The sequence below is a fragment of the Mytilus galloprovincialis genome, chromosome 8 (assembly GCF_965363235.1).
Source record: "Mytilus galloprovincialis chromosome 8, xbMytGall1.hap1.1, whole genome shotgun sequence".
Lineage (NCBI taxonomy): Eukaryota > Metazoa > Mollusca > Bivalvia > Mytilida > Mytilidae > Mytilus > Mytilus galloprovincialis.
In genome coordinates, this window is record NC_134845.1 from 80500596 (window position 1) to 80561543 (window position 60948).

The window sequence follows — 60948 nt, forward strand, 5'->3', positions numbered from 1 at the left end:
TTTTCATATGATGCATAACAGAAAGTTAATATTTTCACCTTCACATTTTCTATCTGATAACAATATCTAATCGGATAAAATGATCAGAATTTAATACACGTTTTGTCTTCATACGACACAGAGTGCCACTCGAATCACATCAAATCAACTGCAACGTGCAAAAAATTGGAAACCTAGAAAACGAAATTCCGAGAGGATGCGTCACACCCTTCTTATGCTACCTTTGTTGTTTGTTCCGAAAATTTTATATCATGTAAGGACGGTAAATTTACAGACAATGTAAATCGGACGGAAATACGTTAATGTAGACATTATAACCATTGTCTTTAATGCAGGAGCAATCGTAATATAAAATTGTTTCGAATTCAAGTTCATTGTTGAAAACCTTGGAGTATCGTTCATAGTACTAGTAATAGAATCGTTGTTGTATTGTATTTTATATAGAAAAAGGAAGATGTGTCATGAGTGCCAATAAGACAACTCTCAGGTCACTATGTGTAACGTAAACAATTGTATATCAAAGTACGGTCTTTAACATAGAGCATTGGATCACACCGAACAGCAATCTGTACAGGGCCCCAAAATGACTAGTGTTAAATAATTCAAACAGGGAAACAACGGTCTAATGTATATGAAAAGCGAAAAACGAGAACAACTTATGAACCGCATCAACAAGCGACAACTGCAACAGGTTCCAGACTTAGGACATATGTAAATAGATGCAGCGGGCTGTGACATTTTAACAAGCACAAACCGTCACCCTTACCCGAAAGACACAGTATGAAATATCAATTGAAATGGCTTAACTCAATCAAAAAAACATATTAACAAAAACAAAGAATACAATGAACGAATAAATTTCATCTTTGACACAATATAAATATACAAATATTATTGTTTTTAAGAACTGAGGGGCGGGGTGTAAACCAATATCAGAAGACAATAATAACCTTGGGTAAATAAAATAACGTACACAGGTAAATATAATAATTTTGTTATATGTCGTACATGGAATACAGAATCATTTTCTATTAAATGAATAAATTTGTTGTTCAAAGTACGAGAACAAAATTGAAAAAGTATCGTCATACTAAGTACTGGTGATACATATTAGAAATATAGATATAACACAAAACATGTTAACATTGAATATCAAAAATGCATTACAAATTATGTTAGCAGGTCAAATTAATTTAGAATAACATTTTGGGTTAGTCTTTTGTTTCATTTGGTAAATTTCTTTTCACATATCTAAAAGCAATAAACATTTTAAACTTGGAAAAAATATAAACATACAACACAGTGAGAACAAGTTCATAATGGCATGAACTTCATAGAGATCTGGTCCGCGCGGGTGTGTCTTATATTCTTATAAACAATATAAAATTACTTTTGTTCACGTCATTTTACCGATAGAAGATAGCTGTCTCATTTGGCAACTATATACTCCAGTTCTTAATATTATAAAGTTAAGATTATCATGTATGCAATGATAAGTATGCACTTAATATATTGGTCGGCATTTATAAATAAAAGGCTAACAGAAGAAACCAGTAAACAGAAATTTAGTTAAAAATGAGACCAAATCTAGGAGTCTTAATACTGACATCAAACATTAAGTCATTTGAACAGACCATTAATGGAAAGTATAAAAAGCTTAACCTAGATACATTCATTGACAAATTTAAACTGTTATTGAATCGTTTGGAATTTTAAGGATATACCTTAAAAATCTTTACTCGAGTAAATTGAAAGAAAATCCCACGATTAAGACTTCGGTGATGAGAGGATTTTATGCAGAATAAAATTAAGAGTAGTTGCATTTAAAGTACAAATAACAGCTAAAGGAGTGCAATATCACAGTAAATCGGTGTAGTGGTTCATATATCGATTAAGACAATAGTATTTTGTTTCTAGAAAACGCAGCTTTGCAAATAGGGGGAAGTGTTTCGACTAAAAAGATAAATTGATGGATCGGTGTTTAATACCACCTATTGTGCTATTTCATGGAGGCAGCCGGAGTTACCGTAGAGAACAATCGACATTTGCGAGGAAAACTGACATTCCTAATCAAGTAAGATGGGAGTCGAGAGCAACTGCCCAGTGTAGGATTAGAACGCACAACCTCAGTGTAAAACGGCTAGTGATAAGCTAAAAGAAAGTTAGTAAACCAAGGGTTTCAATGATAAATTCAATAAGAATTATTTCGAAAGTGTTATAGCCGAAGACGCTTACCCTGCGAACGTTCCAATATCGCTCTTCTTTGAGTTCATGTGAATCCATCAATGGGTGTGTGTTACCTTGGTTTGCTTCATTCAATGTCCCTTTTCCCTTTTTTAATATTAGTGAATTCGATTCATCAACTTTGGTTAACCTTAAAAGAACACCATGACAGCTTACACAAGTGGTAATGGGACTGTTTATACTTCACTAGGACAAGTTATTGGGTATATAAATGGTAAAGATGAAATCATCCCTTCGTAAATTTTACGGACGGCATCACGAAATGGTTGACCGTTACATGTATGTAATATCCGTTTCACAGATGATATCGGATATATGTTCCTTATATCGTAACCACAATCCCGTTCATATCGAATAAGAATATTAACCGGAATTGTTATATCATGAGCAGCACAAAGGCCTTTGTGCTGCTCATGTGGAGGAGGATCTGCTTTCCCTTCCGAAGCACTAAAGATCACCCCCATATTTTGTCCGGGTTCGTGCTTAAGATCATATTTTGACATTTTAGAATATATTTGTTAATTGACCAGATTCAGTTTCTCTATTTGTTTTGTTAATCTGGTTCTGACACGGGGAGGATTGTTGTTATTGTCTACTGCATTCAACAGCATATCCCTTGTCCCTTGGTGTCTTCTGTAGATGAACAAAATTTCCGTCTTTGAAAATTTGAAATATTAATCAATGCGTTTAGTAATATATGGGAAACACATACTACATTTACACGGATTTTCCATAAATCCCGGTTACTTTTTGTTTAAATTAAAAGAAAATGCGACAGTTTTAGGATATCTTTGCTAAGATCAACCAATCTCATTAAAATCGCTACCCTCGTAGCGTATCAGAACATCGGATTTTAATGAGATTGAAGATCAACCTACGACAGTTTGGAGGCGAGGTCTGTGATAATCCTAAGAGGTTCATAAGACATACGTCATACGATTTTCTAGTATCTTATAACAGGTCTTATGATAGCTTCGCTAAACCGTCCTAAGTTTTTTTTACAAAAATCTTGTCTCAACAATGTATTAAATTTAAAACTTTTTTCACACACAAACTAATTAAAAAACTAAAAATTTGAGATTCACAACAAGAGCATTAAATGAAAGATTATGTATTTTATGTAACCATGGCGATAATAATGATTCATTTCATTTATCTTAAAATGTCCAAACTATAACTGCAAGCAAATTGTATATTCAAAGTTATTTTATACAAAGGCATCTGTTTTCATTTTTTTCAGTAATTGTCAACAAAGAATGTAAAGAAATTTTCTAATTTATGAAAATATTTAAAATACGTCACAGATATAAAATTTATATGACAATCATTTGAATAATTTATACTTTGTAGTTTTGTCTCCAATTATATTTAAAATGTTATGTTATAATAACATGTATATCGCGAAAACGCGAAAACGCGAACTCATGAAAACGGGAAATCGCGAAAACGGGGAATCGCGAATACGCGAAAACGCGAAGTCGAAAAGAAAAAAAAATAGCTTTTTCGCCTTTTCGACCTCGCCTTTTTGCGTCTTCGCGTTTTCGACTTCGCGTTTTCAACTTCCCGATTTTGCGTTTTTACGTTTTCGCACTATAGAATATGAAAGGCGAAAATCGAAATGGCCTTACCCGGTCACCATATTTAATTGATGATTTCACTCATGTTTTTGGCGTATAGCTTGCACATTTTATATGCGAATTTTAAAAAATGACAAAACCACAAATTTAAACATGTCCTTAATCGGCGAATGACAGTGTTTGATTATTCATCAATTGTAATTGATGTTTCGATTTAATTGTTGTTAACTGCAAAAAGGCAGCAAGAATAATTTTAGACGAATATGATTACACCAAACCTTCAAGAGAATTATTTCACGAATGTAACAGTGTGCCAATCACACAAAGAATACTTTATTTCAAATCATTACTAATGTATAAGGCAAAATATGGCTTAGCTCCAGAATATATGTCCAGTCTTATTTTATCAGCTTCTGCAAACCAAAAATATAATACGAGATTTTAATCCTCAGATAAATTTATAATTCCAAAACCAAATACAGTTTTATAAGTCTTGTTTCTCGTACACTGGACCAAAAGTGTGGAATGCTCTTCCTAATTCAATCAAAGACAGTATCAGAATTTAAACATAAATACAAATCTATGTACTTTTAACATTACCATCATATTTGTACTGTAACGCCATATCATAATTGTTTATTGTATTTTAAATTGTATATAATCTTTATTTATCATTATTATTGATGCATTGTTTGTTTTTAATGTAATTATTATTGTATTAAGATAGCCTTATTGAAAATTGGTGTAATCCAAATGAGTTACTCTCTCTAAATAAAGATATTATTATTATTATTATTATTATTATTATTATTATTATTATTATTATTATTATTATTAGGTCTTTCCACTTTTCTGTGGAAAGACCTATTGTTTTTCTTCTGATTATTTTTTTTTTTTTTTTTTTCTTCCGCCTAATTTTGTTCTTGCGATAAACATTTGTTTCGCAATATGTCGCTTAGATATTTGGTATATGATATCGAACAGTTTATGCGCTTTTGAAATTTACCCTGCGTAAACGAATACTTTTCTTTGTAGGAGTTATCTCCCCAAACACTGTTTTCCTTGTTAGCGCATCTCCTTCGCAACCGTAAAAGATTATGACAAATTTATTCTACAAAATTGCTCGTTATATCCTTCGCATGATTTGTCCTATTTTGACCGAAGCGATATGACCGCTCCATATGAGAGTTATTTCCCCTTATGCATCTGATATAAGTGATATGAATTTCTATCTTATAAATCATAAGTGATAGAGACCTAGGATCTTTTGATTTGAGGTCCTTGGTCCTAAAAAATGAAAATTAGGTCAAGGTCAAAGGTCAAGGTCATATTCTAATATTTGAATTTGGCTTATTTTCACTTATATCCAAAGACTGTATAAGATATCAACAAATTATTTTTACTAAATTGTTAGTTGCGACATGTCGTAAGATGTAAATTTTGATTGCAAGCGTACGTTGAATGCAAAAGGGAGTTTTCTCCCCTCTTGTATTTAAAAATACGCGTTTGGTGATATAACTCATTAACTAAATATAATTAAGACCTATGGTCTTTTGATTTGAGGTCCTTGGTTTATGACCTTGAAATTGATCTCAAGGTCATAGCTTAATTTGACGTTCTAGATTTTGACCTTTGCTTTTATTCTATATGTATACATGATAAAGATATACAACTTTTAGAAAAAGGTATCAAACCATTTAACCTTGTAAAAAACAACCGGAAGTGACCTTTTGTAAACCGGAAATAGCTATTTTTTTGTACTTTATTAATATAAAAGTATATAGAACCAGATATTTTTGGAATCAGTGTCAAGTAAATATTTAAATATAATCGGAAGTAACATTTTTTCAAACCGGAAGTAACAAATTATCTCCCTTATTTAAAAAAAAATGTATGGAACCAATATATTTTTGGAATCAGCTTACTAGGAGCTATCATTTGACAATTGAAATGACATTTTAAACTTAGTTTCACAACTTTTCATATCAAAATACATTGTTTTGATGGAAAGACCTTCAATTGTTCTCTGAACAATTGGTTTTTAATTATTATTATTATTATTATTATTATTATTATTATTATTATTATTATTATTATTATTATTATTATTATTATTATTATTATTATTATTGTGTATGAGTAAAAATGATACATGAATAATTCCATGTTAGAAGTAGAATAACAAAAATACTGAACTCCAAGGAAAATTTCAAACGGAATTTCACTAATCAAATGGCCAAATCAAAAGCTCAAACACATCAAATGAATGGATAAAAACTGTCATATTCCTGACTTAGAACAGGCATTTGATTTATATCTGATCAACGCAAATGTAACATGTAAGCTTCCTAAACATCAATATAAATTAGTGTACTAGCTGAATAGAAAATTGTATCAAGAATATTGCCATAATTGTTTATTACTTTATCACGTTCACTACATAACTCGATAATTATATCTAGTATTTTATAGTTTTGTTCAATGCTATGGGAAATTATGTATGCATGTTTATAGTTCACTGAATATTGAAATCTAACGGACAATCAAATAATGGATTATATCATATGCTAACGTTGGATTACTTCGATCCACACAAAACATTACGAGGGTGTTTATAAAATATAAGCAACAGTCGATATAATATCTGATGTGTATGTTGCGTTGTCAGTTTGTTTTCTACCTGTGAGTAGTATGTCCTTTTGGTACTTTTTGTCTCTTTTCAACGTCATTTGGTCTCTGATGGGGTTTTGGTAATCATATCATCTCTAAAAGCAATGAGAAAATTAATAAAAGAGGATGAAGTCAAAATGAGACGAGACCGGAAACGTCGATAGCGAAAGCATTTTATGATATACATTTATCACCCGCCATGCGAATCCATTAATTAAAAGTCATGGGAATAGGACCATATCGCTTATACTGTGAATTCATTATTATTCGTTGGATACCAATTTCTGTGGATTTCATGGGTAAAGACTTGATACCAAGATGTCAAGACAATCCAGTTATAGAGAACCCCTTAATCTCAAAGTTATTTGGGATATATCTGAGATGCAAGCACCCACTAAAGTATTTGTTTATTCTAAATGAAGTGTTAGCACTTCTCCAATATATTGAAGTGAAATTAGAGATCTGTTCAATATGTTTTTGATGTCCTGATGAAGTTTTGTTCTATAAATACTGTTTCATAAATTGATAAAAAAAAAAAGTCGGACAGAAAGGGTCAACAGTTTGAACCCATTGTAATATTCACAAATTTTAAAAAGATGCCTGTTTTGATCACGCATCGTTGTAAATAAAATGGAATTTGATGCGACTTTATACAAGTGAGAGGTTAAGCGCTATAACACAAGGTTCAATCCACCATATTCTTCATTTGAAAATGCTTGTACCATAACTGATGCACGGTTAATGTAAAAATCATCAATAACAACATATTAAAATTTTAAAAGCTTTGATTGAATGCAACAACATGAATGGTAACACAATTTTTCAATCTTTCAAGAACCATAAAACCTGAATAGAAAAAGTGAAAATCCCCATTATTGAACTTGACCTTAATTTTGTCATCAGTAACAACATATTTGAAATTTAAAAGCTTTGATTGAACGGTTCATGAGTAAATACACGGACACAACTGGAATCACCATTTTTCAATCTTTCAAAAACCATATATAAACCCCTGAACGGTAAACGTCAAAATCATCATTACTGAACTTGACCTACATTTTTGCATCAGTAACAACATATCAAAATTTTAAAAGCTTTGATTGAACGGTTTATGAGTAAATATACGGACAACATTTGGCTGCCGCCCGCCGTACATCCCCAAATCAATAACCAACATTTTTGTCACAAAAATCCGGTTAAAAAGCATTTTCCCCAATACATAACTGAAGAAGGATAAGTTCATGAACACATATTTGTCGTGTCTGTTAAAAAGTTGAGCGTAAGTTTAAATAAAAATAAGACAGCTTTGTTTACTACATATGGTACTATATGATCTACAAAACCTTTCTTTTTATCATACTTTTTCAATACAACAAGTTCGTTTTTGGGATGTAAGAGTCTGTAATTAGTGCAAAGTATGCCACAGAATATCTAATCTGAATGCACTTATGTTTTTGGAATGAAATAGAAAAGTGTATCTGAGACAATATCTGAAAAAGTCTAATTTCCATGTCCCGCACTTCACCAGCAATTATTTTTTTATTCAACCATCTTTTTTGAAAATTTTAAGTTTCAGTATAAACTAAGTTATATAATGCACCATGGCCTGCCAATTAAACACTCATTCTTATATTTCTTCCAATAAAATATTGTAATTTAAATGTTCAACCCCCCCTAAAATCATGTTGTCCCCTGTGTTTTTTGGAAAACTAAATCATTCAAATAATATCCAAATTAATTAAACAGGCGTCCGATTCTCACATATATGATATATTATATAATAAACTTGCCCCTAATTTGTGTTTTTATATTATAACTATAGCATGTAAGAAAATTTTGCAAATTTTAAGAGAAAAAAAATTGTCCCCAGGGGTGATTTCCCTCCTGTTACCACTGGGTTTTTTTTACCTGTGGAAACGTTTACAAGACCAAGAGTTATTTTCCCATTATGTATTGTGAAGAGCATCATTTCCTGAATGCATTAGTACAAAGAAATAGTTGGAAAGGCGGCCAGGTTTGAAAATTCAACCCCATCCAAGGTAAGAATTTATAGAAAAATACTTATTGGTGTTCTATCCTGTTACAGCCTTTTCTTACACTTTCTGAGAATATTTTTAGGTGTGCACCACAGCATTAAGTGTGTTTTTCTATCATCTTTTTAAAAGTTATATGTCACAGGAAATACACTTACATTAAATGTGATAAAAAGGACAAAAACTATCGCGTAATTCCTTTCTGTTACGTTCTGTCATGTTACCTGATAAAAGGTAACAGCATAACCATCATCAGTAACAGGAAGGATGTTCAAGACAATTTCACTGAAGAATCGAAAAGTTAATCTACTATATGCCAACCATTTCATTTAATATAAGTTATCACCACCATATTAAATAAATTTCAAAATAATATAAAGTATATTGAATAAAAAAATAGGTTTTTTGCTTTTGATAACAGCAGAGAACATTGTGCAATTCTAGTTTAGTAGATAGTAACAGAAAGGAATTTATTTTAAATTTTTTCATTACCTAGGCAGATTTTTCATCTTGCAAATACAGTTTCAAAGGATAAATGACATTGTTTGCTGTTATCTTCCAATTGTGACCAATTTAAAATGATGTATTTTTCTTAAACTTTAAAATAAAGCAGAAAAATCCTTTCTGTTACCAACTCTGTCCTGTTACCGTTGTGCTGTTACTCAAGATTCTTTCATGTTACCGACATATCTGACTATATTTAAGTATATTTCTAAACCTTTTGTATTGCAAATGCTAAAATCAATAATTGGCATTTGATAAACTATTGCAGGATATACTAGTAAACCACAAATATTGTCTTAAACTTATTCCTTATTCCCATTAGAAACTTTTTAAAATTGATTCACTTTGGTAACAGGAAAGAACTGGATTTTTTTTGTACCATTTTTAAAATAGCCATTGTTTCCTTATTAAACAATTGTTTGAATTACAGACAACAGTTCCTAGATCCCCAATGTGTGTTCTTCGATTTGTGCTATTAAAATACTGGGTCTAAACAAATTTTTTTTGTTTTTTCTTATTTCCAAAAATTAGACTTTTTCAGATATTGTCTCATCTATAGTCTCACAAATCGGTGAATACAAATATCTACGCTAATTTTAAAATGTCAATCTGATCTTCTCTTTGTATCGGTACTTAGTTATATTGAATTAATTATCCATTTCAAGTTATCCATATCTTATTTACGGAAAAGTAAATTCATGCAATTTGTAAGTAGACTTAACCCCAATCGAAATTAAAAAAAAAGGCAGACAAGAAAGTCGTATCTGGAAATGTTGGATCAATTGTAAGTCCGTAATCGATTTCTACAGATGATAGATCTAGTTATAGTCTATGTTTTTGTTTTTTTCATGGTTTGTACCAGGTTCAACCAACTTATTTTTTTTTAATGTTCTGTTCCTAGGAAAATGGCCATTGTTTTTATTATAGTTCGTGTTTGTGTGTGTTGCATTTTAGTGTTGTGTTTATGTTTTGTCGCTGTTCTCTTCTTATATTTGATGTGTATCCCTCAGTTTAAGTTTGTAACCCGGACTTGTTTTTTTCTCAATCAATTTATGAATTTCAAACTGTGGTATACTATAGTAATGTTGCTTTTATTGTATCTTTTGATGAATAGTATCAAAAGGACTATGTGTAATTTTTTTGTTTGCACCCTTAACATGTAAATAACGGCACGTCATTGGTTGAATTTCAATTGTTTATGACGCTGTATGACGCTGTGCTGTACTGTTTTAAAAATATTTGCCATAATGCATTACATTTTGAAACGGTGAATATGCGTGATTTGAGCATCGGTTAACTGCAGTTGCCTCTTTTTATGTTTTTTTTAAAGACGCAACTATTTAATTGCTTATTCGTGGTAGGTTTTTTTTTATGTGTTTTTGTTACATAGGGGTTTATAACCTCATTAATAATATGTGTGTGATAAAGTACTATTATATCCCACTTCTTTATCTAGTATCCAGGAACATTTCGAGGTAATTTTAAAGGTTTCCTATCGAATTAATTGATTAAATACAAAAAAGGAAAACAAAACGTTAATAATTTCATGCGTCCGATTTACCGTCGTCAGCTCAAATCCGAATATTAGAACGCAAGAAATGTATAAGAACCGAAACAGTGAAAAAACTAAAACACCAAAAGGACCTAAAGAAGTAAAATCCATCTAATGTCAAATTTGTCTAAAAGAGATGAAATGTTGTTGTGTCTAGTGGACTATTATTTGTCTGTTTGCCCTTTTATTTTTTAGCCATGGCGTTGTCAGTTTATTTTCTATCTATGAGTTTATCTTTCGCCCCCCTTTTTGAAACCTTTGTTTCTTTATAATTTCAAAATCTATAAACAGTTTGTTAAAATCATGTCAGGACCGAGATACTGACTATTGAGTTAATGATACCCACGCGGACTGGTAGCCCACAAGGAGAGGTATCGACCAAGTGCTACATAAAAGGAAAACATCACGATAATCATTGTATGCGTCATATTCTTCTCACACAAATATTTGTTTTCTTCTATTTTGTTTGACCAACACTGCATTGATTATCCATTCTTAATTAATACAACAGCTTCATTTTCAATGGTTGGTGTATGTCAGTTTTCCATTAACTTGATTCCTGTCACGCAATTTTGTCATTTTAGCGGTATTTCCAACATTGTCATATAATCGAGAGGTTTGACTAGATATAAAATCAGGTTCAACCCATCATTTGTTTCTTAAAATGTCATGTACCTCTATACATGTATGTTACATTATCGTTTGTTTTTTTGTTGCACGTCAGTGTTCTGTTGTTCCATTTTGTTTCATCTTATAGTTGATCACGGTGTTCCCTCATCTTTGGTTTGTGACCCAAATTGTTTCAGTTAAATCGATTTTAGACTATTGAACAGCGGTATACTACTGTTGCATTCATTTACGAAATAAATACCTTGCGTGCGATTATAATTTAATTTTGGATGTAACGCGTCTTCTGATTGGCTGACGTTATTTTGTTATGAGCACATAATTTAGTCATGTGACCGTGACGTCATCAACGTTTTTTCATGGTTTTCTACGGTTTAAAATGGAATTTAGAATTAATTATAAGAAATGACTGTAATATTTTTTCTGTCTATGAAGAAATAACATAAAAAATTTGGTGCACACTGAATAACGCGCGTAGAAACAGGAATTATAAAAGGATCGTCTATGGAAATGTAGCAGCACACGTTCACTAAGGTCATCTATATGACATTGTCAATATTGTGTAAACATAACTGAAGACGGTTGTTTGGCTGATATAAGTTAGAATATGAGAAAATAACATAAACACACAGGGTACTGATCAAAATCTAAAAGTCGAAGAGTCTAGGAGTCTTAATAATGACATAAAGACATTTATTTATACCATCACCATGATCACTTGGAAGAATAAAAAGCTTAACCTAGATACTTTTTGTTGACAAATTTAAATATAGATTGGATCGTTCTGGAATTTAAAGATGAACGGCAATTGCTATCTGATCATTCCGATCATTAGACTTAATTCTAGGACATTGGAACGGAGACATGGTTATATGGAATAAAATAGGATACTTTACTTTTAAAGTACAGACGACAGAAACACGAGTGCATGTACATTATTGCAGAAAACAATTTAATGGTGCATTTAAAGCTTAAGTAAATTATACGAACTAGTGATGGATGGATGGATGAATGGATGCTGAGAAAACTATCCTATGATATAAGTGATAGTTAAAACATGAGATATGTTTTGATTGCAAATTACAGTTGTGTAACAATACAACATAAGGACAGACTAAAAATATCAGTTGAAAGGGCATAAGTCATCATGCTGATTAATACAAAGACGTTACGCACGGTATTGGTGCCACTCAGCGTTACACGACGTTCCTAATAAAACGACGATTTTGACGTTGTTCCACGGAAAGTTTCAAACGTTGACCTTATATTCTACTCATGTGAAAATGCCGCTTAAAGTAAAGAGGTGTTCGAAGTTGCTTCTTTATATGGTTTTATTTTTTCAAGCCGGTGCAAATGCAAAATTCCATTGAATTAAAACAAAATTTTAGATACATGAACAACTTTTATTTTTTTGCGAAGAATGGGCTGCAACAATAGCACAAAATGACAATATGATGCCTTGTAAAAATTAATGATTTAAATATATAAAAATACGATGTGGTATGATTGTCAATGAGACAACTCTCCACAAGAGATCAAAATGTTACAGAAATTAACAACTAAAGGCCCCTGTACGGCCTTTAACAATCAGTTTCTTCTATTTCTTAGAATTAAGCAAATGAATGCTCTCTCTGCCAGAAGACGTCTCCTATCTTTGCTAGTGAAATTGTAAATATTTCGTTTCTTGTTTCTGTCTCTTATCCCCAATTACACGTTTATATATGTTTGTTGTAATTTGGTAATTTCGCTCCCTCAATTAATATTCAGATGCTTCTTGATTTGTCTTTGATTATGTGAAAGATGTCTAAGGTAGTATATCGCAAGCTATTTTTCTTTTCATAATCTTATTTCATCAACACTTTAATCCTGGGACTATTACATTGTATACTAACGTTAATATAAAAGTCCAAGAATTTGGTTTTATTTAATTTTTCTTAAACAGTGACTTAAAATTACATTATAATTCATATTATTTATTTTAACGTATAAGTCCACAATCTTAACATCAATCCCGATTTTATGGAAAATATTAACTATATCATTATTTAAAAAATCTCTAACAAAAAACTTTATAAAATGTTCATCTGAAATGTTTGAAAAAGAAATACGTGCTCTTATGCTGCCGTTGCCAACTTTCAATAATTTAAAGTTGGTCGGGGTATAAATTATTTTTTTTTTTAAAGAAAACGTTTTCATTGATTAATTTTTTTACATCAGGATTGTTTTACCAGGCAAATAATTAAGAAAATTCATATTATGTAGGAATTTACACATTTTGCACATAAATCAGGCCGTTAGTTTTCTCGTTTGAATTTTTTTACATTTGTCATTTCGGGGCTTTTCATAGCTGACTATAAGGTAAGGGTTTTGCTCATTGTTGTTTGCATGTAGAAATTATTAATTGGTCTTATACGGCCGCATCTTCTACTACTTTATTGTGAAAATGAGAACCGTGATTCTGTATTGTTTTGTTTTTGCTTTCGGAAACATATTTTGCAAGCTATCCTTTCATCTGATATTTTTTCACAAACTCAAGCTTCAAAAAAGGGTCGGCAATCAATACTTTTTTTTTAAATATTTGAAATTATAGAATTTGGCAAGGTATGGAAAACTTTTACACAGACCAATACCTACATCACAGATTACCAGCAGGTCGAAATCCGATTTTGAATAATACAACTTTTTTTTTTACTGGATGTGATTTTTTTAAAGTATAAACTGCTATATGTGCATGTTTACATAGTTCAGTGTTTTCTCAAACGAACAACTATGGACCGTCAGGAATGCATTTCATGCATTTTTTATACTATACAATATTTTTGGTTCCGCGCTTCCATTTTCAACATATAACTAAGTATCGGATTACACAAAATCTTCTTTGACATTCATCTGATTATTTTTATGTTTTCGGTTTCAATCTTTTTGGTTTTGTTTTTACATTGTTTTAAAAGTATAATCAAAGTACTAAAGTACTGAACCTCGGATGACCGCAAGTTCTTGTGGATGGTCACAAGCACTTGTCTGAGAAAAAAAATCACATTTCTATACCGGAAAACTGAGGTTTATGTACAGAGATATATTTTTTTTGAGACAAGTTCGAGCGTGGATGATGAATAAATGACAAGGAATTCAACTTCACTGCTTTAATATCTATTATATTGTGATGATACAAATACGTATACTCTGGTTTGTTGTTATATATTATATTTTTAATTGTATATAGCAGTTACATGTATGTATAATTTTCATCCAATTGTATATCATTTTATTCTACGATTCTAATAAAAGTGCAGTACAAGTGCATGGTGGACACTCTTCTATAACAATTCGATTTTTCCAATAGATTGGATTTTAGTAGACATTCATATTTTCCCAAAACAACTTTCTTGTGATATTCTTCCGCGTGCGTTGACACAATTTTTCTGTACGTGTGCATTTTTTAATGCATATAAATATTTGTAACGACATGATATTTTCGTATTATAAATTTCTGTTCTTATGAGTATTCATTGAAGAAGAGAATTTATAACAAGCGATAAGAAATGTTATTTTGCACTCGATGATATCCGCGTATTTAAACGATCGGTTACCAGTGAAAAACGAAAGTCAAATCTCTATGGCAACAATACATCGGAATGCCCTCACGGTCATCGCGATGTAAAAATTAAAATTCAAGCTATGTTTTGTGGCGTTCTGCGAAGATAAAAAAAAAAAGATCTACTTTAAACCGCAGATTGATTCTTTGATTTTTTTTTCTAGAATGAGTTGGGAGTGTCTGTAAATTAATACCTTGGAGCTAGCTGCTACATGCTTGTGTGTCATCCATCATATATATCGGACAACTACTCTCTCACTCTCTATCTTTCGTTCTTTCTCAAATTATGGTATAAGAAAAGTTTCAATTTCAATATACTAGTTTCATCACATATCTATGTACCAGGCAATTCTGTTGGAGATTCGAGAAAATAATCTTCATTCTGCCACACTACTTCTTAATGTAATAACCTTATTTTTCAAACACATATTGTTAGGTAGATGACTAGGAATTGTTCTACTCACAGTAGATAAAAAAAAATGATCGTTAGCTATACTGAAATGTTTATGACATACAAGTATTTCTCTGATAAAACGTTTTGTTAAATGAGTCGATGCGACAAAAAAAAAATGATTGCACGTTTAGCACATAAAAAAAGATAAAAAAAAAAAAAGACAAGTATGACACATAATACTTATCTGAGAATTAACGAAATCTAGTTCAAAACCAATAACAATCATGGATGTTGTGATTCAGCCAATTGTGTAGATACATGTAGTCGGCTGATTTTTTTTTCTGTCCATACTTTCAATAATTATGTTGTTATCTTCATTTCCATACTTTCGCTGTAACATTTTACGAAAAGATATTTGAAATACAGTTATACGATTTCTTTGATTTCATTTTTAATCCTTATCTATCATGTCTATGTGCTTTCCGTAGAGGACATGGATGTCAGACTACGTTGCTCAGATTACTGGAAGACAGGAATAAAGCTTTAGACAAAAACTTATATAGCTGCAGTTCTTATGGATTTATCAAAAGCTTTTGACTGCTTACCTCATGAAATTTTTGTAGATAAATTACTAGCATATGGTGTTTCTCCACATTCAGTATCTTTATTAAAATCATATCTTTCTGATAGAAAACAGCAAATTAAAGTAAACGGTGTTCTGAGTAGCAGGGCTGACATCCAAAAAGGGGTACCCCAACGTTCTATATTGGGGCCCCTTTTATTTAATATCTTCATAACTGATATTTTTTATTTTTTAAACATAGTACATTATATAATTAAGCGGACGACAACACTCTGTCTTTTAGTAGTCCGGATTATGACCATCTTATATCCATATTAGAATCTGAGTCTCGAGTGCTTATTGATTTGTTTAAAGAAAATAAGATGCAGGCAAATCCTGATAAATTTCAAATTATTTCTGTAGGGAAAAGAACCTTTGCAAAAAATCCATCTATACAAATTCAGCAAAATATTTTATCATGTGAAGAAACAGTAAAGTTACTTGGAATCGATATTGATTACCAACTAAAATTTGATGCACATATCCGTAACTTGTGTAGAAAGGCATCACAACAGCTGAATGTTCTCAAGAGAATTGGATCATTTTTAAACAGATTAAATAAACTTACAATTTTTCATACTTTTATTTTGAGTAATTTTAATTTTTGCCCTTTGGCTTGGAATTTTTGTACAGAGAAAAATTCTAAAAAACTTCAGTGAAAAAATACAAGAGAGAGCATTAAGATTTGTATATGACGACTACTTATCATCCTCTAAACTCTTCTAAAGAATGCAAAGGTTCCAACCCTACAAGTAAGACGCTTCAGGACAATGGCACTTGAGACTTATAAAATTTTGAATAATTTGGCTCCTGTATGTTTACAAAATTTACTCCAAATTAAACACACTAAATATTCTTTTAGATACAGTAATATTTTGGAAATACTATAACCAGTATATTTTAGATGTCAGAATGTTAAAATGTGGAATTCAAATCATTGTTATAATTTAGTATTATAGTTAAGATATTTAGCACTAGCTTAAGAAATAATTTACTTGATAAATAGTTAATATAAATCTTCACAATTTTAGATAAGTGTAAAGCAAATTATTATGTAATCCCCTGAGGCCTAAATGACAATAGAGAATTAAGGATTAAAGAAGTGTTATATATATACAAAAAGGATTTCTTACTTTTTAAGATGATTTAAGTTATGTCACAAAGACTTGATATTTGGGAATATAGATAAATAAGCATTATTATGTAAATTAGCTATTTGAGTATTAATGTTATGTAAATTGAATAATGATACAATATATATTAGTTGACCATGTAGTTTGGGACACTTGCTTTATAGTCACGTATTGGACACTGGTGTTATAGACTCGGATTTATATCAGACATACTGTTTTATTATGTCTCATGAACTTATGTGATTATTGTGATTATTGTGATTGATAAACTATACTGAATGCTGAATTAATAAACATTATATATTGAACTTTGAATCTGTGTTACGTTGACATGTATTCATATAAAAGCTACCAGCTAGTTCCCCCAACCTAGCAAGATGAATAACCAGGTCAGGAACGTGCAATGTACTGGCCTTGGTTATACGTGGCGGAGTGACCCAGCTTTCCGGTACTAAGGAGGGATACACGTAGGATGCGAACCTGAATACCTGAAGACAAGAGTCAGCATATCTTCATATAGGAAACAGTGCATTTTCCTGAGTGTGCAGAGGTGAGTCAACCTTTTATTTTATGATCTTATATGACACCAAATCTTTAAATTTTACTTTATTTTGTGATTAAAGTTGTAAAGATCTTTTAATAGGATTTTCCCTCTAAAAAGACTCAACATGTCTAATTCAGTTTATCCTGACCCCTCCTTAGCTCTAATAGCCCCCCTTTCTAAAAATATTATACATTTGCAATTAGGTAATAAAACAGTTGATTCGTTAGTTGATACAGGTGCTTCAATTTCTTGTATATCATTAAAATGTTTACAAAAATGTTTGAAAAACATCAAAATACAAAAAAGTACACAATCTGGAATTTTTACTGCTTGTGGAATGAGCTATCCAATTTTAGGAAAAGTAGATGTTGAATTAAATATAGATGATTTAATTATATATCAAGAATTAACAGTGCTTGAGAATTTGACTTTTAATATAATTTTAGGAATAGACTTTCTTAAAGCTAATAAAGCTCACATAAATTTTGAAAATAATACCTTAGCAATTCAAGAAAATCTATTGAATGTACCTTTAAATAATATAGAGACTATGGATGAACATTATGCACATGTAAAAACTATAGCAGTAGAAGTTATTCCCCCACACTGTGAAATGATTATACCCGTTAGGCTTTCTGTAAGGCATCGCAATAACAGTACAGTAATTCTTGAACCAAACTTTTCAAATGATATTAAAAATTTGGTTGGTTCAAAAGTGGTAGTTAATGTACAAAATGGAAAGGCTTTGTACAGAATTCTAAATCCTACTGGATTAAGCATAACATTATATAGGAATAAGAAAGTAGCCAAGGCTTTTGAAGTAGACAAAAATGGTATTTTTGCCTTAAATGATAATAATTCAAAAGAAAAATCTATTAAAGTTAATAAATATCAGAATGTTGAAAAAGAGTTGGGAATAAAAATAAATGAAAACTTAAATGCAAATCAAAGGAAACAGTTAACTGAGCTTCTATCAAGGAATAGAAACGTTTTTGCTAAAGACATTACAGAGTTAGGTAAAACTAGTTACCACTACCACAGAATTGATACAGGTAATGCACCACCTGTACAATCAATGCCCTACAGGCAAACACCACAAATGAGGCAAGAAACAGAAAAACATATTGATATAATGTTAAAAAATGACATTATAGAGGAATCAAACTCTCCATGGTCATCCCCAATTGTATTAGTTCGCAAAAAGAAAAGTAATATGGATGCAAAACAAGAGTATAGGTTCGCGGTAGACTATCGTAGGCTTAACAAATGCACATTAAGGGCAAAATTTAGTATTCCTAGGATAGATGATGTTTTTGACACAGTTGCTAATTCAAAAGCTGTAATATATTCAGTACTGGATCTCATGAGTGGATTTTTTCAGACACCCTTAGATCCAGAAACAAAACACAAATCTGCATTTGTAACACATCAAGGTATTTACCAATTCAAAAGAATGAGTTTCGGGTTAACAAATGCACCAATGGCTTTTCAAATGCTCATGACAAAAGTTTTAAAAGAATTGAACTGGAAAGTTGCTTTAGTATACATAGACGACATTTTGATTTTTAGTAAAAGTTTTGAAGAACATTTAAAACATTTACAATTAGTTTTTGACAAACTAAAACAAGCAAATCTTACACTAAATCCAACAAAATGTCATTTTGCAAAAGAAGAAGTACATTATTTAGGTCATATTTTGTCCAAAAATGGTATTAAAGTAAACCCTGAAAAAACATCTGCTGTGCAAACATACCCAATACCTAAAAATATCAAACAATTACGTAGTTTCTTAGGATTATGCAATTACTACAGAAAATTTGTGCACAATTACTCAAAAATTGTAACTCCACTTACACAATTAACTCAGAAAAATAAGAAATACATCTGGACACAAGATTGTCAAGCAGCTTTCGAAACATTGAAGCACAGCCTTGTCTCAGCTCCAATCTTAGTGTTCCCAGACTTTGAGAAACCATTTGTGTTGTCAGTGGACGCTTCTGATTATGCTATTGGCTATGTCCTTGGACAATTAAATCCAAACACAAAACTTGAACATGTCGTAGCCTATGGTGGTAGATCACTGAATAAAAATGAACAAAAATGGCACATAAACGAAAAAGAAGGGTTAGCACTTAAAGAGGGAATAAAACATTTTAATCCATATTTGGCCTCACACAAATTTACAGTTTATACAGATAATATAACTGTTCGTTGGATAGATACAATTAAAAATATACAAGGGAGACTAGGTAGATGGGCACTTGAACTTCAAGGATATGACTTCGAAATAATGCATAGACCTGGGAAGAAAAATAATACAGATGCCTTGTCAAGAAGAGAGTATGAAAAGATAGGTCCAGAATATTTTCCGCAGAATGAAATTGAACAAACAGTTGCAGCCATGAGCAATAAGAAGTACGAAATCATAACATTTGATTACAAAGGAGATGACGAACAGCAACCCAACATTCTTACAATAACAGATACTGGTAATGAGGATGATGAAACATTAGAAAACATTGACCCAGAACAGTTTAAGAAGCGTAAAACATTTCGGCACCTTCAAAGACATTGCCCAGATTTTGTTGAAATTTTTAATTACAAATTAGATGGCCAAGTACCTGAGGAAAGACAGAAAGCTAGACAACTGGATGCGAAAGCCTTCCATTACGAAATTGATAATGGTATACTTTATCATTTTTTAATGCAAGATCTAGAAGCCTACCAAAAGGACAAAACATGGTTAAGCAGCTAGCAATACCAAGAACCCTACGGAAGGAGGTTTTAGAAGCTTTCCATGACAATATTGTTGGATGTCACCAAGGAGAAGAAAGGACATATGAAGCTGTACGTCAACGATATTACTGGCCAAACATGTATACAGATATCAAGACATACATTAAGACCTGTGAAATCTGCCAAAGATCTAAAAGAAATACACACAGCCATCCATTGCCATTGAAACCAATGCCAATAGAAGAAGTTTTTTCAAGATGGCACATGGATATTTTAGAACTCCCAGAGACTCCAGAAAAATATCGCTATTTATTGTTGGTGGTTGATAGCGGATCCAAATGGTGTGAAGCTTTTCCCATGAGAACACAAGAAGCAACAGAAGTAGCCAACATCCTGTTTAGAGAGATAATTGCCCGTTTTGGTGCACCACGCTGTATTGTATCTGATCAAGGTGCCAATTTTCTTTCAAAGCTTGTTGCAGCTTTATGTGAGCTTCTCCAAATCAAACGCCACTATACAAGTGCATATCATCCACAAACAAATGCAGCATGTGAACGGATGAACTCATTCATTGTCCAATCTTTGAGAGCTCAACTGGAAAAACAGACAGATTGGCCAAACTATATAGCACCTATAATGATGGCTTATAGAATGACACCAGCTACTCAGTCTACTCAATACTCACCTTTTCACCTTCTCTTTGGACAAGAAATGAGAGCACCTATTGATGTTGCCTTAATTCCAAAGTCAACATTGCCTAAAAACCATAGAGAATACCTCAATAAATTTATTAAGGACCTCCTATTAACAAGGGATGTTGCTGCAGAAAACACAAAAAGAGCACAAGCAAAATACAAAACACAGCATGACAAAAGAGCAGTGAAACCCACATATTTACCTGGTGACAAAGTAATGCTATTTTGTAAAAAGGTTAAAAAAGGTCAAAGTCCAAAATTAAAAGTTAGGTGGACAGGCCCATTCACAATAACAAACCTTGGACCCCCCGACTGTAATACTTTTAAACTAAGAAGGGACAGCGATAACAAAATCTCAAAGAAATTAGTTAATGCAAGTCGTCTGAAAGTATTTAACAGTAAAACAGACCGCCCTGACTACCTCCTAGATGACACTGATGATCCATTTGAAGAAGATGAGAATGATGAAGGTGAAAATCAACAAGTCCAAAATGAAGGCCCTGAAAATCTAACACAAGACACAATATTGAATTCTCAACCCAAAAATGCACCCAAGAATAATCAAAACAAACATTGTCAATCAAAACTTTCAAAGCAAAATAAAGCAGTGCCTCCTCACAATTCTATAGAAAACAAACAAAATACAAATAAAACTGCTCAACAAGCTACCACAGAAATACAAATTACACCTGATGATGTTGAAAAGATTATATCATCGGCATGGGTAAACAAGAAACTATGCTACAAAATAAAAATTAAAAACATGTCAAAAACTGAATGGGTACACCAAGATAAAATCCCAGAGAATATGAGAAGAGAATTTCATGAAAACAGAACGCATACTGGTAAAAAGAGAAAAAGACCATTACTAGGAAACAAACATCAATTTTTTGAACCTTCAAATGAACCACAAAATGTAACTGCAATAGACCAAAACAATGATGTTAAATATAAACAAAGACCAAAAATAAATTGGGATAAATTTCCAGTGCAAGCTGTAAAACTAGAAAATAACAGATTTTTCGTCAAAACCATATTGAGAAATAATAGGATATCACATTATCAACCCTTACACAGAGTAAATGGAGAAGATCAGCATGCTTTTACAAACTTGCTTGATTATTTTTATGGTGACCAGTTTTATAACATTATGCTGACCCTTACAGGCAATTCACAAACAAAAGATATGGGACCAGCATGTTTTGTTACAGGCTCTCACATTACACATTTTAAAATAGAAAATAATGTCCCAAAATGTTTCATACACTATGAGGAAAAACATATTTATGATCCAGAGTGGGTACCGTTTGAAACTTGTCCCCCAGGACTTCTTAAAATTTTCCAAAATAAATATGAAAATGAGTGGTTGAGATGTTATAACTAGATATTCAAGTAGTATTATACATGTTATGAGCATACATAAATGCATTGTGACAATATTCTTTTGTATCGTTGAAAAAATGTTATTTTTGTTCTGAATTTCTGGTTAAAGTACACAATATTCAGATTAGTTATAGTGTCTGTTAATTTAATCCTGCTGGACAAATGTATTGATTACATTAGTAGTTCTTACTATTAGATCCTTAAATATTGCAGGTGGACGGCACATCTACTGATGTACTTTTAAACCAAATTTACTTCAGATTATACAAAATGTACTTTATCAATGATACAAATAGAACTATCAAGTGTTCCCTATACATACATTGTGTATAGGCATCACTGTTTTGAGCTGTGTTTTTTTTTTATTATGACTTAAAAGATTTTTAGCTACAAAGATAAAATAATTAAGGAGTACTTAATAAGGAAGTGCAAAATAAACTGACATACAGTTGAATAATATATAAATTAGAAAAAAGAAGAGAAAGTATAGGAAATTAAGGAAAAATATAAAGGGAAGAGAATTAGACATTCTTACATGTAGTATGTTATTTATTGTAATATTCATAAATTGGTAGTTCAGTTACTGGCCTAAAACTGTGGTATTCTAGTGAATATTTAAGAGATAAATAAAAAAAAAAATCCCTCGATTCAAATGAATTAATTATGATAAGAGATAAGGGTTAATTGGTGTCATGTATGATTATGATATTGGTTGCACTTACATTCATGAAGTAACCTTCCAATGGTGGACCCACACAATGATGGAATGGTGGACCCACAAAATGATGAAATGGTGGACCCACACAATGATGAAATGGTGGACCCACAAAATGATGAATTGGTGGACCCACAAAATGATGAAATGGTGGACCCACAAAATGATGAAATGGTGGACCCATAGAAGTGACCATATTGTGCTTTTAAAAGTTAATGAAGACAAACAATGATGCACATATAATATTTTTCTAGTGAAAATTTATTTAATATTATAGGAACTAATTAGCAGAGATTTGTGATATATAATATATATATAGTGACATTTTTATAACCGTGCATGAATAGTGATGAAGATGAAGAGACAATGAGATGTTAAAGTTAAAACTTGAACCAGAAATATATAAACATTAATCCGTAAAAACTATCAACCATGTGTTTCCCCAAAAATAATGTTAACATGGAATATGACGATTGTGCTCAAGAACAAATATATCGCCTATATATATGTATTGAATATGTTTTTAATACAAAAACAGTTATTATTGCTTATTGATATGTTTTTCTTATGATATATTATTGATATTGTTTTGTGTTTCAGTTATATTAATTAGATAATTCTTTGATATATTACATACTTATGGGTTAGGCATAAAGTAATTTAATTTTTAAGGATGATATTTATGATATGATTACTAATATTTTTAACTTGTAGCTGATGACCGATATGGATAAAACATTGATAATCTTATCTTTCAGCTGTATTGTATATATTGCTATTTTTATGCCCCCTTATGCACCCAGAAATACTTCATGAAGTATGCAATGAGCTCATTGTCATTAACTATGTGAGAGTTGGACTTGTCAATATTAGTGAACTTCAGAGACCTTCCCTGATATGGACAACCTAAACTTGATCATTCCCCATCCAGGAACATGTATACATATATATATTTAGTAATGTTTTATTACAGGAACTTGAATCAGTGAAATTTATTAATGTTTTCACAATTTTTTTTTATATATATTGTAATATTTCATTGACAGAAATCAGAAATTCAATTGTTGGTATATGATGTGTGTATTATATTAATCATTTTTATGATGCATTTTGTATTTTAATTGAAGATTGCAGGAGCAATCTTGGCGACGAAGGGAAGGGTATAACCAGTATATTTTAGATGTCAGAATGTTAAAATGTGGAATTCAAATCATTGTTATAATTTAGTATTATAGTTAAGATATTTAGCACTAGCTTAAGAAATAATTTACTTGATAAATAGTTAATATAAATCTTCACAATTTTAGATAAGTGTAAAGCAAATTATTATGTAATCCCCTGAGGCCTAAATGACAATAGAGAATTAAGGATTAAAGAAGTGTTATATATATACAAAAAGGATTTCTTACTTTTTAAGATGATTTAAGTTATGTCACAAAGACTTGATATTTGGGAATATAGATAAATAAGCATTATTATGTAAATTAGCTATTTGAGTATTAATGTTATGTAAATTGAATAATGATACAATATATATTAGTTGACCATGTAGTTTGGGACACTTGCTTTATAGTCACGTATTGGACACTGGTGTTATAGACTCGGATTTATATCAGACATACTGTTTTATTATGTCTCATGAACTTATGTGATTATTGTGATTATTGTGATTGATAAACTATACTGAATGCTGAATTAATAAACATTATATATTGAACTTTGAATCTGTGTTACGTTGACATGTATTCATATAAAAGCTACCAGCTAGTTCCCCCAACCTAGCAAGATGAATAACCAGGTCAGGAACGTGCAATGTACTGGCCTTGGTTATAATACCACAGGTAAGAACTACCTCAACTGAATCTTTTTTCTCTGCCTGTAGATAATTTGTGTTACAATATTTATGCTTTGTATGCTGCATTAACAGCTTGCATTGCAACTGAAATTTTGTTTTTTACATTTTAAAATTTGAAAGATTTGAAATTTTTACCTATAAAAAAAATCATAAATTTAAAAAAAAAATATTTTAAACTGCAAATTTTTTAAAAATTCAGTGCTTCATTTTTGGTATTTTGCAAGATACATGTATATGCTAATTACAGAGGCGGATTTAGGGGGGGGGGGCAGCCCCCCCCCCCTTTTTGGGAAAAAAATTGGTTGCTTATATAGGGAATCACTGAAGCGAGACTGGAGCGGGCCCCCTCTTAGGTCAGTCAGTGGGCCACCACTTATGAAAATTTCTAGATCCGCCACTGATTTGCTTAGAGTTAATTTTTGGTGCTGCTTTTTATTATTTATTGCATGCTGCATGCCTTGTTTTATTTGTTATTGCATATGTTTTTATATTCGGTGAAAAGCTCATTAGAGCTGATGTTTGTATTGTTTGTCAATATGCCGAATCCAAATAAAGTTTTACTTACTTACTTACCTAAATTACCGGTTCCTTTAATCTGCCGGCAAGTTCTAAATAATTCCGGAACATTCCTGTGTGCCATACCGGAAACGAGTCCAGTTATTCTTTTTGGAATTTTCAGTTTTACTTTCGTTTTAGTTTAATCATGTTTTCGTTGTTTTCTGCACACAATTTATTGAAGCTAATTAAGGCAAAAGTTTAATATTTGATATTATTTGAGAGAAGGTTTTAATAATTTTATCATCGTCATGATCGTTGTTTTATGAAAAAAAATAAACCCTTTCGCTTTGTTTGATCGAAGGTTCTAAAAAAAGAAAGATGAGAGTGGAAATTTTCACATTTGACTACTGTGCTATAGAAACAACAAATTCAATGTACTTTTGAAACACTAGTGAACAGTCTTTCGTAACAGATAGTCTCAGGTAAAGAAACTATGACCTTGACATTTTTTTTTAAATACATAATTGAAAAAGGGGGGGGGGGGGTATTGTTTCATTGCAAAAAAAAATATGGGAAGTTTATTTTTAGTAATCAACAGCCTTTTCAACTGCAAAAATGTATATTCTGTACCAATTCATCTCGATACATATTTAGTGTTCCAACAGTGTTGTCACCCTCTTTTCTGGGATTTTTTTTATTGTATTGTTTATTTAGGAATCACTGAAGCACCACTGTAAGGAGGCCCACTCTTTGGCAGTATGCAAGCTCCATTTATGAAAATTTAATTCTGGATTTGCCACTGACATGACTGATTATCAAAACAACCATTTATCATGTTTATATTTATGTGTTCATTTGTGTTTATACTTTGTACATAATTTAAATTAGTCTGTCAGTTTTCTCATGTCAAATGCATACCTGTTAACTGACCCATATCCTGTGGGACTTTCACCCTATACCCAGGATTTTTGAAATACCTCCTGGGTCATCAAATAGCTTGTGAATTCAGAAAATGAACTGTTTTCACTCAATTCTTGAACTTTAAGACTGATTTCATAAGTGATTTTTCTTTGAAATACTGACAAATTCGTTAGTCTTTCCTTTGAGTTGCATGCGAGGTATTTTATCATGCATATCAATTTTCAGCATTTATTTAACAAATCAAAAAAAAAACCAATACTTTAATTACTAAACAATTTAATCTCACAGTTTAAAAGCAATCTTGTTAGATATTAGTGGTTTTTTTTAATTACATTATTCTTGAAAACTATAGCATTATAACAGCATTAATCACACACTGTCATCATATTGAATGTAACACAATATGAATATAATTTGACGAGAGTTTTTTTTACTTTACAGAAATGGCAGAATTTGACAGACAGCATCAAGTCAGTTTGAAATTTAAACACATCAAAGTGCAGGTGATCACTGGGTTGTCTTATAATGAACAGGTATGTAAACTATAATATAGAAAAATACTGTGGATTCAAATTATTATTCGATTGAAACTAATTTTCATCGATTTCTAAATTACCATCCTGGAACCTCAATTTCATTGTATAATGAAAAATAAATTTTCAATAAGTATGTAATACTATGCAGACCTTGGTAAAACCATAAAGTCACATATCCACAAACCATTCAAATAGGAAAACCGATGGTCTAATCTATATGAAAATTGGGGAAAGGAGAAACACTTATCATGCTTATGGATCTCATCTACAAACTACAACTACTGAACATCAGGTTCTTGACTTAGGACAGGTGCAAAATACCCATTTAGCAAAAGGTTTTATTCTTTCTTTTTTGACAGACAGATGTTGTAGTCAACAGCACATCACAGAAGCTCAACCTTACCGATGGACTGGGTTCCAAGGCTTTATTCAAAGCAGCAGGTGACCAGATTCAATCAGAAATATCAGCCAAATATCCTGATGGTGTCGTCTGTGGGGAGCTGGCTATATCAGGGGGACATAACTTATATAGTGCCTTAGTTTTCCATTGTTTTCTCAAGAGATGGACAGAAGGTGACAAGGACAATGCTGAAAAGGTTAATAATCACTCATGCATAGAATGTAGGTCAAGGTGTCATTGGTTGATTACTATTTAGAAAGGAAACAGTCCACTATAAGCAAGAACAAGTTGATCGACTCCCGATGTTTTTTTGTTATATTGTGTCTTTAGATTGATGTTAAATGTTTTAAGCCCTGTCTGGTACATCATAGCATTTCAAAAAAAGTCTGTGCAATGTATCTAAATAAAACAGCATTATATGATAACATCAGTTTTGAAATCTCTTGTGATACTTTGTAAATTATTTCTCTTTGATACATCAGGCATTATGGAAATCTTTAATATTTTGTATTCACAAAAAAAGAACTATTTTTTCTGAGAAATAATAGCTTTGTCATTTGTTTTAAAAAATTTCATGTTTTCTATTTATTATCCATTGTTAATATATTTTCAAGAGTATTAATTTTTTTCACCGTTTATTGTCATCCAAAATTAGCAATATTTGTTCACTACAAAACTATGTACTAATCAAACAGTATTGGAAAGCAATTGACACAAAACATATCAAAGTAAATTATTTGATTTTCAAATAGGTTTTGAAACAGATAGTGACATCGTCGTTACAAGAAGCTCATGAAAAACGTGATGTGCGGTCTATCACATTTCCTGCTTTGGGTCGTGGGTTTAGCAACTTTAAGGCAGACAATGTTGCCAAGTTAATGTTCCAGTGTATGGCCGACTTTGAAGAAAGTCTAGGTACTGAGCCAACAGTTAAAGATGTACGATTTGTCATATTTCCAGGGGATGAAGAAGGTGTTGAAGTAAATATTTTATTTTCTATTTATTTATCGCAAAATTAACATACACATGTATATAGAAAAAAGGATTGTTTGTTAGTTTAGACTTGAGAGACAACTTTCAAACAAAGACCAAGGGATGTAAAATAGAGCCAAAGGATACCAAAAGGATATTCAAACTCATTTATACATAACTCAAAAAACAAATTGACAATTTCATGGCAGAAAATGAGAAGAAACCAAAAGACAAAATATAACATTTAAAACTTATAAAAAAGATGTAGCAAAATGAAACCCATCAAAATTTGGAGGTGATGTAAGGTGTTCTGAAACAGTAAGCAGATCCTGCTTCACATGTGATGCCTGTTGTATTTGTAGACATCTTACATGCATATGTAGGCTGACTAATCATATCATAGTAAGGTGATACCATAAATCTTGATTATAAATGTGTTTTCATAAACTTTTGACAAAAGGTTTGCTTTGACCTTTGACAAAAATATAAAAATTTCCCAAAACTTGAACCACATATTTTTTTCATTAGAAATACATCAGTTCGACAAACACTATTTTTCATCATTGATAAGCTTAATATTTCCTTAACAGTAAAGCATGATAAAAACTTATAGCAGATTTTACAGAGTTATCTCCCTGTAGTGTTATGTACAACCTTTATATTACATGATTTGTTAACTCACTTTGTATACTATTGTTGTCTGTGACAAAAAAAGTTGTGATTTTTTTTTTTAAATAGAATACAATTATAAATATAAAGGAAAATCCCAATGACATTTTATTTATAAATTAAATCATTGTTTTGCAGGCTTTTATTGAAGAAGCAAAACACAGAAGTCAGAATGTTGTCACAACTATGGGTAAGATCAAGACGTTTAAAATATATGAGGGTCTGAATGGGGTTTACAAGTTCGAGAAACATTGGCAAAAGCGCAGAATAATTTAAGCAATGAATAGAAAGAAAGAAAAAAGGGCATAAAATAAAGAAAAAAGAAAAATAGGGTGCTAAAATTGAAAGAATAGAGAACATCGTTTAAAAAAAAGACCTGAAAAATTCAAGACTACAGAAATATATGACTGCTCATCTGATGTGACCCTCTTATATTAAACAAATAATTCAAGCCACTGAATCGGTTATTTGGCCATGTCAACTTCAAAAAGTATATTCAATATCTCATAGAGACATGAATCATTTATTTATTTGCAAATGGAAACTTATAATTTTTAATTAAATTTTAAATTATTGAAATAAGAGAATATAATGAAGATACTGATTAAACACAATTAAAACCAATTAAGTCTGTAACAAAAGTTTGGTACATTTACTTGTAGGAATGAAAACTTAATAAACATTCTGGTTATCCCTGTTTTTGATAATAAAAATCAAATACTTAGAAATTCTCAATTTTTTTTTGTATTTTAGAATATTCCACAGATATAGGAAATGTTAGGTTCACACTAGTTCGAGGATCATTAACAAAACAAGTGGTAAGTAGAGGATATGATGAATATTTTACAAATAAACAAAGTCAGGAACGAAAGCCCAAAATTATATGTAGAAGAAAGCAAAAATATCGTAAAACAAAGGAAAATGGAAAGTAACAAAATTTCATGGATTGACAAATTTCCATATTTCATGAAAATCATTTTCAGTTTCAAATTATCCTTAATGTTCAGGCAATCTTGAACTTAATACAGCCATCAAATATGAATAAGAAGATGTGGTATGATTGCCAATGAGATCAAATGAGAATCAAATGACACACAAATTAACAACTAATTAGGTCAATGTGCGGCCTTCAACAATGAGCAAAGCCTATACCTCATAGTCAGCTTGTTATTTACTGTAGATTCATTTATGTTCGTGGGTACCAATTTTCGTGGATAAGGGAAAACTTGCATGTTCGTGGGTATTTAATTTCGTGGTTTTGATGCAGTTTACATACAAGCCTATAGAAAATTTGTCAATCGTGGAACATCTAATTTCATGGTTCACTTGTTACCACGAAATCCACGAAAATTGGTATCCAACGAAAATTAATGATTCCACAGTAACTATAAAAGGCCAATAAAAAGTTATATGCATATTTTAACAGCAGGAGAATATTTTTTGAAAAAGATAATGATTGATTATTTGATAGCTGCATAACATCCAACTCAATGTTGAGATATGTTTGCATGTCATGGTCATGTACAATTTTTTTTATAATGTCTTGGATTTTCAGTGTGATGTTGTAGTAAATGAAACACTAGAAAACCTTGACATGAGTTAATCACCCATGTCTAAAGAACTATGTGCAGCGACAGGGCCTGGTTTGATGTATATGTAGCAGCAGGGCCTGGTCTCAATGTATCATTGTGGTTTTTTTTCTATTTTCAGTGTGATGTTGTAGTAAATGAAACTCTAGAAAACTTGGACATGAGTAAATCACCCATGTCTAAAGAACTATGTGCAGCGGCAGGGCCTGGTCTGCATCTATCATTGAAGCAGAATGTTGGAGATAAAATAGAATACGGACATATTGCTGTGACAGGTAATGCAGATCTGACCAACTGTAAAGCTGTCTATCATGGAGCACTACCTATATATAAAGAATCAACCAAGATTGAATGCAGACAGGTAAAATACATTGTTATAGATGATAATTCTCCTGAAGATAAGTATATGATGACACATTTACTGATGTGAGAGTATATTGCTCCTTGTTGAAGGTCTCACTATGACTTTGAGATGAAGAACAGCAATAAAAGCGCCTTTCCTTTGCTTTTTGTTTTTTTTTTTGTTGCTGTCCTTTGTCTTTCTATTACATTTAAAATTTTATGTGAACCTTATCAAATAGATGCCCCATAATAAGCAGCGAGGATGTGGCACTGATTTTGGTCTAATGTAGACTAACTTGAAGGTTCCAGAGTTATGGGGCTTTGACTATCACATAGTGTCAGAAAGATAAAAGGCATTCATTTTTTAACTGTCATACAATAGCTCAATTCAAGTATGCTTAAATAAAATATTTACTAAATTGTTGTTGCGATAATTGGTGGATGTGACTTCACTTTTAATTATTAAAATTTTCTGGTTTGTCATATGAGAATTTTGGGACTTTCAACAGTCATATTTGACACAATATAATTTATAGGTTTTTATCCACTAGTTATTTTTGCAATAATTTCAATATACTCAATAATGACTTATCATATACGACAAAATACCAAGCGCACTTGGTGCTATTATTTTTTTAGTACATTCACACAACAACCTTTTTTTTATTTTTAGGCAATCAACATATTTTTGATGCAGTGTTTTATGGAGGCTACAGAGTCAGGATATCATTCAATATCTCTACCCCCTCTTGGAACTGACCTGAAGGGCTACTCAGCAGAATTATCAGCCGAGGCTATCCAGGGGTCAATTATAGAATACCTGAGTGGAAATTGTGATGATACCTCTTTACAAAATATATATTTGGTGGTGCACCCTTCAGCAGGAAACATATTCAAGGTAATTCACAAAAGTTTTCTGATTTGCAATAATAAAAAAACATGAAGCATTTAAAAATTTAAAAATAAAGGAGATGTGGTATGATTGACAAATTCAGAAATTATTGCAATTGTTTTATTAATTGGAAAAATGTGTAAGTATCAGGTTTCGCAATGATAAACTCCCATTCAAAATTTCAGTGGGGATTTTTATGCCCCACCTACGATAGTAGAGGGGCAGTATGTTTTCTGGTCTGTGCTGTGCGTCCGTTCTTCCGTTCGTCCTTCCATTCGTCCGTCAGTTCGTCTGTCCGGCTTAAGGTTAAAGTTTTTGGTCAAGGTAGTTTTTGATGAAGTTGAAGTCCAATGAACTTGAAACTAAGTACACATGTTCCTTATGATATGATTTTTCTAATTTTAAAGCCAAATTAAACTTTTGACCCCAATTTCACGGTCCACTGAACATAGAAAATGAAAGTGCATGTTTCAGGTTAAAGTTTTTGGTCAAGGTAGTTTTTGATGAAGTTGAAGTCCAATCAACTTGAAACTTAGTACACATGTTCCCTATGATATTATCTTTCTAATTTTAATGCCTAATTATATTTTTTATCCAATTTCACGGTCCATTGAACATGAAAAATGATAGTGCGCGTGGGGCATCCGTGTACTTTGGACACATCCTTGTTTGAAAATATTATTTGGAATTGCTTTGGATTTGTGGTCAAGGATTAACAATAACAAATGCAGGCACTAATTTCAAACTTAAAATTAACAGTAACAAAAATCTTCTACAGAGAAATTTGCCCAATGTTAAAATTTACCAGTTCCAAAATGTCACATAATTGTACATTTATTTTGAGGATACAATCATGCTGAACTCTGCTTTACTTTCTTAACAGACATTCAAAGATAAAATGTTTCGCTATGCAAAAGGCAAGGAGAAGCTTGACAAGACTTTGATTGCGAAACCTCCTAAACAGGGAGAACCATGTGCACCTGCCAGTGTAGAAAATATGCCTTTAAACTTAGTTCAAATGCCTCGTATGCCTGCACGAGGTACAATACAGTGGTTTATACAAATGTACCAGAATGACCTCATGACTCCTCCATATTGGACTTATTTTCCTGGAGGTGAAAGGTTAAGGAAGTTGAAAGTTGACCCAACATTTGCTTCAAAAGGTGCTTTCAAACTGGTGGATGTCGATCAAAAAACTTTTCAAGCCATTAGATTGTTAGTGCAAAAGACGTGGAATGAGGATTCCTTTAAACATGGACGTGATGCTGCAGGCTTAGTTGATCTCAAATACAATAAAATTAAAGTCATGGGTGTAAAAAGATTGGAGAATCTCAATTTATTCGAAAAATATGCCAGTTTCCGTCAACAGATGTTTGGAAAAGTTGTAACCAAGTCCAGTATATTTTGTTCACCAGAACAATTACGGAAGTCCAAAGGTCACCTGTTAACCACACATCATATAGATCCTTGTTTGACGAAGGATATTTACAGAGAAATAAACGAACATTATGTTTTTCATGGGACAAAGGCGGAGAATATAGAAATAATCTTAGCCACAGGCCTAGACAGTCGGATGGCAGGACCTAATGCTATGTTTGGTCAGGGTGTTTATGGAGCGGAAAGTTCAACAAAATCTGATCAGTATGCAGGTAAGCAAAAATTAAGGTTTTTTAGGGTCTTTTGTGACACTTTTGATTAAAATAGACTACCATGCACATCTTGTACACACAATTGAAGCATTGAAAATAATTTGACACAAGTTCTAAAAAAAGAGAACCTTTTTCACTTCCCGTCTGATTCTTATCCAAATTAAAAATATCACATTTTTTGTTAGTTAGAGAGTACTAACTTTTTTCCAAATACTGTAATTCAGAAATTATTGTGTTCATATATTATTGCAATTTTGTTATCTTAAAACTGAAATGCGATTTTATTTTTTGTGATATTCAGAAAGATCATGTTTGTTCATATAAAAAATTTCAAAATGAGAGTTTAATTTATTGTGATTATAACCCAATCATATTTTTTGCAACAATGAAAATATCGCAATAATTTCTGAATTTACAGTATACTTGCTTACTTTTATATGTGTTTTCTCTTTTTCTTCCCCAGATGATAGAGCTAACAGAGACATGACACCCAAAAGCATGTTCCTTACGCGCATGTGCATGGGTGAGATATGCATCGTAGATAAACCACTACGCATGCAGAGGCCTCCATGTAGATCTTGCATGTCACTCAGGTGTAAGAAAGAATGCAGAAACACAAAGTTGTTTGATTCTGTGCTGGTTGATGGACAGTGGATATTTAGAGAAATGGTTGTGTACGATCATGCTCAATGTTACCCAGAATTCCTCATAAAATACCAACGTATTAAATAGACTTCCTGATTGAAATATTGATACAGAAGGAGATAAAATAACAGAGATGTGTCATTATATCTATTTATTTGCCATGCTATAATGTCTATGTGTTAGCCATTTATGGCTATTTATTTGCCATCATTCCTACTCAATTACCATAATCTCTATTTGTTTGTTTGCCATAATCTCTATTTGTTTGCCATAATCTCTATTTGTTTGCCATAATCTCTACAAGTTTGCCATAATCTCTACAAGTTTGCCATAATCTCTATTTATTAGCCATCATTTCTATATTTTTGCCATAGTGTCTTTATATGTCTTTCTTTTGAAACACCTTTTTAATGTTTAAACTATATAAGTACAAGAGCATAATCAAAATGTGTCTACATAAATCAAAGCATCATCAATACTTGTGTACAAAATCAAAGCATCATCAATACTTGTGTACAAAATCAAAGCATCATCAATACTTGTGTACAAAATCAAAGTATCATCAATACTTGTGTACAAAATCAAAATATCATCAAAACTTATGTACAAAATAAAAGAATCATCAATATGTGTATCAAAATATCAAGATAATGAACCTATCAAGTTTACCAAATTTTTGTTTAAAGATCAAGATAAAGAATAGAGAAAAAAATCAACAAAAAATAAAAAGAATATCTAGAAAAATTACCTACAAAATTCAAGCATACAGATATGAATTACCCCATCCAGACCCTTATATATGTGTTGTTTTTCTTTTGTTGATATTTTTACTGAAGACATAGGAATAATTTATACATTTTTTTTATCATTTTGTGCCAAGTTTAGTTTTCAGTTTAACTTGATATAACATATAGTCTGTGATATGCTTTTAAATGCTCCAGCTAATTTCTCAGAGCGTATACCAGTATATTTATGTGACTTCTGGGATTAGAAAGAAATTGTGTAAATTGATTTGATTATGTGAAAGTTGGATCTTCTTTTTTATGCTCCAGTTATGGGCATTATGTTTTCTGGTCTGTGTGTCTGCCCATTCGTGCGTCTGTCTGTCTGTCCCGCTTCAGGTTAAAAGTTTTTGGTTAAGGTAGATTTTGATGAAGTTAAGCCCAATCAACTTGAAATTTAGTACACATGTTCATATGATATGATCTTTCTAATTTTAATGCCAAATAAGAGATTTTATTATCTTATTTTCACAGTCCACTGAACATTAAAAATGATAGTGTGGATGGGGCACCTGTGTACTTGGGACACATTCTTCATGTTCTTGTTATGAATATAAATCATATTGATTTGTTAAATTTTGATCTTTGTGATGAATGTAAAAGTTTTTTGTTAGAATTTGATCTTTTTAATGAATTTCAATCGTTGTGATTATGTTATAAAGTTGAATATTTTTTACGATATCAATGTGCAAGTGATTACTGGTAATACATTTGTGATGTTTTACAAATGGATGTTGTCATTTTAATCGTTGATAATTTTTTTTTAAAAGTATGACTCCTTTCGACTAACAATACTTTCATAGAAATAGTACTGGTGTCAAAGATTAATGTTTATAGATTCTTCAGACTTTTGGTTAATTTTTGGTACATGAATCATGTTAATTTATAAAGAATTTTATGCAGACTTTGTCAAAACCATAATATCTGTTTTCCATGAAAATTGAATTTTTCAGCAATTTATGAAACTTGGTATTTATGAAATATATAAACTTCAGAAGTTAATATTTTTTCTAGATGTCCATTGGTTAAATGTATAATGTTAGGTTTTGATCTCGTATATCTCTTTAATTTAATATATAACTGATTCTTTTATACAAACATCGGATGCTGAAATGCCTTGCCAGTGTTTAACTCACCATGATTACTGACCATAATTGATTTTATTTTGAAAATCTCGAAGAAAAAGGTGAAATCCAATGTTTTACTGTAAGTATCACATACACTTAACATTATGAATAATCCAATACTTTCATTGTAGACAAGACAAACACAACCTTTTATATGAGTGTTACATGTATGTGTGACTTTACAATCACATTAAAAAGATTTGTATTTTTGTACCTCTTATTTTACAGTTTTGTTTTGAAGTATATATATATTATTCAATATTTTTACAAATAAAAATATCTTAATTTTTTATTTTTATTTTTCACTCAGATTGCTAATTATTAGTATGATAAAGAATATGGAGAGTTTGGTTGGATTTGAAAAATTAACCATGGCGTTTTCTCCTATACAGCAATGAGTATTGCACTACTCTCCTATCCACTTATTCAATAGAATGTTGTATGATTGCCAATGAAACTGCCAATGAAATAACTCCCCACCAGAGACCAAATGATGTAGAAGTAAGCATTTAGAGGTGATCCAATGGCCTTCAATCATGAGCAAAACTGCTATGTAAGCTATTTAGGGCCCCTAAGTAATAAATAATGAAGATTTCAAAGAGAAACTGGCTGCATTTCTTCAGCACAGGTCTTAGTCAAGGGTTTAGTGAACTTCAGATTTAGAAATTTGTAATTCCGTTTTTATTCTTTTTAACATGGCCATGCTTTCTAAAACTGCCTCTTTTTTATGATTCTGTCAGTCACTTGAAACTGGTACCTATGGTTCAAATATTGTCTTTTATTATTTTGTTCTATTTATAGTTTTATGTTGATGACGGAGATCTTCTAATGCGAATAATTAAACACTTTTGTAATCTCTCTGATCAATGAATAGCTCGTCACATAATTTATGCTTGTTTAAGACTGGTGACCTCTTAATGTCTATTGCTATTAACATTATATGACTGGGTTGCTGTTTCATCAATGTTTACCTTTCATCCTGAATTTGTTATACATAAATATCCCAATTGACAAATCTTTCAAAAAATATTACTGGCTTTTCTAAAATTTTAATTTAAACACATGACTCCATTTTTATATTCAAACAACTATTTTCTAATGTCACATGTAAAGAAAGTTCCTGTCCAGCTAGAACTGGTTCCTCTGCTGGTTTCATCATAATGGCTGCCTGTTTCCAATGGGAGACAGTATCTAATGTAGTAAAATGTATCCCATCATACAGTTCAAATTCAAACCAATACACAACAGCAGTCACCTGACCTGTTTCCTCAGAAACAACCTTCACCTTATTTTCCATTTTCAAAAAAGATGGTGGATGATGTTCTGAAATTTCTTCATTGAGGTCAAAGGTTAGTAGTTCAAATGGTGATGATAGTTTTCTGTGGGATAACTCTAATAGATCAATGTCAACATGAGTTGTCATCTAAAAAATTAAAGATAGAATAATATTAGTATGCACACTGTAGAATGAATATTCAAATATTGATAATATAAAGCCATTTTTGTCTCCCCTTGACAGCATGTAAAAGGGAATTACTGTTTCAGGCAATGGCAGTAGTTTGTAAAATTTTGTCAATTGGTCAGTTTATGGAGAACCACTTAATGAGTCTGATATTTGGTATGTGTATGCAGTTGTAAAAGCATCAGCACATGTTATTTTCATGGAGGTTATTTGTTTGTGTCCCCTCAGTCATGGTCTATTGACTTTACAATTCTTGCAAAGTTTAAGGTACATGTTTGAGTGTGATTTAGACCCTGTTCACACTAGGACATTTTAACGATTTAAACTAGACCGGTTCAATATAGATCGGTTTAAGGGCTAGTGTGAACGCTTTGAATCGATCTTCAATCGGTCTAAACTAAAACACCAAAAGAGGTAGTTTAGTTTGAATCGATCTAAATTAAACCGATCTTACTTTAAATGTGAACGCAGTACGATTGAATCGAAAATAACGTATGCGCAAGTATGGCGGCAAAACTATCTCAGAGGTTCGTTGTTTAACCCGTATTTCGCTGTTAAACTGAGACATTTTAAACAAACTGAAAACATTTTGTCTCCGCCGTAGTATAGATTTGCGAAAACTGTGTCTTATGTTGTTTTTTTTCTTTGCAGGAACCGCAGTTTTTCCGGCATCGTTTTGTAACTTCATAGCTACAGTTATTTTTTCAAAATTAAAGAAAACTGCAATAACACCAGTATCAAAATTTTAACTAGTGATTCAAGAGAACAATAACCTTTTTTTCAAATGTGTGTATCAGTGTATCAACACATGAATTTGATAAATCAGTTCTATTTATACACAATGACTTATGTTTACATTTTTACGGGTAAAAAGGTAAGATCGATTGCGTTTTTAATTGTAGTGTGAACGCAGTGGTTCAGATTAGGCCGATAGAGATCGTTATGGTTAAAAACAGTGTGAACGCTAACTGGTTTTATTTAGATCGCTTCAAATAAGATCGATAAAAAATATTGCTAGTGTGAACGGGGTCTTAGTCAGATTAAAGGGGAACCACCTATGATATTTATTATGCTATTGTATTAGGCATATCTTTGAAATTACAAGTCCTGTTTGTTCAGACATAACTCATAGATTTTGAGTTGTTTGCATAATTTAGATGTTATGTTATGTTATTTTAATTTCAATATCTGTATTTTACTGTCAAAATATACTGTTCAGTTATTTCAGATCTTAGTCTGACAGTTATTTAACCTTAAAAAGAGTACAGAAATGAAACACCAAATTTCAGTCATGAGTATATACATGATATATAGGGATCATCTCTTATTACAAAATACCTGAAAATCATTCATAAATTTCGCAACAGTGAATCCCAGTGTGACTTCATCATTAATGACAGCACTGTCTCTCTGTAAATCTACAGACTCAACACAAACTCCATGTATAGTAACTCTCCCAGGCATAACTCTTCCTTCTTTGGTTAAGCTGGTCACCCTGTGAAAAGTCAAAATTTATTTGAATTTCTAGTAACAACTAATAAGTTAGAAAATAAAAAATAGAAGTATATATACTTTTGGGTATTTAGCTGAATTTGCTCAGAAAGAGTTGTAATCCGTCTCCAAAAAAACCTCTGGGTGCTGCAACAATCAATTTTAATTATGATGTAGAATGTTAATAATTATTTATGGGAACTTGTTTGACTTTAGGTAATGGCAGACAAATTTGCATTTAACAAATCTATTATAATAATAAGACAATGTAAGAAATGCAGATTCTAAAGTCAATACTGTAACAATGGGCAACAGAATGACTTTTCAGATTTTATGACAAAAATAAATTTCTGTTACAAGGTAAGGCCAATTAAAATTATTTGCTAGATTTTCATCCCCACCCGCCCCTCTGAAATTGTCCCGCCCCGATTTTTTTTTATTTAACAAAAAAACTATTTTCGTATTTTGTTCATGTCCCTTACCAGGAACCATAGATAGTTTCGTTTCATTCGACCTTTCCTGCTTCAAATTTCGTTTTTGTATTTCTATGAGTAATCTAACGAAATGATTGAGTCGACATATTCTGCTGCTCTATAATGACAACATCATCTACCAAGAATGGAGATTGATAACGAGAAGGGCGTGAAATATTCGAGTAACGAGTAAAACGCCTTGTCATTTAACGCAGATTGCGGTAGTCACAAATGAATCGAAAACCGTGTTTTTTTCTTTATTTATACGATGACTTTGTGTCAGGAAATTTGACCTGTGAATGATATCCAAAGCGCAAGAATCGTAGGACAATTTGGTACAAAAAACATGATGGGATTAAAGAAATTGACACAAGCACGAATTTGTTTGATTTATGACCGTATATTGAGAGAAAAAAAGTCAACAAACAGCAAACACCCTCTGTAACTGTCCAAATACCCTCAATTTAGTCATTAAACAACAACTACTTTTTGGTTAAGTTCATGTTTTACATCATAATTTCTTTCCATACTGAGTTTACATTTTATTTTGTACTCATAATACTTGTGTTGCATACAATTGTACCAATACATTTTATTGATTTTATGTGGACAACAAACTATTAATTAGAATGCAAAATAAATTTGGTGTAGGTCTGGTCCAACTGAGGAGAGCATTTCTCTTCTCTTTGATGTATACTATAAATAGGTTTCTAAAGCGGCTATTACATGTATAACAGTGGTTGCCAATCAGGGATTTTTATTTAACTGTTTAAGAGTTTAAAAAATAGTCTCGGATTCCTTAAACAGCATGTACATTATACATGCTTGTTTTCCACTAGCATATACCCCGCGGTATGAAAAACTTGTGACAAGGGTTTCATATGAAATAAAATTTAAAAAATAAAATCCTCCCACCGGCCCCATTTTTTTCAAAAAATTGGATGAAAATCTACTAATTAATTTTAGATGGCCTAATTCTTAAGTTTTAAAATTTAAAAAAAACTTTCATGCATTTGTGCAGGAAATGCAAAATGACAAGATGTAGGAGAAGTCTTCACCAAAAAATGTAAGAACGGGACTGAAAATCCTGGGCAAAGATGTGTACCAACCTGAGCAAAGCTATATCTTCCAAAATCTGTTGTCTCAAAGCTCCACATGTGTCTATTATATCACACACCAACAAATTATGCAAATTAGATACACTCCTAACATTATCTTCTATAAATAGACAACTTAGGTCAAGGTCATTGTTCATGGCTATTCTAATGATATCATTATGAACTTCCTTCCTTGCCAACAGAGTAGCATGGGAAATCCCCTGTTTTAAAAGTTGAATTGTCAAAAGAGATAGTTCTAAGCACATGTCTAAAACGGAAACATTTTCACTTTCGCCTTTTATCACATATTTTTCAATCGCCTGGCAATAGATTCTGTTCATATCCAGATTGTTTAATTTTGAGATTTCTGTCCTTTCTAGTAAAACCGGATCATGATAGTTCTGCAATACAAAGTTTTCCGCCATTTCCACATCACAACTTATTGTATCTGAGTCTTTCACTTGGCAAGAATTTAAATACAGGTAGTTTCCATCTAGATTGAAACACAAATGGAGCTTACTTCCACTACGGATCTGGTAATTATTCTGCACTGCAAAAAAATTAGTTGACTTTTCAAAAAGTTGAATTTATTCATTGTAGCATTTCGTATCAACAATAATAATTAAAAATATTAAATACAGTTAATTCAGTAATTATTGCATAGTGTATTGTATGCATTTATTATTGTGATATATTTGAATAATGGACAAAAATGTAGGAAAAGAAATTTGTGTATTTTTTTACACGAGTTGAAAATCATTTATGTCATTATGTATGCAAATTTTCTAAAAGAAAGTTTCTTGGTTTTTGGGGATATTATACATGTTATAAGTCCACTCATTCCCTTCAACACCAATTCTTAATGAATAGTCCTAATTAATCTAAGAGGAATATTTCTATAGAAATTAATACAAAAACTAGACAAAAGAAACATCTAACCATTTTTATTTGTGTAGTATGATTTGTCTCCCTTCTATGAAATTAAGTCAACATTATTTCAGTAGAAACTTTAAAAAATTTATTGCTCAAAATTGTTTTATGTTATCAATTCCACCTTATGTAATAATGCTGTATTTTGATTGGATGAGAGCCCTGGTATATTTTACCAATTTCTATGTATTGAGATTTTCTTTTCTATGCCGGGGTATTTGTCATTAAGGAATTCCATGTGCCGGGGTATTTGCTAGCAAATACCATGGCAGATGGGGAATACCCTAGCAAGTACCATGGCAGATAGGGAACACCATGTCTAAAAATAACTCAATGAATTATTTCTATTCTAATATGACAAATTCATGGTCATTTTAAATTTATGGTTCCAGCTGGAATATTTTAAGGATAAAGCATCATTATTGAATGACGTAAAAACCAGGGAACCTGTACTTTTAATGACGTCATAAATAAAATTCAATGGAAATGAATTGTCAACTGGTCACATAAAACTGGAATCCACTTGTAACTAAATGTAGTAGTCAGCCGAGAATCAGCAAATTATCATAAAAAGTTCAGCTAGTGACTTTACATAAAAAAATTATGATAAGAAATGATTATACGGTCAATGCAATTTGACTGCGCAAATAGCACAGCGGCAGTGTATACAAAAATTATACATTCAAGTAGAAATAACATATGATACCTGATTATAATAAACTAACTGGGGTTGAACATTCGGTGGAATTAAACAATTATATCATGCTTACAAGGGGTATTTGCCAAAAATACCGGTTTCGAGGTAATCAAATTTCCCTCGCCTATCGGCTCTTGAAATTTGTACCTCTCAACCGGTATTTTTGGCAAATACCCCTTGTAAGCATGATATATTTGTATAATATACAATTATTTTCAGATGTATTATGATACTAACATAGCCATCATCTTTTCTGTAGATTTTCTGAGAAAAACCATTTGTTTTTGCATTAACCATTCTTCTAAAATGTCTAAGCAAAACTGGTATATTAAATGTATAGTCCTCATTAATTTAAGGTGGTATGGGAGTCTAAAATAAAAATGATAGAATTTGTTCATACTTTGCCAAAACGTTGTATCTATTGATACATGTTGAAAAATATAATAAAAATGATAGGTCACCGCGCATTTTCTCAAGCTACAGGACGGGACAAAATGACACATTTTGTATGGATTATACAGGAAAAAACACCATTTTGTGATTAGAAACTAAACAAAATGATAGAATTGTTAAATACTTCAGGAAAAGATAGCTTTCAGACACTGCTTTGAGAATATCAAAAGAAAAGATAGGGTCACCGTACGTTTTTTCCGGCTAAAATACAAAATAGGAAAATTCCATACAGAATCCTTCAGAAAATGCACTTTTTTAGAGTTACCTCCCCTTAAAATGCCAATTTAAAAAAAAATAAAAACAACTAAAAATAATTAACATTTGCAAAAATATCAATATTTAGAAGTTATATTCTTATAAATTGGTACTTTTAAATGAAAATGTACATTAAACATCTGCATTCCTGCATCAAATTTTGCTATCTTGATGGAAAATCTGGACCTTTGATTCTCTGTTTTTTACAATCCAAGATGGAGGAAGACACCCATACCACCTTAAGAGGATCATTTCAATAGAATTTGATACCTGTAAAGCAAAATAAGCCTTTCACCATTTATTTGTAATATGAGTTGTCTCCCATGAATTAATAAATACTCCTACCTTGCCCATTCTGACAATAACAGAAGTTAGAGGGCAGCACAGGATAAATAGCTTGTTCCCAGCAGTTTTTATTGGTTGGATCTGTTGATATTGAGATGTCCTCATCAAGGTGAAGGTCAAACCACATTGAAATGGCGTCCAGCTTACCACACTTTGTCACAGAGACATCAGCATCCCACTGTATACCACTACATAAAATGTCTAATTCCTGATGAATGACACAGAAATATTTTTATTTAAAACACAAGTTAATGACATGAAGTGCATTTCAGATTGATTGATTGTTGGTTGTTTGATGTCCAGTGAAAAATATTTCAAGCATGTTTGTTTGCATAATTAAATATCTATAAAACATAACATATACACCACAAATGGTGATAAATGAATGTACTGTTATTTCCTTGTTTTCTCTGTTTCTTGGGGTTTTTGTTTTATTATCACTTTGGTGTCTTTTCTTCCCTATTTTTTTGTTTAATTTATTTTTAATTTAATTTTTAATTTAATTTTGTTTAATTTATAGAAAATCATAAATGTCTCTAAATCGTAAATGTCAATTTCTTTAAAAACTATAAAAATAGACACCTGTAAAACTATTTATTTAACAAACTCACAGCATGAAATTCAATAATGAATATATTCTCACATATTGAGATTAAAGCACAAAGACTAACCTCTAAACTTGTAAAATTGACCTTGGTAAGAATGACTGGATCAGCTAAAGGTTTATAACTCCCTCGTAATGTTGACAGATTTTCTGTAGTGTATGGATCAACCTTTGAACCCGTTGTACAGTGTATAGGAATGTATGCAATGTCTACATTCTGTAAACCTGAAAATAAAAACCTGTAAAAAAAAGCATAATTTTATGAGACTTAAAAACAGTAGTGTTGCTTATAAAAGGAAACTACTGAATCAAAGGGTTCAGTTGATAAAGTTTCAAAATTTTTGGTTCTGAATATTTGTATTGCAAATGTCCATTTGATATTTTGTATATGTTTCAACTACAATTCCATACACTTTTTTTAAATCATTTATGATTTATGTTATTAAAATTTTGCAAATTTTTTTTTTTGTGTAGTTGTGTAAACTATTGTGTTTTATTTTGTACTTTTGATCTCAGGTGTTTTCTGTGTCCCAATTGTAGATAGGTGTATACTTGAAGTCTTCTTTTTAAGTTTTGGCTTGATCATGTTGCTAGGTTGACCATCACAACATATATTTGTCACAAATCTCCAACTTTTTTTGCTGTGTCTCAAATAGTGCTTTGTCATGCTATCTATTGAACATCTTTTCTTGTTTTTCAAAACTACTTTTCCTTCATTTCCATAAACTTATTATTAACTTTACTTTGTCATTTTTGACCTACTGAACATTCGTAAATCACTGCTTGCACTTAAAATTACAAGTCACTGACAACTGGTATATATGAGACAATATATGAGATTCTTGCATAACTTCATTTTGTTGTGTAAACTATTCATTCATGTTATCTAAACATTTGAAATTGTCCTTTGGTGAGCTTTTATGAGCTTTTAGTCTTGTCTGTAAAAATCATTTGTATCTTGTCTATTATAAAAAAAAGTACCTATTTTTGTTCCTAATTGTTTCACATTCTATTGGACATACATATATTGTAGCTCCACATGGTATAACTGTAGGGTTCAACTATGAAAAAAAGTTTCAATGAGTTAAGTTTTACATAAACATATACATGACATAGATTCTACCACTGCATAGTTTTTTTCTATAAACAAAGCTTGCTGACTGTTGTAGTTTAAACTGACATAAGTAACTTCGGGCTGTTCATGAAAATACTATTTCCTCCAGGGACGGCGCATTTTTTACCCCCACCACCTGCAGAAATAATAATGAATTAGAACAAAACTCAGTTTGCATTATGTTATTTCACTTACAATTTTTTTTTTTTTTAAATAGCCTTGCCTTGGTGGACATAGTATTTTCTGAAACATTCCTTAGAAATTATAAGGTATTTAAAATAGAATTTCTGTAAATAACCAATTATGAACCAGCGCCGGTTTATAATTTCATACAATGATTATTTTTATTACAATAGATCAATAATAGTAAGTGCATGCACATGAGAGAGAGAAAAGTTAATAGGGGAGACAATTAACATGAAAAGTTACTTCCCTTTAAACAGAATCTAAATATGGACCATAATTTGGTATTCAGCCTTTGGTTTCTTTTTGTATCCTTTTTTATAAGTTCTAAAATTTTAACTTTTATTTTGTGGGTTGTGTTGGTGTTAGAATAGTATGAATGGAGCAATTGAGTTTTTCGAGAAAAAATTAATACATTTTGATTCACCGTTTACGTGACATGAAACCAAACAGGAAACCAATCTTTATTTTCTTTATTTTGCACAATATAATTCAAAAGGCATAAATAAACACCATTACTAGTGTTACTTGGTTCATGTTAATATTTAAAATCTATTTTCAATGTTATATTAAAGTTTTTTTTAAACCTGACAGGAAACCATAAGAAACTGAAAGCATTTTTTTAGTTTTATTTTATTGCAAAATCTGCTTAAAATAATCTGAACAGTATACTTTTTCTTAAAATCCATCTTAAATGTAACAGTATTATAAAACTCCTAAATATGTGCTTGTTTTGAAAACAATTAGTACAATTTATTCAGAATTTTCCATATTTTCTTCATTGATACAGGATACCATAATCGTTGTATCTTGATGTTTAAGCCAAAAAAATGTATTTATATTTGGTTTTGATATTCCAGTTATATACAATTTATTCCAAATCATTGGCAATGTAACATTCTTTAAATCCAGTAAAGAAAAAAACTTTTAACTTGGAATTAAAATCTTTAAAATAGGCACAATGTGATACTTGTGACCTGTACACCATCTACATGGTTTCCACATTTTTACCTACTTTAGTGGGCTAAAATCAATAAAGTACTTCCTTTCAAGTCATGCATGGTAAAATATCCAGTAATATTTACTGCTGAAGTTAAATCAATCCAACGAGCATTGGTACAATGATAAGAGACGTAATTTCAATTGATTTTTCCAAGGACTCTTCACGTCATTATCGGGAAACGAAGTGTGTTCTAACGTCTGTCAAATATGAAATCGATTTTGTCAAGTCATTGGGCATTTATTTTCACACAGGATCGTATGTAACATTATGCACATAGGAAAAATAACAGACCACCGGCGCAATCTCTTTGACAATTGTATTTTCCTCTTTTAAACAAGACGAAACAAGTCTACAGATTATGTTTGCTAACATCCCGTTGGAAACAAAAACAATGTTTAGACCTAGTATTTTGTACATCCGGCCGTAATGGCGTTATCACATGTTAGTCACATGTTTCACGTATGACAGGAAATTATTAGAACTTAAGGACAAAAACAATTTTAATAAATAACTGGACTTCTGTTTCGTGTGAAATGTAACGCATAACGATAACGTAATTTTCTTACTTAATTATTACGAAGATCAAAACAAGAATGTAAATCATCTCGGATTTACCTGTTTGAACATCTCGCGAGAGTTCATATTTGCATATTGTTTTTAAGAATTCTATTACAACAAAGCAGATAACATCATCTAAAAATTGCGTTACGAAATCGGACACAAAAATCACGCCACTGTTCTTACATCTGCTACATAAATATTTATAGTTCTCGGCATTTTCTTCTCACTATTCTTATTGGTCGATGTTCTTTGTTATTTGAAAGCAAAAGTTACGAATTTGCCGGTGACGATTAGCTATAAATCAGTCAGCGTTATGCTCTTCGGAAGCAAAAAGTAACGCGAGAAACGACACAAAAATACGGTTGTAGAATCTTTGAAATTCGTATATTTTAATTTTTTTTCTAGGGAAGAGTAGCATACACTTGTATGTTGATAAAAATAATGGCATCTTTAGATGTAGTTACAACTTTTCTTACAGTAATTCACATTTTATCACTTTTCTATAGTTATAGGAAACGGAGCCCAATAGCAAATTATGGTCCATATACATGTCATGTTCTTCAGAGTTGGAAATCTATCGGAATATTCATATTCTATCAAAATCTAAACTATTCTTTTTGATTTTCATTATTTTAGCAAGTACAACATTGAAATTTCTAACAACCCAAGCCACTTACAAATTTTAGCTGAAATAAAAAAACGTTCTGACATAGGTGTTTAATAAACCTTACCCACAATTATGTTCAAGTTAGCCGATACTTTAGAAAATTGATTTGTTTGAAATATCATATCAATTTTGCTTTTGACAGTTGTTCAAGTATGTTATTTTTCTGCTGTGGTATTTACGATATATTTAATACACAGTACCTCTTCCTTTTCTTCATCCAATGAAATCATTAAGTTCTGTAGCGCATGCTGTATTGTACTGACAATGTTCTCTCCAAACAAAGCTGCATCAAATGTCTCCGTCACTACCAATGATACTCTATAACAGAGATTAAACATCAAATACCATTTTATATATATGTTCTAATTTTAACATGGTGAGTTTGCTGTCTCATATCTCCTATAAAATATTACTAATGAAATTTTATCAACCCATGAATGTACTGTGGATTCATTATTATTCGCTGAATTCCACTTTTCATGGATTTTGTGGTTACAAATGAACCCCAAAATTAAATGTTCAACAAATGATATATTTTCTATTGGATTGTGATCAGATTTCATCAAAATCATGCAATAAAATATCCACATACATGCAAGTTATCCTTAATCCATGAAAAAATTGGTACCTGAGAAAATAAATGAATCTATAGTATGTTAATGTGTAGCCATGGAATGTCCATAGATACTGATTTTAACTTGTGTACTATTTGTGTGTTACCATGGTCACAGCTGAAACAAACCTACCTGTCAGGAATGTCCTCTGGAATTAGGATGTCTGTAGATGTTTTACAGATCAAATCAATTGTATCTTGAGCTTTGTTGGCTTGGAAGACATCACTGGCAATCTCACACATAGTTTTGGACTTCTCACAGGCATGTATTTCTGGTATACCAGCCTTCATGGCAAATAAACTGAAAGTAAAATAAGTTCTTTCATTTTTTTACATAAATAAGGCCATTAGTTTTCTCGCTTGAATTGTTTTACATTGTCTTATCGGGGCCTTTTATAGCTGACTATATGCGGTATGGGCTTTGCTCATTGTTGAAGACTGTACAGTGACCTATAATTGTAAATGTTTGTGTCATTTTGGTCTTTTGTGGATAGTTGTCTCATTGGCAATCATACCACATCTTCTTTTTTATATACATATGTTGACCTAAAGTAAGACATCATTGGTAATCTCACACATCGTTTTGGACTTATCACATGCATGTATTTCTGTTATACCAGCCTTCATGGCAAATAAATTGTAAGTAAAACTAGATGTGTCAAAGCGACACAAATGGCCCTGTCCCAAAAAAGTTGAAAAATCTGCAATTTCAATATTAACACATGTGGACATAAACATGATGGTAGTCTCATAAAAAAAATTGTATAACTGTGATTTTCAATAATTTATCAGAGTTCAAAGCCTGTAATTTCAGCCAAAATTAGCGGAGCGAACAAAACTTTTAAAACCTTGATCTGTAACTAATCATGGTTATATAAAAAAAGAAGATGTGGTATGATTGCAAATGAGACAACTATCCACAAGAGACCAAAATGACACAGAAATTAACAACTATTAACAACTATTTAATACTAGTATCAGGTATGAAAAATATATTTTATATCTCATTTTATTCATAAATACAGTGAACACTGGTAACGCACATACCAAAAATCAGCCCAATATCTGAAGGCATTAAGAAAAAAAGTCTGTATAACTGTGATTTTCTAAAATTCCTCAAAGTCCATAGCCCGTAATTTCTGCAAAAATTAGTGGAGTGGAGCAGAACAAAACTTAAACTTGATCTGTAACTCATCATGGTTAACTCACATACCAAAAATCAGCCCAATATCTGAAGGCGTTTAGAAAAAAACTCCATATAATGGTTTGTTGCGGAATGACGAAATGACAATTTGTTGCTGTGCCATAAAAAACTCCATATAATGGTTTGTTGTGGAATGATGGAAAGACACTTTGTGTGGCCATAAAAAACTCTATATAATGGTTTGTTGCGGAATGACGGAATATCACGTCGTTGTGAAGCCATAAAAATATATGAATGTAGAAATACAAAGAATGTATGGAACCATCAAACTTTAAGGGCAAAACAAGTGTATGGTCAATATTGACTTTGAATTGTAAATTTGAAACAATAACATTATATTGTATTATATTTCAAAACTAAAGAACACAAAAAAATCATTTTATTTCTCAAACTACAAAATCAAAGATGTTCACAGTATTTATGAATAAAATGAGATATAATATCTATTTTTCATACCTGATAATAGTATTTAATACATATTCATATCAATTTTATGTACCCTAAGTTGTTGTCCATTTGTTTGATGTGTTTTATCATTTCATTTTGCCCTTTGATTAGCTATTAGGGACTCTCTTTTTTGAATTTTCCTTGGAGTTCAGTATTTTTGTGATTTTACTTTTTATGTGATAGTATACATTTTGTATTTATCAGCAGCTTAGTACATGTACCTCATAAACATATATATAGTCAATATCTCCTTTTATTCCAAAATACATTTACCATATTAATCAAATGATTTATAAAATGCAAGGTTATTTTTTACCTTAAGATTCCTGTTCCAGAGCCTATATCTAACACTGATCTATGACCTCTTTGTGCTGCTCTACGTATTGCAATACGGTAGGCACAATTACGTCTCACATCATTCAACATTCGGAAATGCCAGCGTTCAACCAGATGACTGCAGACATTTTCTAAATTCTGTCTGGCTGCTGTGTAATCTGGATTTATCTGTATAGATCTTCTGATGTACAAGGCTGCTTCTTCAATGTAACCAAGTCTGAATAAAATAGATTTATATATACTATATATATATATATATAGTTCTGATGTACAGGGCTGCTTCATCAACGTAGCCAAGTCTGAATAAAATAGGTACTGCTTAAATTGACTGACTAGAATTAATAAAATTGTAAAACAATATCAATTATTAAAGATAAATACATTGCATTCTTATCTTCTACTACACAAATCAAAGGAAAACATTTGGTTGCAGCAATACATCAAATATTCAGTGAATTTTTCCACTAACTGTAACATAAATGTACAAGTACGATTTTGTGATAGGCTGATTTTGTTTTAGTCAGAGCAGTGGCGGATCCAGAACTCTTCCTAAGGGGGGCGCTGACTGACCTAAGAGGGGCCCGCTCCAGTCATGCTTCAATGATTCCCTATATAAGCAATCAAATTTTTCCCACAAAAGAGGGGGCCCGGGCCCCCCCCCCCCCCCCTGGATCCGCCTATGCAGAGTTACATGTATCAAGCAGTGACGAATCAGTCCTGTTAAATGTCCATCCCCCTCTTTTTATACTACAAGCTATAATTACTAATTATGATAAATGTTTAACATGGTTTTAAATTGAGCATTTCAGTCAAATCTGTGAAAACGAATTTGACAGATAGTGCCTTTATGGTTTTTATCGATATACATGTACAATGTACATGTATGATTGTTTTGCTTTTAACAATGTTGTTTAAGTTTTACCTAAACAGCTGAGCTCCAATATTATTTAGAATAGATTCACAATCTGGGAGGATTTCACATGCCTGGTCATAACATTTAAACAGATCATCAATTCTTTCTTCCGAGATCAATTGATTTGTCCATTCTGTCATACAATGTATAAAGTCATCTATCACTTCACTTTGTTTATGAGGTGAAAGTTTTAAAAAGAGCAAAAAATTGGCAAAGGAACGTCCATACTTTTTCTTTGAAAGAAATGACTTTGCACAAGACAAGGATGACTTGCTTATGTGACTTGTATCTGATGACATGTCAGAAAATTGATAAAAACCCTAAATATTGTCATTATTCAATCATGGTAAGATTCTAATATTCCCCCTTTTTCCTTTGTGACATACTAAATTAAATGCTACAATTATCGAGAACAATCTAGTATGTCCATATCATAATATAGATGTTGACAATGCTTATTAACATACAAATAATTAAATTTCTGGTATTTAAAATTAATTACTAGCTGAAAGAATTAAATTTGTATGTAATTGTTAATCTTAAACGGAATAAGAATCCGTTGAACTTAATTTAGAACGTTTCCATCTTAGTCTGGGGGACGTTTATAAAATAGCATTTTATGGGATACAATTGAACAAATGAATCGACTTTGACATTTGACTTTGACATTTTCTGGCTTTTTTTAATTAAACAACTTTCCTCAAAATGAGTAACTACGACATGAACGAAATGACCCATGAGCACAGATATCCATCATTTGATTTTCGATTGGCTGAGTTCATTCTAGGAGGGGGTGGCTTTGCTATGGCTTGCATGACAAATTTGATGGGAAGGAGGCCAATTTATTCAAGTAAGTACCTGAGTACTACCTGGGAACAGTATATCAATATATATGTTCCTGGTACTACTGATCATAATATGAGGCAGGCATAACCTGTGAATGGGGACGAAGTCTGTATGTATTATTTTTTTCATTCAAAATGTTGATAAAAGAAAACGAAATACCGTGCGTAACGTTCCCGATTTTGGTTCTGTTGTTAGGGAATTAGCTGTGACGTTCTTTAAGTTATGACGTCATATTTGATGTAAACAAAAGAAACGCTTTCATCAGGTTACGTTTTTTTCATATCAAACAATTATTTTAAAAAATTGAATTTGAATTGAGATCCAATGTTATATTTTATTTTTACTAGACTGATAAATAAAAAAAAAAATCAAAGTCTCATGCAAACAAGACAGTTATCTGCGCAAATGCGGGGAAAACCGGAACAGGAAGTAGATCTGAAAAAAAAGTTAACGATTTTGAGTTCATTAGTACAATGAAAAATTCGGGAAATTTTCCCCGATTGTTTTTTTTTTTTTTTTTTTTATTGATTTTTCTACCGTATGACCGTAATTGGGGACTTCGTCCCCATATAAAATCAACGTTATGATGTGAAAATCCATGGATGGTACCAGCGGGATTTGAACCCTCAATCTCGGGATCTAAAGGCAGCGCTCTAACCAATACACCTTATCGCTATTTGTCCGCCATTACTGAATATCACACAGGTTCCCATAAAATTATGACGTCATAAAACAAAATAGCTCATGCCACAATGAAAAAGTGATTGTTGTATGCGTCAAAAGTTCAAGCGGCAGGGTCAGCCGGGAATAGCGATAAGGTGTATTGAGCCAAAGAAGATCTTCCCTAACTCAACTAGTTAGACTACCTTTATATCCCCAGGTCTACAACACTCTTCCCCTTTTTCTTTTTTCGGGCTGCGTACCATCCATCCGAGCAACTCACAGGTCCACTACCTGTACAACCCAGAGACGTCTACTCGGAAATCCTCTGGCCAGTTCCACCTAGATATGTCATGGTCATCCTATGACCGCTGGTCAACCACCATGACCCCATATCAAACTGCCAGGCACCTCTATACACTTGTTTGTACAAGTAGTAATTGCTCGCAGCGCCAATGATGTGAAAATCCATGGATGGTACCAGCGGGATTTGAACCCTCAATCTCGGGATCTATAGGCAGCGCTCTAACCAATTGAGCCAAAGAAGATCTTCCCTAACTCAACTAGTTAGACTACCTTTATATCCCCAGGTCTACAACAGTTATCTAGACTCATTGGTAATCATACCACAGACAACTGTTAACTGGTAATTTACAAAGCGAATTTTATTTAGTGTAAAGTGAAATAAAAATTGGTTAATAGTTTGGTCATGTTGCATTGTTGGTACGCTTTCAGGTCGATCTGGTCCCACATCGATCCGGCCCAAGTCGATCTAGCCCACATTGATCTGGCCCCACGTCGATCCGGCCCAAATAAAAAAATATATTTATAAGGAATAAAAATAAAGATATACATATGTATAATACACCTTATCGCTATTTGTCTGCCATTACTGGATATCACACAGGTTCCTGTAAAATGTTGATGTCACAATACAAAAAATTTGATGCCACAATGGAAAAGTGATTGATGTATGCATCAAAAGTTCAAGCCGCCTGGTCAGCTGGGATTAATGTTAAGTTGTATTGTAATTCATAAAAGTTTATGATTTTTACTATAAATTATAATGTGAAAGGTGTACATGTATGTTAAAATAAATAAAAAAGGCCTTTGTATATATTTTATATAGATAAGTATAAACCAACTAGGTTGATTATGTTTTTATTACAACTTTTCAAGATTATTGGGTATTATTATAGCATGTATAGTATGAAGCAGGAACTACCTGTGAATGGGGACGAAGTCTATGATTTTTTTTTAAAATCAACAATGTTAAAAAGGGAAACAGGAATACCCTAACGTTTCCGATATTGGGTCTTTTGTTAGGGATTTTTATTGTGACGTTATTTAAATTATGACGTCATACATGTCATATTCAATGTAAACAAAGAAACAATGTCATCAGGTAACGGTTTTTAATAACAAACATTTTTTAAAAATGAATTAGTATTAGTTCCTTTCTTAGACTGACAAATATACATTTTATTCACAGTCTCATGTAAACAAGACCGGAAACGGAAGTAGATTTCTGCGCCGATCTGGAAATTCAAAAACACGACAAAAAAAAATTTGAACGATTTTGAGTTCATTAAAATTGAGAATGGAAATGGGGAATGTGTCAAAGAGACAACAACCCGACCAAATAAAAAACAACAGCAGAAGGTCACCAACAGGTCTTCAATGTAGCAAAAATTCCGGCACCCGGAGGCCTCCTTTAGCTGGCCCCTAAACAAATATATACTAGTTCAGTGATAATGAACGCCATACTAATTTCCAAATTGTACACAAGAAACTAAAATTAAAATAATACAAGACTAACAAAGGCCAGAGGGTCCTGACTTGGGACAGGCGCAAAAATGCGGCGGGGTTAAACATGTTTGTGAGATCTCAACCCTCCCCCTATACCTCTAACCAATGTAGAAAAGTAAACGCATAACAATACGCACATTAAAATTCAGTTCAAGAGAAGTCTGAGTCTGATGTCAGAAGATGTAACCAAAGAAAATAAACAAAATGACAATAACACATAAATAACAACAGACTACTAGCAGTTAACTGACATGCCAGCTCCAGACTTCAATTAAACTGACTGAAAGATTATGATTTCATCATATGAATATCAGGCATAATCCTTCCCGTTAGGGGTTTAGTATCATACCATCATAACATATATGAGAAGAACATAACCCGTGTCATGCCAACAACTGTTTTTAGAATAAATGTGTCTAGTTCCGACGCAAAGACCTTATCAGTGACTCAATATTAACGCCAAAATATGCAATCTTTAATGACTTGACAACAGTATCGTAATTATATCCCTTCTTAATAAGTCTATTCAAAGGTTTGGTAAGTTTCTGAGGTGAATACTGACACCTTTTTGCTTTATACAGAATATTTCCATAAAAAATTGGATGTGAAATACCTGAACGTATAAGAAGTCTGCATGTTGAGCTATATTTACGAATGATGTCTTTATACCGATGATAAAATTTAGTAAATGTTAGTGATATCGAAAACCCTGCTGTAATAATTTATCAGTAATACATAAATTTCTCTCGTTAAAATCTAAAACATTGTTACATACACGACCGAATCGTACAAGTTGAGATATATAAACACCGTAAGATGGTGACAAGAGAACGTCACCATCTAAAAACGGATAATTAACAATAGGAAATGAAAAATCATCCCTTTTATCATAAATTTTAGTATTCAGCTTTCCGTTAGTGATATAGATATCAAGATCGAGGAAAGGGCAGTGGTCATTGTTAGTATTAGCTTTATTTAAAGTAAGTTCAGCAGGATAAATTTCATTAATATACAAACTGAAGTCGTCATTATTGAGAGCCAAAATATCATCCAAAGATCTAAAAGTATTATTAAATTTGTTTATCAGATGTTGTTTTGATGGGTCTTTGCTTATTTTTGTCATAAATTGTAACTCATAACAATACAAAAAGAGGTCCGCAATAAGTGGTGCACAGTTAGTCCCCATTGGAATTCCGATAATCTGACGATATACGGAATCCCCAAAGCGAACAAAAATGTTATCTAGTAAAAATTCAAGGGCATATATAGTATCAAAGCATGTCCAATTAACATATTTTTTTTGTTTATTGCTACTAAAAAATGACCTAAAAGAGTTTGAACATATATATTCACATTCTGATTTTTTTAATGCCCATTTAATTAGGTGTGTGAATTTTTTCTTAATGAGAATGTGAGGCAATGTGGTATACAGGGTAGAAAAATCAAAACTTTGAACAGATTCAAAATCACCAATAAAAGCATGCAATTTATCAAGTACTTCCAACGAGTTCTTGACACTCCATAGCATAATTAGTACAATGAAAAATTCGGGAAATTTTCCTTTTTTTTTTTTTTTTTTTTTTTTTATTGAATTTTCTACTGTAATAGGGGACTTTGTCCCCATATTAAAACGTATATAAAAGAATGAGATACATGTAGTGCATTTGTTCTTGATGAGCAAATATAATATATGTACAGTGTATGCCAGTTCCTGTATATGTTATTGCAGTATTGTAGTAAGTGAGAGTATAAAACTGTTAGTGTAACATGTGTAAATCATTTAAAAGTTATACATTATATATGAGTGTCAGAGAAAGAAAAAAAAAGTTATCTGAGTATCCATTATTATTTATTGCAAGAAAATAACCAAAAAAATGACACTGAATGCACGTTTTCACTTTCTAAAATATAATATCAGCAGTACTAAAATATAACAATAAAATTTTACACACTAGCAAACACACAGGTTTACATTGTATTAAATAATGATGAGCATGAGTAGAGCATGTTCAGTGCACATCTAATGAAAATGTTCAATGAGGTTCTGTGCAAGCTTTCAAGTCATTTTTAAGTGTCTCATGTAATAAGTTAAATGCCTGTAATATACACTAAGCCTTGTTATTACAGGTAAGTTTGTCACTTAAAAGCCTTGTCTCATTAATTTACCATGGTTGATCAAAAATTTATTAATTGAATTGGAAAATTACTTTTCAAGATTATGTTTTAAAGGATTAAGTTACTGTGCAAGTTTCAAGCATTTCCAAGTGCCAACTAAAAATTAAAATGTTCATGATACATTTAACTGATAATAAACATATGTTACTACAGATTAAGAGAAAGTATACTTATTAGAGAAAAATAACATACATGTATTAATACCGTAATAACACATGCATGTTATTTTTCTCTAATAACTTATTCAAGCATGTCAAGTTACACCCTTGACTGATGAATACTGTAAATTCAGAAATAATTGTGTGCATTTATTATTGTGATTTTTAAAGAATTGGCACAAATGCAAAATTTATTATAGCTATTTCATGATAATTTGCATAGTTTAAAATTCATGTAACAGATATAAGGCTGTGACAGTGACTGCGAGTTCTTGTTATTGCATTACTTACCCAATAATGAAAACATTGCAAATAATTTTATATGTTCATGTATATCATGTATATATATCGCAAAAAATTAAGAATTAACAGTATATATATTTATGACTTTATATGTAAAATTGAGAATGGAAATGGGGAATGTGTCAAAGAGACAACAACCTGACCAAAGAAAAAAAACAGCAGCAGGTCACCAACAAATCTTCAATGTAGCGAGAAATTTCCTCACCCAGAGGCGTCCTTCAGTTGGCCCCTAAACAAATATATATACTAGTTCAGTGATAATGAATACATGTATATGTACATGTATATTTCGCAATGATCATGATAATTTAAGAATTAACAGTATTTACTTTTATATGTACACCTAATATCGCAATAATTTAAGAATTACAGTATTATAGGGTTATTGCATGAATATTGGGGAATATTGTCCCAAGTAGAATTTTATATTGCACGAGCTTGCAAGTGCAATATATAATCTACGAGGGACAACATTCCCCAATATTCATGCAATAACCCTTTTATTGTATAGCAATATAATATTTGAACGTACAAATTGGTTTAAACTAACATAGCAACATAATATTTCCCACAGAAAGTAACCAAAAGTAAGCGTGCAATAAATTCTAATATTGCACTAGTGCAATAAATTATCAAAATTCATGACGTCATCAACGACAAAATCTTAGTTCAAACAAATTTTTGCTTTCAAATATTATGTGTAAATGGGTTATCGCAAGCTCGTGCAATATAAAATTCTACTCTGGACAAAATTCCCCAATATTCATGCAATGACCCTATATTATATATGTACATGCACTGTCGCAATAATTTAAGGATTTAGAGTACATATTTCTTTATGTACATGTATACATCAAAATAATTAAGAATTTACTGTATATACTTTTAATATGTACATGTATATATCTCACAATCTTGTTATATTCTTTTAGAATAGATACACAGATATGTTAAAGGTAGTTACTCACAATGTTGTTATATTCTGAGGGCTTCAGGGGAGATAAGTAATTGTAACTAAAGAATTTATTAATTTTATTATTATTGTAGGTATATACAAGCATTTTATAGGTATAGGAGTTGGAGCTTTTGTTGGCCACCAGATTGTAGTATACAAAAACAACAGGAATAGAAGAGAACAGTTGATGTATGAAGATTATATTGCAAGACATCCTGATGCATTTAGAGAACCAGGTAAAAATATATAAATATTGTTTTTAAATGAGTAAATATGTAGGACTCAAATCTATGGAGGGTTCCATATCTATGGCAGATTCCTAATCTATGGTAAATATGACGTCATGTCGTCCCAAATCTATGGCGGATTTTTTAGATTCCTAATCTATGGCGGATTTTTTAGAACCCTAATTTATGGCAATTTTTTAATATCCTAATCTCTGGGAATTATTTTAATTTTTTTATTATGGTGCATTTCCTGCACAGGTCGAACAAATCAGTACTTATCTGACCAATGATTTCGATGTCAAATTGTCTGACCAAAGTTAGCTATATATAAAACTGCTTTAAAGTAAAACCTGCAGTTTAAGAAAAAACGGACAAGGATCACTACTAGGAAGCATATAATATTATGTAATGTCACAAATTTAGGGTTGAAATCATGTCTCAGAAGAATTTGTATTTCCTACTCTGTACCTGACCCTTCACAACACAAAAATCATTTTTTTTAACTAATTACACGTATATCTATTTGAGCATTAGATAATATAAATATTTTGTAAATGATGACTATTGAAGTCCTGTAAGGAACAATGACTGGCCTCAAACACGTGACTTTCAAAACACAAATCATTAGTTCTCCAACTTTATCTAGTCATTCGACACATTGATAGCAAAAAATAAAATTAATATTTATTGAAAATCTATGACATTTATTTTTTCCGTTTTTTTTTTTTTATTTGCTTCAATAGATTAGGTAGTCACTGTTACAAAGCTGACAATATACTTTTCGTTATGTTACATATAAAATAAAATACCAGAGTCCAAATGGATATAAAAAACAACATGAAAACAGCAAAAAGCAAACCAAAATGCACAGTAACAATTTGTACAATTAAGGGTGAAGGCAATATAAGGAACACCAGAAGAGAAAACAAGGCCTGAAACAAACACATTTCCTAAATATTTGTTTATGGATAAGGGTCCCTTGCAAACTTGCCTTTCGATCCTTTTCTTTTCCTTCTGTATATACAAAACCGTCCCCGTTAGCGGCAGCTTCGACGCTACATGACGTTGTTTAATTGTGACGGAATATTGCGTAATTTCAAAATCTGCCATAGATTTGGAGAAAACAAAAACCTGCCATAGATTTGTGATTTGTTCGGCGTTTGTGACATCATATTTACCATATATTAGGAATTTGCCATAGATCTGGAACTCGCCATAGATTTGAGTCCTACAAATATAAAGTGGATTTCTTGTTTTGAAAAATGGATATTCACTTAAGACAACTGAAGAGAATAAAAGTTTTTTAAGAGTCAATAAAACGACATATTTTTCCAAAACAAGCGACAGTTTAATTATACATCAGGGAAAAAGTTATTTGATTTCAAGTATTTATCAAAATCAACTATATAACCTTACATACATTGTACATGTAAAAGCATGTGACATTTTGCATAGTGAAATTCAAAATTTGCTTTTTTATTCAACATATTCATGATCAAAATCCATAAAGAGAAAAAAAAACAAAAAGAGAAAAAAAACAAAAATAAAACAAATATCTGAAATAACAACATTTCCAGTACCAGATGTAAATTTTGACAATATATATATGCCTCTTTAGTCATGTGAGTGATGCTTGAGGTCAAAATATTTGCTAACCAATTATTAAAAAAAAAAGTGCTTATAATCAAAAAAGGACAAAAAGAAAAGTCAACTCTGGGCAAGGATTCAAAGCTTTGCATAAGGAACTGAGAAATATATTCCTTCATTTAAAATAATTTTAAAAATAAAGAGCTTACTTGCCTGGGCCTTTTAGAGCTGACTAAACAATATCATGAGTATAAGATTTTTTCAATATTGAAGACTGTACAGTTATCTACAATAGCTTACATCCACTTCAGTTGAACTTTGGTGGTTAGTTGTATCATTGGCAAATGTATCATATTTCCTTATCTTTGTATACTGTGGATTCATTTATTTTCATGGGTATCGATTTTCATGGATTGAGAAAACTTGCATTTTGGTGGATTTTTGATTTTGTGGTTTTGGCAATCTCTACACACAGAGCTGATGTATAATAAAATTTGTAATTCATTGAACATTTGAATTTGTGGTTTTCCTTTTCCTGTGGCAACAAAACCGATGAAAACTGATATTCAACGAATAAAAATGAATCTGCAGTACAGTTAAGATCACTTCACTATAATTAACAGTATTACAGTAATGTGGATTCATAAAACAGATATTTGTGGTATTCCAATTTTTCATGGATTTAGTGGATGTATGAGGGGCCTGATGAGGGGCGTGGTCTCATCACGAGTCACAAGTTGATTTTTTTGTCAATCAAGATTAACAGAAAATAAATTTCCTTGATCAAGGATCACGAAATTATAAAAAAAAAATCTATAGAAAAGGATCACAATAGCGAAAATGTGCCTATTACGAAGAAAAGAAAATAACACATTAGGCCCATCATGTATGTAAACCACAGATTTAGATGAGCCAGTTGTTGTATCTGTAGGGGTGTATGCAGACTTTTTTAAATACAAGCAATAAAGTGTTTCCTCCCCTTTGTATCAACAGAAAAGTTAATTTTAGTTTTAATTTTCTTCTAAATTTAATTACAATTTGTTTTTTTTTCTTTTCAGAAACAAAACTCAAGTACAAGGACGTTTTAACACCATGGTTTCCAACACGTTAATAGGATTGCTTACATAGACTCTGCTTTGAACATTTGCAGTTTGATAATATTGTTATTTACTGAAGAAAGAATGTGTTTGAAAGTCAAAGTATTAGTTTTTTCTTTGTTTAGACGATTAACTTGGAGTAATGTAATAAAATGTGAGACTTGGTAATCAAGCAGCTCAAGCTCTGCAGAAACTTTGTAAAAAGCTTTGTTTTGGAAAAAAGCCCAAAAATTACTGCAAATTTAAAAGTTATCATACATATTTTTAAATTACTGAAAACTTGACTAAGGTATAAGGTACTAAGAAAAACAAAATAAATTTGACATCGAACAAGTTACCATGGCAACGAATCATGATCTAATTTGCATATTTTGTTAAATTT

The 60948-nt window shown here is 31.5% G+C and overlaps 3 protein-coding genes across 3 annotated transcripts; 2 read left to right on the forward strand and 1 right to left on the reverse strand.

The window, feature by feature from the left end:
* Nucleotides 1-25562: 25562 nt before the first annotated feature.
* On the forward strand, nt 25563-36189 carry LOC143042654 (uncharacterized). Its single transcript, XM_076215067.1, has 10 exons — nt 25563-25859; nt 26740-26831; nt 27194-27430; nt 27987-28214; nt 29014-29065; nt 29629-29693; nt 30586-30825; nt 31480-31704; nt 32582-33347; nt 33811-36189. Exons 2-10 carry the CDS (start codon nt 26742-26744, stop codon nt 34077-34079), a joined length of 2172 nt encoding a protein of 723 aa, XP_076071182.1. The 5' UTR covers nt 25563-25859; nt 26740-26741; the 3' UTR covers nt 34080-36189.
* Nucleotides 36190-36934: 745 nt separating this feature from the next.
* Nucleotides 36935-51117, reverse strand: LOC143042655 (protein arginine N-methyltransferase 9-like). The gene is made up of 10 exons (XM_076215068.1): nt 50759-51117; nt 49817-50053; nt 47983-48150; nt 47437-47554; nt 44690-44769; nt 43776-43947; nt 43105-43312; nt 40437-40974; nt 38702-38858; nt 36935-37324 (listed from the first exon to the last, which is right to left on the reverse strand). Exons 1-10 carry the CDS (start codon nt 51046-51048, stop codon nt 36956-36958), a joined length of 2337 nt encoding a protein of 778 aa, XP_076071183.1. The 5' UTR covers nt 51049-51117; the 3' UTR covers nt 36935-36955.
* Nucleotides 51118-51363: 246 nt separating this feature from the next.
* LOC143042656 (uncharacterized) lies at nt 51364-60669 on the forward strand. Its single transcript, XM_076215070.1, has 3 exons — nt 51364-51599; nt 57748-57891; nt 60528-60669. The coding sequence occupies exons 1-3, from the start codon at nt 51455-51457 to the stop codon at nt 60578-60580; spliced, it is 342 nt and encodes a 113-aa protein (XP_076071185.1). The 5' UTR covers nt 51364-51454; the 3' UTR covers nt 60581-60669.
* Nucleotides 60670-60948: the final 279 nt, after the last annotated feature.

Coding starts and splice junctions, on each gene's coding strand:
- LOC143042654 (XM_076215067.1), top strand. CDS start 26,742: ATGGCAGAATTTGACAGACAGCATCAAGTCAGTTTGAAATTTAAACAC. Junction 29,694..30,585: donor GATCATTAACAAAACAAGTG/GTAAGTAGAGGA, acceptor TTCTATTTTCAG/TGTGATGTTGTAGTAAATGA. Junction 31,705..32,581: donor CAGCAGGAAACATATTCAAG/GTAATTCACAAA, acceptor CTTTCTTAACAG/ACATTCAAAGATAAAATGTT.
- LOC143042655 (XM_076215068.1), bottom strand. CDS start 51,048: ATGTCATCAGATACAAGTCACATAAGCAAGTCATCCTTGTCTTGTGCA. Junction 47,555..47,982: donor CCAGAGGACATTCCTGACAG/GTAGGTTTGTTT, acceptor TCTCTGTTATAG/AGTATCATTGGTAGTGACGG. Junction 43,313..43,775: donor TCAATTTTACAAGTTTAGAG/GTTAGTCTTTGT, acceptor GTCATTCATCAG/GAATTAGACATTTTATGTAG.
- LOC143042656 (XM_076215070.1), top strand. CDS start 51,455: ATGAGTAACTACGACATGAACGAAATGACCCATGAGCACAGATATCCA. Junction 51,600..57,747: donor AAGGAGGCCAATTTATTCAA/GTAAGTACCTGA, acceptor TTATTATTGTAG/GTATATACAAGCATTTTATA. Junction 57,892..60,527: donor TGATGCATTTAGAGAACCAG/GTAAAAATATAT, acceptor TTTTCTTTTCAG/AAACAAAACTCAAGTACAAG.